The following is a 72,089-nucleotide window of genomic DNA, read 5'->3' on the forward strand; positions in this document are numbered from 1 at the left end:
ACACTCAGGGAATGAGTAATTCTCTAAGAGGACGTTTTGAATTCCAGCTTATATAGCATCTTCAAAAAAGAACAGTAAATTTTTAGATAAGTGTCAGGACAAAGGAAAAGAACTTTTGAGTCTCTAGGGACAGCAAATTGTGGTAAGGCAAATAAATGGTAAAGACTAGTTAGTAAAGTGTGTTATGTAGATAACTGGTGTCCTCTCCAGGCTGATAAGGGTCTAGAGTTGTCTTCAGTGGTTAACCTTTGTTCTCCCTGGTAAGGAAGGGAGGCCAGACACCTTTGCCTTTGTAAACATATGCCCTGCAGTAAACATATGTATGAGGGCAAAAAACGGGGAGGGATGGGGGAAGAGCAGAGAGTCTTTCCTATGACTGAATCCTTCCATTTGCCCTCAGCTCAAAATGAGTTTTATGTCTAAGAGGCATCTTTTGGAGTAACATATTCTGGCTTCCTTCAGTAGATGAAAGACTAATAAAAAGGGTTATCCCCAATACCATCTTAATAAGTGATAATAAAATTTAATTAACCCTGTAAGGAAAAAAAGTATTTGGGCCTTGGAGACACCAGAGTTTGGTTCATACCAGTAAATTAGCTAAGCTTTCTGCGTTTCCTCATGTAAATTGGATATAGAGCTATAGAAGGACTAAAAGAGAGTTTTAGGAAGAAGCAAACACAATTCTGAGCACTCACCTGAGAGTCTCCTGACCCTTTCTTCTCATCAGTTCCCAAGAGAACACTGAGAAAAACCAAGCTCATCTTTGGAAAAGCTGTAATTTGTGAATATTAAAGATGTCAAATAATTTAAACATCATCGATATAATTTGCTAATTGGAAATGGTATCCCATTTAATAAAGGGATATCCACATACCCTAAACTTTAGGGCAAGAAATTTCCCATCCTAGGGGTCATTCTAGAGTTTTGTATGCTCTCTCTCTCTCTTTCTGCAGAGATCAAGTTAAAGTATAATAGTAATCAAATAAAAAGAAGGCTATAAAGAGATTGATTTATGCTCATTTTGCTGAGCAAATAACTAGCACTGCATTTGTTACATACACTACTTGTCAAGAGGAATATATATTTTTAAAACAGCTTTCACTGGGGGCTTCGATTCAGATCTGCATATCAAGGTTTTACCCTTTCCCCCAGTGACCTATTTGTCTGAGGGAGGCATTCAATTAGACTGCCGGCACAAATTGATTCAGTATTGACCAGGAAAGCCTTCTCACTTGAAAGACATATCACGCAGAGGTGGAGGTGTCACTGCTACAAGTCAATACTACAAGGGCAAAGGCCCAGATGGTTCAGGAATATGAAATGAGGAAGGGTCCTCCCCCGGCATTTGGGACAGAAAAGCCTCTGCTTCCTCTTACAGAATAGAAGCATGAGAAAGAGAAGCTCATTATGTTTTAGTAAAGGCAGGAAACTGATTCCCATTCTCTGCTAGTAGTAAATGGGAATAAGGGAATAAGGCAAAGGTTTCTTTGCCTCAAGAAGCATCACTGGAATCTGAGGTTCCAGTAATCTCATCTCTCAAGGTCACTGCTCTTTAGGGAAACACCCCCGCTTTTTCCAAATACCCTTGCCCCACGGGCCCTTTCTTGCTGCCCTGATTCTCCTCCCCCTCTAGATCCCAACCATAAAGCCCAGGTCTGACAAATTTATCAGAACTCTTTTAACACCGTCCACACATTATGTTTATCTTTATAAACAAAAGATACTCAGTTATTTTAGACAAGAAACTGAATCTTCTGACATCTAGAGCATCAAAAAGCACTGTACACCCAGTGAGATCAAAATAAGTGCTAATCAATGATAAGTATGCTTTATTTAATGTAAAACTGCTACTGGGATTAAAGGGCAGGAAGGATGCAGGCTTGTGGTATCCAATGCTGGCTTTTAATGTGTTATTTCTCAAATGATGGCTTTGATTTGTTGAAATGTTTTAGAGCCCTGAACATCTGACAGAATAAATTAAACCCTTCCTAACGGCCTTCCCTTGATTATCCCAAGTACCCACTATAGATAAGATTGTATTTTACATCCAGCTTGAAAAATCATAAAATTGTCTCCATTAAAATAATTAGGACTCCTTACTTTCATTTTAAGATTTGGCCTCTACATATTTACAGCACTCATTTTTATTTACATTTTCACATCATTAGAACAGGGCAATCATTTTTATTGTGTGGCACACATATGATTTAAGATACGTAGTTTCCAAATGTCACTGGTGAAAGCTGAAATCCATTATCATTTACCCACAGAAATGAAGTCCATCATGCTGTGCACTTGCAGAAAAGAATAAAGAGGTTTAAACCAGAATCTGCATAATCCCAGGTAGAGGCAGCAGCAGCAGTGGGGGTGGGGTGGGGTGGGGAGAAGCATCATTTCTGATATGCAAACCATGGAAAAGAATGGCATGTATTACAAATCAGGCCATCTGAATGCAGAGGACCCAAGAATATGCTCAAATAAGTACACATATTGTAATGAATCAATTAGAAGCATTGATGATCATTTGCTAAGATGTTTGATAAAAGTTCCTCAGATATATATGCACAGTTTTGCAGTTAACAAAATACAGCTGCAGTTTCTTATTTTCACTTGAATGAAATGTCAGATAAAATGAAAAGCTCTGCCTTTGACTCTATCCAGAAAGATCATCTTCAGAGACCACTCCTTTCACTCATTATTTCCTTCCAAATAAGTTTCTAATATTATTGATATATACATGAAAAAGTATTTCAAGTATTAAGCAAAAGAGGGAAAACAAGGCCAATAAAGAAATAGGTGTGCACATGCCCAGGTGAGGAGGAGAGTGACCTGTGTATCTCAGAACCCTGCTCAAACAAACAAAACAGAAGCAGAAATGTTTCTCAAAGAATTCATGTCTTCTAACTATAACTCATTTTGCAATCATCATTTTAACCCAGTAAACAGGTAAACACCCACTAAAATGATAAATATGAAGATTATGTAAAAAAATAAAATATGGAAAAGAGTCTATAAAATGCAAATTAAAAAATGGAATGTATTTATACTATTATTGCAACTATGAGAAATTATTTATACCAATAGAAAAAGTTCACAAAAACTATATTATACACAAATATGATGACAGTAGTTATTTTGGGGGCAGAGTGAGTTAAGGGCAAATTTTTTTCTTTTTCTTTCCCTGTTATTTCTAATATTTTACAATAAGCATATATTGCTTCTTAATTTAAATTTAAATTGTGTTTTTTTATTTTAAAGATCCGGCCAGACGTGGTGGCTCACGCCTGTAATCCCAGCACTTTGGGAGACCAAGGCAGGCGGATCACGAGGTCAGGAGTTTGAGACCAGCCTGATCAACATGGTGAAATTCCGTCTCTACTAACAATATAAAATTCGCTAAGCATGGTGGCAGGCACCTGTAATCCCAGCTGCTCGGGAGGCTGAGGCAGGAGAATTGCTTGAACCTGGGAGGTGGAGGTTGCAGTGAGCCAAGATCGAGCCATTGCACTCCAGCCTGGGCAACAAGAGTGAAACTCCATCTTAAAAAAAAAAAAAAAAAAAAAAGGTCTAAGAGGCTGAAAACTCTTTATAGGTTTCAAGAAAACACCACCCCAAAATATGACTGTAGACCAGAATATGCCACCCCACAATACGCCTCTTTGGCATAACGATTATTTTGGGCTGGTTATTTTGAGAAACTGCAGACATAGGCATATCTCTAAACAGTTGTCTTTTTGTAAAAAAAAAAAAAAAAAAAAGGTTTTGTCTTACAAAAGGAAATCTCCATTTATAAGGCTGTCTCCTTCTCTGATAGATAAGTAATACCATTTTTCAGAAAATAATGGTATTTAAGCCTGAGGTCTATGACAAGTCTTTAAGATTTACTCTAGACATTTACTCATTTCTCTGGGTTATCCCCCATGTAGACAGGAGGCATATATGTTATTAAACTTCTGCTTGTTTTTCTCTTGTTAATCTGTCTTTCATTACAGGGGTCTATTCCAACTAAGAGCTACAGAGGGTAGAAAGGAAATTATTTTTTCTTTTCTACACTCTAAACTGGGTCCCAAACTTTTTTGGTAAAGAAAACTATTTTCTCAAAACACTGAATTCACAAAGCCAGGAGAAAAGACTGCCAATAGGGGCTTAGTATAATATAGCTGCAAACCAGTACTTGCTGAATTTTTTAAATTATGAATTTTTAAAATTAAATTCACAAAGGCCATACCTGTTTAGGAGAACTTAAGAAGAAAAAGAAAGAACAAGAGAACCCAAGAAGGAAAGTGTCAGATACAGCTGTGGCCGCTGAGCTTTCCTGGATATTTACTGACAGCACCATGATGAAAACTATGCTAATAGGCCAGAAGTTTGAGACCAGCCTGGCCAACACAGTGAAACCCTGTCTCTACTAATAATACCAAAAATTAGCCGGGCATGGTGGTACTCGCCTGTAATCCCAACTACTCGGGGGGCTGAGGCACTAGAATCATTTGAACTGGGGAGGCAGAAGTTGCAGTGAGTCGAGATGGGGCCACTGCATTCCAGTCTGGGAAACTGAGCAAGACACTGTCTTAAAAAAAAAAAAAATAACTACATTAGTGAACCTTGTTGAGTCCAAATCACTTTGGAAAACTTTTAAGTAATCAGAAGAAGGGACTCATCCTTTGCATTAATACAGCATCCTTCAGCATTGGTCTACACCAGATTAAGGTAGCTTCTTTCCTCCCAATAAAATGTTCAGACTCAGGTAGATGACACCTGAGAGCCTGAGAGGTGGGAAGTAATAATGGAGGCTTTACCAACATCTGAATAAATTTGAGTGAATGTGCTACTCACAAAACTGAAAAATTAATAGCAATTAGTTTAGACCAGGCACTGCAGGATACTATGTTCAACTTCTGTCAGTGTTCATATCCTTTTTCACTATCTCCTTGATAACAAAGACAAGAATATCTCTTCAACAGAGACAGTCAGTTGTGCCAAAATTAGGGAAGATTTCTCACCTGTCTCTTAGGGAAACAATCATGGTAAAAGACAGTACTTCTGATGTCTAGAAAAAAACTATAGAGTTCTTCTTTCAGTATCTAGACACACATTAGCCAAATGGCCAGAAAGAATAAGAAACACTGAAATGAACGATAATGATACGTAAACAAGATGTCAAAAAGCACAGAAATCTGATAACCAAACTCAATCCTGTCTGCCTACAGCATAGATTGAACAAAATGTCTGAACGTGTAATGCTGACATACATTCTAAGAATGGGCTAAGCAGGGCCTACTGACACTTTTCAATGGCTAATTTGCAGAACTGTAAAAATCCTTTGGAGGGAGATAAAAATATGTAGCTTTTTATTTATTAAAATAAAACCAAAGGACAATCAATATATTAGACAATATTCCTGACTTTTCAATATAGTTGTGGTACAGACAGTAGGGCTCACCAAACATTCCGACTGCTCCCCAACGTAAGAAAAAAGCTGCCCCATCACTGGGTCACTATTTGAAGAACAGTATCCCCACTCACAGCAACTTGTGTGTTGTTAAGCAACTTCTGTTATGTCAAAACACTAACATTTAGGTATTTTGGGTTCCCACAAAATGACCTAGCGTAGCTGAACTAAAACAATAGTCGACAACTTTTCTTTGCCTTAATATGACAAAAAAAATTGATAATTGAAAAATAAATAATGCTAATCTTTTACGCACATGAGGAGAAGCAAAGAGGTATCCTAAATATTTAGGATTGTAGTTAGCATTATATCCATTGATATTAATTGGTGTTCAAGGCAAAAAAGGGCTCCACAGTTGAGTAGGTTTGGGAAACAGAGATATTATACCCCTTCCTAAAGATTTGTAACGTAAAGTCATATGTTCAAGGCTCTGAGACATTCTATACCAAAGAAATAAGTATAAACTGTTCAATCCAGCATTTTTCAAGCAAATCATCAACACTTCCATGAAAAGAGCTTGGGAAATGCTGCATTCTATTTTCCCCACCCAAAAAGAACTGATTGCACACTAATAAAATCTGCATCCAGCTACTATGAAAATTTATTTACATTCCCTAAGCAATTATTACCTGGTGAGAGGGGAAGGGTGATATTGACAGGAGTGATAGTCAAGATATTTAACAACAATATATCCTAGACATTGACCAATCAAAATGGACTCTCAGCCCTGCAGACCTCCTGTTGTGTCAGGCTTCCATTCTTTAGTTGCTGGATTGTAGAGGGCCAGAGTGCTGAGGGCAGTGGAATGGGTAGGTGTTCAGAGCAGTGGTTATACACCAACTGATGTAGTTTATGTCTATGTCCAATATTAATTAAATATCAACTCTGCCTATGAGTAAGTGATAGGTAACTGTCATCTACTTTGAGATTATTATTTGACTATTTCTTCATTTGCCTAAAAGGCTTAAGTCTTGTTTGGTATTTTATTTCTTAAGACTTATTTTATAGTGGGTAGTCAACAAACTTAAGCATTATTGAAATCCAAAAAATGTTTATAGTTATCTACTATGTGACTGGCACTATGGTAGGTGTGTTCATAAAATTAAACAAAAAAACATGTTTTTCTATACTTCAGAGCATATTGAGATATTTAATACATACCTGTAGACTGAAATATTGACAATACAATAGTCTAACTATACCTTTCCTTGTACAGAAGACCATTTGACTTTGTTGAAAGAGTATCTGAAAATAAATCTCATTTTACTGAAAAAAGAAGTTTATTGAAAGGATATTGTTAAGGATTACTTATCAAAACAGAAATATGCCAGAGGATTTGTTAGTAATTGATGTGCCTCATCACCTGGTGTCACATTATTGAACTATAAGAGGCATTTTTAAATGTGGGAGAATGTTCTATAACATTATAATGTGAGTTTGGAATGGAATGTAGAGGGAGTCAATTGAACTAATCTTCTACATCCTTTCTTTCACAACCAAAAATTCGCATCTGTCTACTTACAAATATTTTAAACCCTGTGTTGTCAGTGTTTACTTCTATATCCTTCAAAAGGAAGGTAGAGATTTGAGGCATTAGTCCAGAGAAAGACAAGCCCTGCATTTTTGCAAACAGGAATTTATTCATGCTACTTCTTTACCTCATTTACATCTCCTTAAATTCTAATCAGATTTTTATTTGTCACTCAAATGGCTTTGACAAACAAAAGAAATATCCAGTCTTAATGTCTGAATAGTTCCATCACTATTTATTAATTCTGAATTTGTTGGAAGTTTTATTCTACTGGGGTTGGTGTTAAATATTCCAATTTATAACTCCTTGGTCCAAAATACAAGGCCAGACCATGCTATGATAAAAGATGATGAAAAAGTTCTTAAATCAGTTCATGTGGGATAAGCTAGTCAGATATGTTGTTTTGCCATGATCTGTAATTTCTTTCTGTTTAAATTACAACTCACTTAGAGTTCGGAAAGCACTTTCAGACTACGCAGAATTAGATTTAAAATTCTAACTCGGGGGCACAGCCCTGATGTAATTAGCAGTTAAAATCAATATGGACCCCTATTGTTAGGTGAATACTGAGATAATTCTCAGCTTTAATGCAATATGGGGGGTGAGGTAGTTTTCACTTATGTAATTTATTCTCTATTGTGAATTATTTTCCTTCGTTGGATTTATTTAATATAGTACTGCTTTACAACCTTTAAAAAGTGCCAAGGAAACATAATGTATCTATTTACATAATAGATCAATAGTTCCATCATCATTTATTAATTCTAAGTTTGTTGGGAGGGACTGTGATGTTAAGGTGAATTGAATTTCTTATTGACTGAAAGGAAATGAGAAGATAATTGGCTAAGAAAGATCTTGAAAAACTTTCTAAAATGTATGCATTTACTTCCTGTTAAACATGATGCGTCGAACACCTTCTGACACTCCACTTTTGGGAAAGACCAACCAAAAAAATTAGGAGAAGACAGAAACAAAATATTCGAGGAGGGAAAGGAGACAACAGACAGACAGGTGATCCTGATTGAGCAGACCTAAGAAAGTTTAACCCTAAGCCAGCAGTGAAAGAAACCAGTTGATTATGTCTTCAGAATCATGAAAATGGTCAGTAATTAGAGTTACTCTGTACCTCTACACACTAGAAAATCATACAGTAGAAAATTGTGCAGGGCTGAAAACAGGAAGATTGACTGGGCATCTGTATAAAAAGCTCTTTGACCTCTAAACATCCTTCCCAAACTCCAGAAGACTAGATTCACTAAATCTAGTGAATAGGAGGCATTGTGGGCTGGGGACACCAGGGATAGAGAAAGTAAGGAATATCTGAACTAATACAGTAGTCTCCTCTTATCAGAAGTTTCACTTTCTGTGGTTTCAGTTACCTGCGGTCAACCAGGTCCAAAAATAAGTGAGTAAGATACAACAAGATATTCTGAGATAAAAAGACAGTGAGACCACACTTACATAACTTTTAGAGTATGTTTTAATTGTTCAATTTTATTATTAGTTCTTACTGGTAATCTCTTACTGTGTATTAAACTTTAACACGGGTATGCATGTAGAGGAAAAAACAGTATATATGGGGTTCGGCATGATCCACAGTTGCAGGCATCCACTGGGGGTCTTAGAATATATCTCCCATGGATACAGAGAGACTACTATAATAGGGTAATTACATAAAACCACACATTTAAAGGTGAGATTCCCAGATTCTTATTCACACTTGCTTCCAGAACTCACTTAACTAACTGTGCCCTTGTCTACCCCAACAAGCAGAAGCTTGGGAAATTTCTCTCTGGAGAAACTAAACAGCACCAGAGAAAGGAAGAGCAGGTATTAATGGGGGAATGAAGGAGGAGGTAGAGGCAATGAAATGGCTTAGCCAAATCATCCTAAAGTAAAGGCTACCAATTGATAAGTATTCACACACAGAAGTTCCAATCCGAATAGTACTCCATTCTTAAATATGAAAACAGAGAAAAAAAAAAAAAAACATTTTCCAGGAAAAAAAAAAAAAAGCCTCTCTAAATCTGTAGAAATAAAGCAGAGAAAAGAAAACTTTTATTTTAAAAGTCACTAATATTCTCTGGTTCATAAAAGAAGATACTACACTGACAAAAATAAGAAAAAGAATTCATACAAAAGAAACACCATCAAAGAGAAATTGCACCAGACTAATTAAGCAGGCAAGAAACACCATCAAAGAGAAATGGCACCAGACTAATTAAGCAGGCAAGAAAGACTTTATTCAAGACCATTGCAATAGGAGTCAAGACTATTACAGTAGGAGAAAGAGGCTGAACTCAACTCTAAATACAACAGGGACAGTTGGAGATGTATATCCAATGGGCAGAATGAGTGAGTCATTGGATGGAAAATGACTAAAAGAAACTTTGCTGGGTATCAAGCCTGGGAGAATGAGGAACTTGATTGGATATTAAGAATGGGGGATTCTCAGTAAACTGGCATAGAAGAATTCTTGCTAAAACTGGGCTCAGCAGGCCAAGGCCTAGTCAGGAAGAAAGTTTGATAGAGCCTGAGGAGGAAATCCTTGTCAGCATTCAGAAATCAAAAATTAGTTCTAGGGAATTTAAAATATGATAGCAAATATAAAATGTTTAATATGAGAATTGGGAGAGTATATCCAAATTTCCTCTGGAAATCAGAAATGAGGGTATAGCAGGTAGTTCAGGGATGCCGCTGTCAAAACCTCAAAGAATATTTGATTTTCTAAGCCATGTACAAACAAAACTTTGGTTAATGAAAACATCCAATAATAAAGGTTATGAATTTACTTCTCTCCTTAAAAAAGCAAAATGTTCTGAAAGTAACTGAAAACTTATTAAATAATTAAGAATTTTTTATAGATAAAAAGTATTTTCTGATTCTTACGAGAGTTTCAGCAAAACTAAACTATGCACTGTCCAGCCACCTACTCTCTTCCTTAGCTGCCCAAGAGACATAACACAAGAGGACATTCCAGGCAAATGTTCCTAGGCGAGGTTTCCACTCAGAAATCCCATCTGCTTTCTACTCTACTCAGCTGAGGTAGATGAGGTGGAGACCTCAAGGACCCCATCACCTCACTCCCTTAAATCGGCCATTCCTCCACTTTCTCTACACCTCAGGACCCTGCTCTGGCCTCCTTGAGACCCCAGAGTCTCTCTGGTCTGTGGAAATATCCACAGAGGATATTTCTAGCCACCCCAAATGTTACCTTCCAAAACCTTTCCAAAGAAGGAATAATGGGAAGATTCAAGGAAGAGAAAACCAGATCCCTCCCATAACCAAATTGGTAACAAAAGAAAAGATAAAAGGCCAACAGTATTGGCATGTTTTCTTCACCTGCATCAAAAATTTGTGTTCAGAAAGGGAACACAATTGGGGAACTGAAGATTATTTGTTCATTGGTTCAACATAACCAGGTCTCAAGTGCTGCCCATTAAGCAATACAGTAAAGAGTGGGAACTCTTAAGAGTTCCATATCCCTAAACAAGAGGGAGACACAAAAGATAGCTGCCTCCCTGGGCTGCTGTTCAGATCCCACTTCAGGAGCATGAACCACCCTCCTGGGCAGAAATGTTCCTGCTCCTTAACCAGCCTCTTTACCTACACGGGAATGAGCTGACAGGCTCCCAGAGACACAAAAGAACAGGATCTCTATGGAGATATCATCTCTTAGGGGGCTGATCTCCTTCAGAATGAAAGTCAGTGACATTCTAGGCAGCATCAGTCAAGCCCTGGCTTAGAATGGGTCCAGTAGTGCACCACGGGTTCCTAGTTGTCACTCCCTGTGCATAATTTGCTCCCATACCAACCTCATAATTAAAATATCAAAAAGTCATGATATCACTCACTAAGTCTCCAAAGGAATGAATTAAATTTTCAAATATTCGAATATGACAATTATAGCCATTACATACTCAGAGGCTTGAAGGGTAAATGACTCCAGTTAAAGTATTGATTTATTATTTGAAACCACCTCCCACCCATTTGTTGTAAGTCTTTATGTCAGTCTTCTACTGCAGCTGTAACAAATTACCAATTACTAATAAATTACCAATAACTTTAGTGGCTTAAAACAAATTATCTTACATTTCTGTAGGTTAGAAGTCCAACATGGGTCTCACTAAGCTAAAATCATGGAATCATCAGGGCTGTGTTCCTTTCTGGAGGCTCTAGGGGAGAATCTGTTTTCTTGCCTTTTTAAGACTCTCCCTCTCCCAGAGGCAGCCTTTATTCCTTGTTTTGTAGCCCCTTCCATTTTCAAAGCCAAAATAGGTCTACTCCTTTTCATATCACCTCACACTGACGTCTGCTTCCCTTTTCCACTGTAAAGACCCTTGTGATTACATTGGGACCAGTGGGTGATTCAGGATAATCTTAATATCTCAAGGTCATCTGATTAGCAATCTTAACTTCATCTGAAATTCTAATTTCCCTTTGCCATGTGATCTAACATATTCACAGGTTCCAGGTATTAGGACATGGACATTTGCAGCAGGGGAAATTATTATGCCTGCCATACCATTATTAAAGGTAATTCCAAAACTCTCCTTTTAAAAAAATGTTCTAGAAAACATTTAGCAATAAGAGTTATTTCAAAAACTATTTATGTAATTGAAGTATTAACAACAATGATATTAGATATATGTATTAGGCCACAATAACTTGAACTGATACTGGTAAGCCATGTCTATAATCTCAAGAAAAATGTTTTTTAAAACCACCCATAGGAGCTATACAATGGTGGAAAAATAATCAATTTGCTCAAAAGAATTAAGTCAACTTTTGAAGAAAATATAAGAAAACACAAATGCTACAAGGGTGGTATGAACATATTGTTTTTTCTATTATTGAATCTTAAAGCACTTTGCCAATTTGAACTCATTAAGCCTTCTAGGCTGGTGTACCCTGGTTAAACTCCTGCCTGTTGGGTCTCACTCAAAACACCAGGATTTCTACTTCCTGGTGTTAAGCTTCTGATATGGTTTGGATTTGTGTCCCCACCCAAATCTCATGTCAAATTGTCATCCCCAATGTTGTAGGAGAGGCCTGTTTGGAGGTGACTGGATCATGGGGGCAGATTTCCCCCTTGCTGTTCTCATGATAATAAGTCCTCATGAGATCTGGTTGTTTAAAAGTGTATACCTCCCCTTCGCTCTCTTCCTCCTGCTCCAGCTATGTAAGATGTGTCTGCTTCCCCTTTACCTTCTGCCATGATTGACAGTTTCCTGAAGCCTCCATAGCCATGTTTCCTGTGCAGCCTGTGGAACCATGAGCCAATTAAACTTCTTTTCTTTATAAATTACCCAGTCTCGGGTAGTTGTTTACAGCAATGTAAGAACAAACTAATACAGAAAATTTGTACCTAGGAGTAGGGCATTGCTATAAAGATACCTGAAAATGTGGAAGTTACTTTGGAACTGTATAATGGGCAGAGGATGGAAGAGTGTGGAAGGCTCAGAAGAAGACAGGAAGATAAGGGAAAGTTTGGATCTTCCTAAAGACATGTTTAATTGTTGTGACCAAAATGCTGATAGTGATATGGACAATAAAGTCCAGTCTGAGGTAATATCAGATGGAAATGCAAAACTTATTGAGAATTGAAGTAAAGGTCACTCTTGCTATGCTTTAGCAAAGACACTAGCAGCACTGTGCCTCTGCTCTAGAGATCTGTGGAACTTTGAACTTGAGAACAATGATTTAGGGTATTTGGCAGAAGAAATTTCTAAGCAGCAAAGCATTCAAGATGTAGCCTGGCTGATTCTAACAGTGTATGCATGAGCAAAGCGATGTTTTGAAACTGGACGTTCTATTTTAAATGGAAGTAGAACACAAAAGTTTGAAAACTTTGCAACTTAACCATGTGGTAGAAAACAAAAACCCATTTTCTAGGGAGGAATTCAAGCCTGCTGTAGAAATTTGCATAAGTAAAGAGTAGCCAAATGTTAATAGCCAAGAAAATGGGAAAAACGCCTCCAAGGCATTTCAGAGACCTTCCTGGCAGCCCTTCCCATCATAGGCCCAGAGGTCTTGGAGGGAAGAGTGGTTTCATGGCCCAGGCCCAGGGCCCCACTGCCCTGCACAACCTCAGGATACTGCTCCCTGTGTCCAAGTCACTCCAGCTCCAGCAATGGATAAAAGGGCCCCAGATATGTCTCAGGCTGCTGCTCCAGAGAGTGCAAGCCCTAAATCTTGGTACCTCCACACTGTGTTAAGCCTGCAGGTACACAGAGGGTAAGAGTTGACATTTGGGAGTCTCTGTCTAGCTTTCAGAGGTTGTATGAAAACACCTGGATGTCCAGGCAGAAGTGTGCTGCAGGGGCAGAGCCCTCATGGAGAACCTCTACTAGGGCAGTATAGAGGGGAAATGTGGGGTTGGAGCCCCACACAGATCTACCACACATGGTAGTCCTCTTCTCACAGCTACCATGAGAGAGCTACTATGAGAAAAGGGCTACTATCCTTCAGACCCCAGAATGGTAGATCCACTGACAGCTTGCACCATGCACCTGGAAAGGCCACAGGCACTCAATGCTAGCCATGAGTGCAGCCATGGGAGCTGAGCCCTGCAGAGCCACAGCAGTGGAACTGCACAAGGCTTTGGGAGCCCACCCCTTGCATTAGTGTGGCCTGCATATGAGACATGGAGTCAAAGGAGATTATTTGGGAGCTTTAAGATTTAATGACTGCCCTGCTGGGTTTCGGACTTGCACAGGGCCTATAGTCCCTCTTTTTTGACTGATTTCTCCTTTTGGAATGGGTGTACTTACCCAATGCCTGTACCCCCACTGTATCTTGAAAGTAACTTGTTTTTTTTATTTTACAGGCTTATAAGCAGAAGGGACTTGCTTTCTCTCAGATGAGACTTTGGACTGTGGACTTTTGAGTTAGTATAGTGTTGAAATGAGTTAATATTTGGGGGACTGTTGAGAACGGATTATTTTTTTTTCTTGAGACAGACTCTCACTCTGTCATCCAGGCTGGAGTGCAGTGGGGTGATCTTCGCTCACTGCAACTCCTGCCTCCTGGGTTCAAGCAATTCTTCTGTCTCAGCCTCCCAAGTAGCTGGGACTACAGGCACACGCCACCACACCTGGCTAATTTTTGTATGTTTTTAGTAGAGATGGGGTTTTACCATGTTGGCCAGGCTGGTCTCAAACTCCTGACCCCAAGTGATCCACCTGCCTCAGCCTCCCAAAGTGCTATGATTACAGGCATAAGCCACTCCACCCAGCCAATGATTGTACTTTGCAATGTGGGAGGACATAAGATTTGGGAGGGACAGGGGTGGAATGATATGGTTTGGATTTGTGTCCACACCCAAATCTCATGTCAAATTGGCATCCTCAATGTAGTAGGAGAGGCCTGATGAGAGGTAACTGGGTCATGGGGCTGGATTTTCCCCTTGCTTTTCTCATGACAGTGAGTTCTCATGAGACCTGGTTGTTCAAAGGTGTGTAGCACCTCCCACTTCGCTCTCTTCCTCCTGATCCAGCCATGTAAGATGGCACCTTCTTACGTGGCACCTTCTGCCATACTTGAAAGTTTCCTGAGGCCTCCCCAGTCATGCTTCCTGTGCAGCCTGTGGAACCATGAGCCAACTAAACCTCTTTTCTTTATGAATTACCTAGTCTCGGGTATTTCTTTACAGCAGTGCAAGGACAGATTAATACAGCTTCTATTAAATCTGAATCTCCAGTGAGCATTAGAATCATCTGAGATGCTTATTTAAAATGCAGGATCCCAAATGCTACCACCAGAGATTGTGATTCGGTAGGTCTGATGGGGATCTAAGGAATCTATATTTTTAACATGTGTAACAGGATGCTAAAAGGGCAGCATCTCTATGTCAGTGTCAACTGAGGTGTCATATCAAATAAGATCCCACCAGGAAAGAGATGTCACACTGAAGGAGATAACTGAGGGATGTTTCATAAAGGCAGAATTCACAAAAGGTGTAAGTAGGGTATAGGGAAACCACAAGGGGTAATGCAGCACCCCAAAACTAGAAACAAGGCACCTATTAACTTCCCTAGACCTGAAAGGGCAAGGAAAGAGACTAGTTACCAGAATCAGAGAGTACAGGCAGTGGGTGGAGAGAACTGCTTGACAAAAGCTGTGGTGTTCGTCGAGGGAAGCAGGCAGCCCAAGGAAACCCAGAGAGGGAACCCAGGGAAACAATACCCCCACCTTACTCTTCTCCCTTCTTGCTTCTTCTGATACTCTCAATTGACAAATGTCAACAGGAATGTGCTCCCGTAGGAGCACATTGATACGGTCTATATGGCTCAGCCTCTTGGGCTGCACAAGAAGACAGAGAGGACTTACTTGAGAGAGAGTCTGGAGGGACAAAATGAAATGTCCTGCACTGGCACCAATATGACAGATACCAGAGTGAGTGGGAGTCACACCCCTCACTCACTCACTCCTCCCATGTGCAGAATCCACAAAAGAAATTATTCAAACTAGTTCCATCGCATTGGATGCCTCATCTAAACAAGGATATAAAAAAGGGTCAGAGTGTGCAAAGACAGGGGACTCCCATGAGATCATTCACAGAGCCTGAAATGTGTTCCTGGCTATTGAAAGACAGCAGGCTCAACTTACTGCTGAAAAAGTGAACATGCCTGAGGACATATACATATGAAAACTTGCATATATCCCTTACCCCCATACATTCTGGGAGCACAGGCTGAACTCATCGCCACCAGCTTAGTTTAGTCTTTGCTCCCAGAATTTATGGTGGTAATGGATATATGCGTGTTTCCTCTAAACAAGGCAGGTCATATAGGACAGCGAGCAGACCTCAAATTGTTTTAGATTCTGCTGCAGAGAACTTTCTAAAGCAAGAGTCAGTGTGGACTGGACCTCCAAACAAAGCTAGGATAGTGAGAGAAAAAAACAAAGCTGCCCTTAGATTATATCCCACAGGCCAATGTTTAGTCAATGAATCAGTTATACAATATAATGATTCTGATGCTGGTTATCATGAAAAAGTTTTTGTGAAGCATTGCTCTGGGCTATTGAAATCTGCCTAGGTACGGTAAAATGGACAGGAAAAAAAGATAATTTATCATGGTGTTCTTATTCTTGGAATTAGGACTGAATGAAGTAGTTAATGTAAGCTCTAGATTCAGACTGCCTGTAAAGAAACCACAGGTCTGCCATTTATTGCCTGAGTAATCTCCCACAAGTTACCCAGCTTCTTTAAATATCAAGGTCACCATTTGTAAAGTAAGTACAATAATAGCACATACTTCCTAAACAGGATGATCCAGATTCCTTGGCAAAGTGCCTGGTATGCAGTTATATATAATTGTTCCTTTTATAATTCAAAAAAACATTCATACAGTTATTACTACATGTTATATTAAAGTGCTGATATACAAATAACCAAGTTGCACTATAGAACTTAATTCACCTAAACTCATCCTCCTCTAGTTGTCATAGAACATTTGTTTTATGCTAAAACACTCAAAACCTGAATAAAAACTTTTGATACATGAGGTTAACCTACTTACTGGTTTTCCTACAAGGAAAGGTGATAGGTTAGTTAGTTAAGAATTATTTATTAAGATCTCGGCTTGCACTGAAAGCTACATTAAATGCAGTGAGAAGCATTATTATTCAAACTGAATATACACATGCCAGAGGGATGGTGCCCCAATGGCACACTCAGAGGGAATAACATTTATAGAAGATTTCCTGCAGGAATTGAGTTTTGATCAAGATAAGAATAGACAGATTAACTCTTACTAATATAGTTGACGTGGGAGGCTTTTCAGATGGTGGAAAATAGCCTGGCAAGGGTGAAGAACTGGGCATTAAGTAGTCATGAACTGGGTACCACACACAGCAAGACTCCAGAGAGGAGAAGATGGGCTGTGCTGGGACAAGAAGTGAGGTAAAATACGGAGAAAACCTCTCCTATTGTAAATCACCCAACTCCAAGTACATCAAAGTCCATTTATGCACCCCCCAAAAAATGTGTGTAATCAGTAGCAATTACTACAGTTCCCAAAATTAGGGCTTTCTGCATCTCTCTGAAAATTAGGTAAAAATTGTTATTGTAAGAGAAAGTGTAGGTAATCAATGATTATTGCTGTTGAAAAATCAGACATTTCTATAGCTGAGCACAGAACACAAGGAAGAAGTTTGAGAATTAATTATATCTTCTAGGTCTTTTAGAAATTTCTCAGATTCCTATTTTCCTCTCCTGTGAATTAGGTAAAATTTCTAATCCACTCACCTTTCATAGTAGAGTCTAACAACATGCTCACAATAATGATTTTTCAGAAAATGCCCTTGCAGTGTGATAGATTTGGGGGGATAATGAATTCTGCTTCCTTCCTTTCTCACTCACCACAGAGTACTACCAGCATCACTTCTAATCAATTTTAAACTCAAACAAAAATTCATAAGGTTTCAAATGACCAAATGAATATTTCTGCAATGATTAATTTCCTCAAAAAAGAGGCAAAGTTCCAAAAGAAATTACACTTGTTTAATTGACACTAGGTTTGAAGCCAGTGAAAACCCTAAGAAGGCTTTCACCTCCTTTATTCCCAACCTGAATGGTTTTTTGTTTTGTTTCTTTGTTTTGTTTTTGTTTTGTTTTGTTTTGTTTTTTGAGACGGAGTCTCACTCTGTTGCCCAGGCTGGAGTACAGTGGCGCGATCTTGGCTCACTGCAAGCTCCGCCTCCCGGGTTCACGCCATTCTCCTGCCTCAGCCTCCCGATTAGCTGGGACTACAGGCCTGAACGGTTTTTAAGACCAAGAAAGACATGAGGTCAGGGAAAGAAAAGAAAGCAACCCTCTCACACAGGAACACTTAAAAAAGTACTCAACATGGCAAAAAGTAAAACCCCTTTACAATTCCCATGATGGAGAATTAGAACCAATACCTGAATCTTAAGGTAATGGTGCTAAATCCATTTTTTAAAGTAATTCTCATGTTTATAGAGCAGGAGAACAGAAATTGACTCACAGCATATCTGAAATGCATAAAAATGATATATACACTGTCACCATATTTGCAAATTGAGTAATAAGGAAGTAATGTATCCAAAGTGCCAGACAGACACATCCAGGAAAATTAAATGCCCACGTTAAAAGAATTGTACCAGCAAGCCACCTCCAGTGAGGCTAGTTTCTTTTATCACAATCTAGTTTCCATTTAATTAACCTGTGGGTCAGCGCTTCCAGAAAACTGTTGGCAATATCTCAAATAGAGATAAATGTGGAAAAGGGACTGATCAGGGAGGAATTCTGGGAAGATGATGGCAACCACAATATAGTTTTTAAATCTCCCCAATCCACCACCCCCACTACATAAAAACAGACAGAGCAAGCAGAATATCAAAACCAAAAACTCATGGCCAATATTTACACCATGGTAACAATGAGGTGCTAAGATTTCCCCAGCAACCTGAAAATATGAACAGATGGGGATTAAATGACCAGCCAACCACAAGACCTATAGGGTATCAGCTACCATGTAAGAGATAAGAGAAAGAAGCAGAATATCTGAGGGATCTGAGAACAGGAAAACTCAAAAACTATCAACCAGTGGTCCCTGGGAAGCACAGCAGGCCAATGTGAGGACAGTGGCTGAGACTCGAAAGAACTCTGCACATTCCAATTTGTAGTGCAAAACGTTCTCAGTAAGGGAGGGCTGAAGGGGCTGGAGGAGCGTGGCTCTTATAAAATCTCAAAATTGAGGAACAAAAGCTTCCTTCCAGGACAAAACCCATGGAGAAACTGCTGGGTGTGGATGCCAACTTGACCAGGACGGGAGTAACAGGGATAAAATAGAGATTGAGAGAGAAGACTCAGATTAAAAATTGCAAATGGAAGTCCAAATAAATACAGTTAATTTAGTCAAAGTTGTCTAGTCAATTCAGCATGACCATTAAGATGAACACAGTTATCCAAAGCTAATGCTTTTTCCATTTTTATTAAGATGTTTGTTACCATACGGGCAAAGACTGAGAGTACTAAATAAAATAAAGCTTAAGAAATAAATGATGGCACAAGACAGGGATGCCCTCTCTCACCGCTCCTATTCAACATAGTGTTGGAAGTTCTGGCCAGGGCAATCAGGCAGGAGAAGGAAATAAAGGGTATTCAATTAGGAAAAGAGGAAGTCAAATTGTCCCTGTTTGCAGACGACATGATTGTTTATCTAGAAAACCCCATCGTCTCAGCCCAAAATCTCCTTAAGCTGATAAGCAACTTCAGCAAAGTCTCAGGATACAAAATCCATGTACAAAAATCACAAGCATTCTTATACACCAACAACAGACAAACAGAGAGCCAAATCGTGGGTGAACTCCCATTCACAATTGCTTCAAAGAGAATAAAATACCTAGGAATCCAACTTACAAGGGATGTGAAGGACCTCTTCAAGGAGAACTACAAACCACTGCTCAAGGAAATAAAAGAGGACACAAACAAATGGAAGAACATTCCATGCTCATGGGTAGGAAGAATCAATATCGTGAAAATGGCCATACTGCCCAAGGTAATTTACAGATTCAATGCCATCCCCATCAAGCTACCAATGACTTTCTTCACAGAATTGGAAAAAACTACTTTAAAGTTCATATGGAACCAAAAAAGAGCCCGCATCGCCAAGTCAATCCTAAGCCAAAAGAACAAAGCTGGAGGCATCACACTACCTGACTTCCAACTATACTACAAGGCTACAGTAACCAAAACAGCATGGTACTGGTACCAAAACAGAGATATAGATCAATGGAACAGAACAGAGCCCTCAGAAATAATGCCGCATATCTACAACTATCTGATCTTTGACAAACCTGAGAAAAACAAGAAATGGGGAAAGGATTCCCTATTTAATAAATGGTGCTGGGAAAACTGGCTAGCCATATGTAGAAAGCTGAAACTGGATCCCTTCCCTACACCTTATACAAAAATCAATTCAAGATGGATTAAAGATTTAAACGTTAAACCTAAAACCATAAAAACCCTAGAAGAAAACCTAGGCATTACCATTCAGGACATAGGCGTGGGCAAGGACTTCATGTCCAAAACACCAAAAGCAATGGCAACAAAAGACAAAATTGACAAATGGGATCTAATTAAACTAAAGAGCTTCTGCACAGCAAAAGAAACTACCATCAGAGTGAACAGGCAACCTACAAAATGGGAGAAAATTTTCCCAACCTACTCATCTGACAAAGGGCTAATATCCAGAATCTACAATGAACTCAAACAAATTTACAAGAAAAAAACAAACAACCCCATCAAAAAGTGGGCGAAGGACATGAACAGACACTTCTCAAAAGAAGACATTTATGCAGCCAAAAAACACGAAGAAATGCTCATCATCACTGGCCATCAGAGAAATGCAAATCAAAACCACTATGAGATATCATCTCACACCAGTTAGAATGGCAATTATTAAAAAGTCAGGAAACAACAGGTGCTGGAGAGGATGCGGAGAAATAGGAACACTTTTACACTGTTGGTGGGACTGTAAACTAGTTCAACCATTGTGGAAGTCAGTGTGGCGATTCCTCAGGGATCTAGAACTAGAAATACCATTTGACCCAGCCATCCCATTACTGGGTATATACCCAAATGAGTATAAATCATGCTGCTATAAAGACACATGCACACGTATGTTTATTGCGGCACTATTCACAATAGCAAAGACTTGGAACCAACCCAAATGTCCAACAATGATAGACTGGATTAAGAAAATGTGGCACATATACACCATGGAATACTATGCAGCCATAAAAAATGATGAGTTCATATCCTTTGTAGGGACATGGATGAAATTGGAAACCATCATTCTCAGTAAACTATCGCAAGAACAAAAAACCAAACACCGCATATTCTCACTCATAGGTGGGAATTGAACAATGAGATCACATGGACACAGGAAGGGGAATATCACACTCTGGGGACTGTGGTGGGGTCGGGGGAGGGGGGAGGGATAGCATTGGGAGATATACCTAATGCTAGATGACACATTAGTGGGTGCAGCGCACCAGCATGGCACATGTATACATATGTAACTAACCTGCACAATGTGCACATGTACCCTAAAACTTAGAGTATAATAAAAAAAAAAAAAGAAATAAATGAATAGAAGAATATTATACTCAAATATAGTTTTTTCAGTTATAAGATTCTATGAGAAAAACAAATAGTTTGATGTCAGAAGGCTGAATATTACAATTTTTTTTACTTTATTAAAACATTGAGTTTATTTCACATGTACATTTTTGTCTCCCTGCCATTTCCATGTCTGGCCACTGCAACTACTATATCCTAGCACACATTTCATACATATTTAAAACCAAGCAGAGGGTGGAGATCCATCTTTAAAAACCAAATAGGCATTTTGGAAAACACATTCTTAGCAGTGGAACCTGGACATTTATCAAACATGGTAGGGAAAGTTCTCACTCTGTGTTATCAAACAGACATCTAGATATCAACTGTTATAGAAATGAAATAAGATGGGAAATTTTTAACAAATTGTTTAAACTAATTTCTTAAGGAGACTTTCTCCACTGCCAGAGATCTTGAATAGCCTCCTGTTTATTCATCCAGAAGCAATTATTTACATAACTGATGAACTGGGCTCCCACTTTGGGAAGAGAACCACCTTTTCCTATACTTGCCTGCATTTTGGCTTTGATATCTTCTACAGAACTAGGTCCTTTTGGTGTTTTCAGGGTTTTTTTCCTGTTTTTTTTGAATAATTCTTCACCTTTAGATCTTCTTGTTAATGATTTTTAGTCTTTTTCTATTCTGGTTTGATTTTTGGCAGAAGTATCTCATACAGATTTATTCACTAGAGCTTTTTCTTCAGTTTCCTCATTATCAAAATCATTATCATCATCTTCATCAGCAGCAAGTTCTACTTTTCTCTGTGGAACCTTTTATCACCTCCACAGGTGGACTGCCTTCTAGATATACTTAAAAGTTGCATATCCTTCTCCTCTTCATCTTCTGACTCTGCATCTTCCTCCATAGTTACTAAGCGCTGTCCACTAATATGCACTGGCCCTGAACTACACTTCAACCAGAAGACCACAAGTGTTATTTTAAAGTCCTCAAGAGACAAAAGCAAAAATTGACAAAAAGGATCTAATTAAACTAAAGAGCTTTTGCACAGAAAAAGAAACTATCATCAGAGTAAACAGACAACCTACAGAATGAGAGAAAATTTTTGCAACCTATCCATCTGACAAAGATATAATATCCAGAGTCCATAAGAAACTTAAACAAATTTACAAGAGAAAAAAAAACGTTTAAAAAGTGGGCAAAGGACATGATCAGACACTTCTCAAAAGAAGACATTTATGCAGCCAACAAACATAAGAAAAAAAGCTCAACATCACTGATCATTAGAGAAATGCAAATCAAAAACACAATGAGATACCATCTCACACCAGTGAGAATGGTGATTATTAAAAAGTCAAGAAACGACAGATGCTGGCAAGGCTGCTGAAAGATAGGAATGCTTTTACATTGTTGGTGGGAATGTAAATTAGTTCAACCATTGTGGAAGACAGTGTGACAATTCCTCAAAGACCTAGATCCAGAAATACCATTTGATCCAGCAATCCCATTACTGGGTATATACCCAAAGGAATATAAATCATTCTATTATAAAGATGCATGCATGTGTATGTTCACTGCAACATTATTCACAATAGCAAAGACATGGAATCAACCCAAATGTCCACGAATGATAGACTGGAGAAAGAAAATGTGGTAAATATACACCATGGAATACTATGCAGCCATAGAAAGGAATGAGATCATGTCCTTTGGAGGGACATGGATCAAGCTGGAGCCATCATTCTCAGCAAACTAACGTAGGAACAGAAAACCAAACACTACATGTTCTCACTCATAAGTGGGAGCTGAGCAATGATAACACATGGACACAGGGAGGGGAACAACACACACTGGGGCCTGTTGGGGGTGGAGGTGGCAGGGGGAGGGACAGCATCAGGAAAAATAGCTAAGGCATATTGGGCTCAAAACTGAGGTGATGGGTATATAGGTACAGCAAATCGCCATGGCACACATTTCCCTGTGTAACAAAACTACACGTCCTGCACATGTACCCCGGAACTTAAAATAAAAATTTTTTAAAGCCCTTAAGGAACCCATTGGCTGTGAAGATATTTTCAAAGTTGGCTGTGTTATTTTAATTAACCTGCCTTCATCATTTGTTGCCTCTGCTTCAACAATGTACAATTCATCCTTTGCACCAGTCCCTCAACTGACTATTCTTTTTTTTTTTGAATCCAAATATTTGTTTATTGGATTAAATTTGATATTAATTTACAAATTTGTGAATATGTGAAATATCCAGTTTTTAAAGTTTTATTTTATTTGGAATTTTCACATAATAATTGTACATATTTATAGGATACAGTGTGATGTTTCAATGCATGGTACATTGTATAATGATCAAACCAAAGTAATTAGTGTATCTTCTACTTTAAACATTTATTGTTTCTTTGTGGTGATAACATTAAAATCCTTTCTTCTAGCTACTTTGAAATACACAATACATTACTGTTAGCTATAGTCTATGTAACTAACCTCCACCTTCTGCACATGTATCCTAGAACTTAAAGTAAAAAATAATAAAAATTTTTAAAATGAACAATAAAAAAGTAATCTGATTATTCATGAAAAAAAAATAGAAAGTAGTATAATGGTTACCAGAGGCTGGGGAGGGGAGAGCATGGGGGGATAGGGAGAGATTGGTCAAAGGGTACAAAGTTACAGTTAGGAACAATAATTTCTGGTATTCTAAACTGACTATTCTTAAAGATAACTGGTGCTCATTTTCATCATTACCCACTTTAACATACTAATCTTTGTGGGCCTTTAGCTCATGACAAAAAATGATAGTTCTAGGGCCTCAGGGGGCTCATGGTCATGTCCATCAGTCTTCACTTGGTGGTAGCATATACTCAGGTGGGAGAGAAGCCAGATGGAGATAAATATCAACTACTGCTCCAGAGAACAGCCACGCAGGATGGAATCACACCAGGACTACTACAAGATATTTAATGCAACTGACTTTCTACCTTTACAGTATAACATATAATGGTGCTATGGTCTGAATGTTTGTCCTTCAAAACTCATGTTAAAATTTGGCTGCCATTGTGGTAATGTTAGGAAATGGGACCTTTGGGAAGTGATAGGGCCAGGAAGGCTCTGCTCTCATGGGTAAGATTAATGCCATTATAAAAAGGCAAAAACAAATTTGGCCCCCTTTTTGTCTCTACATCCTTCCACCTTTTGCCATGTGATAATGCAGCAAGAAGGCCCTCACCAAACACCAGTGTCTTGATCTTGGACTTCCCATCCTCCAGAACTGTGAAAAAATAAATTTCTATTCATTATAAATTAGTCTGTGGTATTCTGTTATTGCAGCACAAACAGACTAAGATAAATGGCAACTAACACTAATTGAGAGTTCAATCTGTATCAGGCTCTGTTCATTACTTCATATGAATGATCTCATTTAATCCTCATACCATCATTATCCCCATTTTAAAGATGAGGAAACTGAAACTAAAAGAAGTAACTATTCTAAGGCAACACATCTAATAAACGTCAGAGCCAGATTCAAATCTGGATCTGTTTCCAAAACTCATTCATTTATTATTTTCAATAAAAACTCACATAGTAAAACAACATGATACTGAAAACTAAACCTGGTATTAACAAACAATATATCCCAAATGGCTAAACTTTACATTTCACTGACTCTCTTAATAGTTTCTATCTGAAAGACATGGTTAAACAAACAAAATTCCTTGAAGTAAATATGTAGACTGGTCCCTTAAGATAGTTGATAACAAAGGTCTTCTTCATTCATGTCTCCATAGTTCTTTTGTGGCAGGAGGGGGACTATTTATCACTGCAGAGATATGATACCTCTGCTATATGTATCCAGATTCTATTTAACTTTCAAATCTCAGTTCATTCCCTTCTTTCATGTATCTTTCTCCTATCATTCCGGAAATTACTTCTACTTAATTCCAACAGCTACGCTTACCATATCTAACACATGACTTAGCATATAATTACTCCTCAATTATAATAACAGTGTTTGGAATAACAGGGGCCAAATGTATTTTCATGCTTGAAACAACAAAACAACAAAATATATGAAACAATGATTTTCAAGACAGTGGAGAGCAGGTGATGATCCTTGAGAGACTACAAATGAGTAAGGGGAGACCTATCATTGTGCCAGTTTACTGCCTTGAGAGTTTCTGGACACTGGCCCAGGGAAAAGGAATCCAGTGCAGCCCAGCCAACTCACTGAGCTGAGAAGACAGAGCTGAGGCTGGGGAGACCAAGGCAGCTACAGTTTGCACAATAGAGTTCCAAAGAGGATAAACTTTCATAGAGAGAAGACTCCAAAGATCTGCAGAGACTCTCTCCAAAAAAAATTGAACAAGGTACTGATTTGCACATGAATGTACTTTTGCTGCTTTTTTTTTTTTTTTTTTTTGAGATGGAGTCTTGCTCTGTTGCCCAGACTGGAGTGCAGTGGCATGATCTCGGCTCACCACAACCTCCGCCTTCTGGGTTCAGGCGATTCTCCTGCCTCAGTCTCTCAAGTGGCTGGGACTACAGGTGTGTGCCACCATGCCCGGCTAATTTTTGTATTATCAGTAGAGATGGGGCTTCACTATGTTGGCCAGGCTGGTCTCGAACTCCTGACCTCGTGATCTGCCCACCTCGGCCTCCCAAAGTGCTGGGATTACAGGCGTGAGCCACCATGTGCAGCCTTAATTCTTATTTAAAAAATCAACTTTTATTATTTAGAGCAATTTTAAGTTTACAGTAAAACTGAGTAGAAAGTACAGAAAGTTCCACAGACAACTGATTTTTTAGAGAGATACAAAGATAATTTAGTGGGCAAAGGATCATCTTTTCAACAAATGGTGCTGTAATTGGATTGCAATACATATAAAGAAGCAAGAAGGAAGAAGGAGGAGGAGGAGAAGGAGGAGAAAGAAGACAGAAGAAGAAAGGGAAGGAGGAGGAGAAAGAAGAGAAAGAAGACAGAAGAAGAATGAGAAGGAGGAAATGAAGGAAGAGAAGAAAAAGGAAGAAAAGAAGGAAGAAAAGGAGAAGGAGGAGGGAGAAGAAGGAAGGAGACAAATTAAGAGGAGGAGGAAGAACAAAAAGGAGGAGGAGGAGTTGAAGGAGGAGAAGTAGTAGTAGTGATCGTCGTCTGGTTCATACCTCAAATAACATGTAATGATTCACTCAAAATGGATCATTGACCTAAATGTAAAATGTAAAACTGAGACATTTTTACAAGAAAATACATGAGAAAATCTTTGAGACCTTGGGTTAAATAATAATTTCTTAGATATCACATAAAACACATGTTCCATAAAAGAAAAAATGATAAATTTAACCAATCAAAACTTAGAACTTCTAGACTCAGTTAAGAGAATGCATTAAGAAAAACCACAGACTGGGGAAAAAATACTTGCAAATCCTTTATGTGATAAGGTATTTGTATTCAGGTTTTTGTTTTGTTTTGTTTTGAGACAGAGTCTCGCTCTGTCGCCAGGCTGGAGTGCAGTGGTGCGATCTCAGCTCACCGAAACCTTCGCCTCCCAGGTTCAAGCAATCCCTCTGCCTCAGCCTCCTGAGTAGCTGGGACTACAGGCACGCACCACCAGACCCAGCTAATTTTTTTGTATTTTTAGTAGAGACAGGGTTTCACCATGTTGGCCAGGATGGTCTCGATCTCTTTACCTCATGATCTGCATGCCTCAACCTCCCAAAGTGCTGGGATTACAGGTGTGAGCCACCGTGCCCGGCCATATGTTTTTAACTCTCTAAATAATAATCAGGGAAAGAATTTGGCAAATGATTTGAATAGGCACTTCACCAAAGAAATGGTGGATGACAAACAAGCTCATGACAGGATGCTCAACATCATTAGTCCTTAGGGGAATACAAATTAAAGTCACAATGAGATATCTCTCCACACCTATTAGAATGGCTAAAATTTTAAAATCTGACCATCCCAAGTGCTAGTGAGGATGTGAAGGAACTGGAATGCTCATACACTGCTAATGGGAATATATAATGAACCTACCACTTTGAAAAACAATTTGATGGTTTCTTAAATAGCAAACATATACCTACCACATGAGCTGGCCATTCCACTTTTAGGTATTACCCAAGATAAATGAAAGTATATGTCCATTTGTACATGAATATTCACAGCAACTTTATTTGTAAGAGCCAAAACTATACATAATCCAATGTTCATCAATAGGTGAATGGATAAGCCAATTATGGCACATTCACATAATAAAATACTCTCAGCAAAATAAAGAATGAACATTTATATACATTACAACATGGGTGAATGATAAATAATGATGGGAAGAAACCAGACAAAAATGATTATAAATGCATGGTTTCATTGATAAAATTCTGGAAAATATGAACTAACTCCTAGTGACAGAGGACAAATCAGTGACTTCCTGGTGGTAGAAGTGAGGTACCCATGGAAAGATTATAACAGAGCCAACAAAACTTCTGAGAGTGATGGGCAAGTTCATTATCTTGATTGTGGTAACAGATTCACATGTATATGCCTATGTCAAAATCTGTCAAGTTGTACACTTTATAGCAATTTTACACTTTTATAGCAATTTATTGTATGTCAATTATACTCCAATAAAGCTTTTTAAAAATAATGAGTGTTGATGTTTAAACAAACTAAATTACAAACTAAGAAGGATAAGCCAGGACTGTCATAAATTAATTTTTTCCTACCACAATTATGAACAAACAGTACATACTTATATAGTAGAGTGAATACATGGGTTTAATTTAAGGGATTTTTTTGCTATTTTTCCAATAGATATATTTGGAAGACACTATGTCTTCATTTTTCTAAAATTTTCTTCATATTCTAAATAAGATACAAGTAATCTTATTAATTTTTAAAAGGCAATACCAAAATAGATTTCAAGTGTTTCCAAGAGACAGTCAAACCAGGACAAAAATAATGGGGAAAATAAAATTAGCAAGCTAATTTGCAAGAATAAGCTAAGTAGTATTTCAAATAATCCTAAAGGGAAATAAAGCTTTATCAGATGAAATTTTGCTAAGCATAATTTAGAAGGATGGTTCATATTTTATCTCAAAGTTTTTACCTAGGAGTCTCAAGATTTATTTTTCTAAATCTTATCCTTTCCCAAAATTTCTTAAATCATTAGTTGACAGTGAACCACTTTAAATACTGGTTCCAAGATAATGAGGTAATTGTTTGTATTTGAAATGTACCTCAAAGTCAGTCAGAATATTAAGAAGGCTTTCAAAAGACTCAAATGTCAGAAATAATTCAGAATTTAAAAAAGAATTCAAACAGGATTTACAGCCCTCAAAAGGAGGGTTTTTACAAGCTGGTGACACTTCATTACTATATTATGAAGACTCATAATACAGTAACTCACTTTTCAAATTGAACCCTAGAGTTTTACACATTTAACTCTAGTTGGGATCTTCCAGGTTTGAAGGCAAGTTTGCCAGCCTGGGGTAGTGGGGAAAGCACATGGATTCTTGCCCTTATCAGCCATTACAAGCTGTAGGTTAGGCACTCCATAATATTCATTGAAAATGAGGGGCTTGGAATAGAAATTGTCTTATGTCGCCATCATTTTGTGAGTATGTCTAAAAAGACAGTATCATTTCAGCACCATGGACAGTCACCATGGGTAGGAAAGGACACTGAACTTGAGGAGAAAAGCTAGTGGGGTTGTTTTAAAAGTTATTGTAAAAAAAAAAAAGTTCATGGATAGTTTTATCTTTTGTTTTGTTTTTTGAGACAGGGTCTAACTCTGTCACTCAAGTGGAATGCAGTGGCACCATCTCGGCTCACTGAAACTTTGCCTCCCAGGCTCCAGTGATCCTCCCACCTCAGCCTCCAGAGTAGTTAGGACTACAGGCACACACCACCATGACCAGCAATTTTTTTGTATTTTCTGTAGAGATGGGGTTTCACCACGTTGCCCAGTCCGGTCTCAAACTCCTGGACTCAAGTGGCTCCCCCGCCTGGGCCTCCCAAAGCGCTGGGATTACAGGCACGAGCCACCACACCCAGCCGATAGTTTTAATATTTCAAGTTAATGTGATGTTTATGGTAATAAGGAAATTTTTCCATTTTCATTGTTTGCAACATTTTTCAAAATGATCGACATCTTGGAATAAAACAGAAACTATTTGCCTTGAGAAGAAAACCTCCTGTATTTACTATCTAACTGTTCCAATAAACGGTGATTGAAGATTTGTACAGAAAATGACTCAGGAAATAAAATAAACATACAAAAAGTTACCCAAAAAAGTGGAAAATGCATTAAAATTTATGCTTCTGTATTCTTCAACTGAATACTAGTAACTTGAAAAGCATGAACAGTTTTAACTGTATCAACTTAAGTCAGATATACACAAATATTTTTAATCAATTTAAACAACGTTAAAGTTGCTAACACAATATATCTTAGAATTTACAATCAATGTCCCCTAAAATATTTAAGGGCCCAGTGCTTCCCCAGAGAAGGGAAAATCACATTAGGGATACTAACATTCCTCCCTATCTACCCTCAATATTTAAAGCAAATGTAATCAGGTTAATATGAGAGTCAAATCTGAAAGCCTCCAAGGCCAAAGAGAAAAAGAGCCTATTAAAAAAAAAAAAAAAATAGCTTCTTGGTGGCTCACACCTGTAATCCCAGCACTTTGGGAGGCTGAGGCAGGCAGATCACTCGAGGTCAGGAGTTCAAGACCAGCTCGGTCAACATGGTGAAACCCTGTCTCTGCTAAAATTTAGCCCAGAGTGGTGGTGTGTGCCTGTAATCTCAGCTACTTGCAAGGCTTAGGCAGGAGAATCACTGGAACCCAAGAGGCAGAGGTTGCAGTGAGCTGAGATCATGCACTGTACTCCAGCCTGAGTGACAGAGAAAGACTGTCTCAAAATTAAAATTATAATTTAAATTTTAAAAAGCATCTTATATCCTTAAGTATACACTCATGGAATAGAATATCATTCAAGTTTTCTTAGTGATGATGAAAGAGATGGTGGAAGGGGAAGACCTGTGGAAAAAAGATGGTATAGTTTTACGCATTTATTCATTCATATATTCATTTTACAAGCTTGCTAACTGGAAAACACTGCTATGTGCTGGGCACCCAACAATGAAGAAACAGATATAGTTATCACTCTCTAACATTGAGACTCTTGCTGGGATAACTTCACATTTGTTGAAGTGTGGAAGGAAGAGAGTGAATCTAGGGATAGCAAGAAAGCTTGCTAGACCTTTTCTGAGAAAGAGCTTTCTACTCTTACAAGACAGAAAGGAAAGAGAAAGGAGGGAGCCAAGATGGCCAAATAGGAACAGCTCCGGTCTACAGCTCCCAGCGTGAGCGATGCAGAAGACGGGTGATTTCTGCATTTCTGTCTGAGGTACCAGGTTCATCTCACTAGGGAGTGCCAGACAGTGGGCATGGGACAGTGGGTGCAGCGCACTGTGCGCGAGCCGAAGCAGGGCGAGGCATGCCTCACTTGGGAAGTGCAAGGGGTCAGGGAGTTCCCTTTCCTAGTCAAAGAAAGGGGTGACACACGGCACCTGGAAAATCAGGTCACTCCCACCCCAATACTGTGCTTTTCCAACGGGCTTAAAAAATGGCGCACCAGGAGATTATATCCCGCACCTGGCTCAGAGGGTCCTATGCCCACGGAGTCTCGCTGATTGCTAGCACAGCAGTCTGAGATCAAACTGCAAGGCTGCAGTGAGGCTGGGGGAGAGGTGCCCGCCATTGCCCAGGCTTGCTTAGGTAAACAAAGCAGCTAGGAAGTTCCAACTGGATGGAGCCCACCACAGCTAAAGGAGGCCTTCCTGCCTCTGTAGGCTCCACCTCTGGGGGCAGGGCACAGACAAACAAAAAGACAGCAGTAACCTCTGCAGACTTAAATGTCCCTGTCTGACAGCTTTGAAGAGAGCAGTGGTTCTCCCAGCACATATCTGGAGATCTGAGAACAGGCAGACTGCCTCCTCAAGTGGATCCCTGACCCCTGACCCCCGAGCAGCCTAACTGGGAGGCACCCCCCAGTAGGGGCAGACTGACACCTCACACAGCCAGGTACTCCTCTGGGACAAAATTTCCAGAGGAACGATCAGACATCAGCATCTGCAGTTCACGAAAATGCGCTGTTCTGCAGCCACCACTGCTGGTATCCAGGCAAACAGGGTCTGGAGTGGACCTCTAGCAAACTCCAACAGTACTGCAGCTGAAGGTCCTCTCTGTTAGAAGGAAAACTAACAAACAGAAAGGACATCAACACCAAAAACCCATCTGTACATCACCATCATTAAAGACCAAAAGTAGATAAAACCACAAAGATGGGGAAAAAACAGAGCAGAAAAACTGGAAACTCTAAAAAGCAGAGCGCCTCTCCTCCTCCAAAGGAACGCAGCTCCTCACCAGCAACGGAACAAAGCTGGACGGAGAATGACTTTGACGAGTTGAGAGAAGAAGACTTCAGACGATCAAACTACTCCGAGCTACAGGAGGAAATTCAAACCAAAGGCAAAGAAGTTGAAAACTTTGAAAAAAATTTAGACGAATGGCTAACTAGAATAACCAATACAGAGACGTGCTTAAAGGAGCTGATGGAGCTGAAAGCCAAGGCTCGAGAACTACGTGAAGAATGCAGAAGCCTCAGGAACCGATGCGATCAACTGGAAGAAAGGGTATCACTGATGGAAGATGAAATGAATGAAATGAAGTGACAAGGGAAGTTTAGAGAAAAAAGAATAAAAAGAAACAAACAAAGCCTCCAAGAAATATGGGACTATGTGAAAAGACCAAATCTACGTCTGATTGTTATACCTGAAAGTGACGGGGAGAATGGAACCAAGTTGGAAGACACTCTGCAGGATATTATCCAGGAGAACTTCCCCAATCTAGCAAGGCAGGCCAACATTCAGATTCAGGAAATACAGAGAATGCCACAAAGATACTTCTCGAGAAGAGCAACTCCAAGACACACAATTGTCAGATTCACCAAAGTTGAAATGTAGGAAAAAATGTTAAGGACAGCCAGAGAGAAAGGTCGGGTTACCCACAAAGGGAAGCCCATCAGACTAACAGCGGATCTCTCAACAGAAACTCTACAAGCCAGAAGAGAGTGGGGGCCAATATTCAACATTCTTAAAGAAAAGAATTTTCAACCCAGAATTTCGTATCCAGCCAAACTAAGCTTCATAAGTGAAGGAGAAATAAAATCCTTTACAGACAAGCAAATGCTGAGAGATTTTGTCACCACAAGGCCTGCCCTACAAGAGCTCCTGAAGGAAGCGCTAAACAAGGAAAGGAACAACCAGTACCAGCCACTGCTAAAACATGCCAAATTGTAAAGACCATTGATGGTAGGAAGAAACTGTATCAACTAACGAGCAAAATAACCAGCTAACATCATAATGACAGGATCAGATTCACACATAACAATATTAACTTTAAATGTAAATGGACTAAATGCTCCAATTAAAAGACACAGACTGGCAAATTGGATAAAGAGTCAAGACCCATCAGTGTGCTGTATTCAGGAAACCCATCTCACGTGCAGAGACACACATAGGCTCAAAATAAAAGGATGGAAGAAGATCTACCAAGCAAATGGAAAACAAAAAAAGGCAGGGGTTGCAATCCTACTCTCTGATAAAACAGACTTTAAACCAACAAAGATCAAAAGAGACAAAGAAGGCCATTACATAATGCTAAAGGGATCAATTCAACAAGAAGAGCTAACTATCCTAAATATATATGCACCCAATACGGGAGCACCCAGATTCATAAAGCAAGTCCTTAGGGACCTACAAAGAGACTTAGACTCCCACACAATAATAATGGGAGACTTGAACACCCCACTGTCAACATTAGACAGATCAACGAGACAGAAAGCTAACAAGGATACCCAGGAATTGAACTCAGCTCTGCACCAAGTGGACCTAATAGACATCTACAGGACTCTCCACCCCAAATCAACAGAATATACATTTTTTTCAGCACCACACCACACCTATTCCAAAATTGACCACATACTTGGAAGTAAAGCTCTCCTCAACAAATATAAAAGATCAGAAATTATAACAAACTGTCTCTCAGACCACAATGAAATACTAGCAAACCGAATCCAGCAGCACATCAAAAAGCTTATCCACCATGATCAAGTGGGCTTCATCCCTGGGATGCAAGGCTGGTTCAATATACACAAATCAATAAATGTAATCCAGCATATAAACGGAACCAAAGACAAAAACCACATGATTATCTCAATAGATGCAGAAAAGGCCTTTGACAAAATTCAACAACCTTTCATGCTAAAATCTCTCAATTAATTAGGTATTGATTGGACATATCTCAAAATAATAAGAGCTATCTATGACAAACCCACAGCCAATATCATACTGAATGGGCAAAAACTGGAAGCACTCCCTTTGAAAACTGGCACAAGACAGGGATGCCCTCTCTCACCACTCCTATTCAACATAGTGTTGGAAGTTCTGGCCAGGGCAATCAGGCAGGAGAAGGAAATAAAGGGTATTCATTTAGGAAAAGAGGAAGTCAAATTGTCCCTGTTTGCAGATGACATGATTGTATATCTAGAAAACCCCATTGTCTCAGCCCAAAATCTCCTTAAGCTGATAAGAAACTTCAACAAAGTCTCAGGATACAAAATCAATGTACAAAAATCACAAGCATTCTTATACACCAATAACAGACAAACAGAGAGCCAAATCATGAGTGAACTCCCATTCACAATTGCTTCAAATAGAATAAAATACCTAGGAATACAACTTACAAGGGACATGAAGGACCTCTTCAAGGAGAACTACAAACCACTGCTCAATGAAATAAAAGAGGATACAAACAAATGGAAGAACATTCCATGTTCATGGGTAGGAAGAATCAATCTCATGAAAATGGCCATACTGCCCAAGGCAATTTATAGATTCAATGCCATCCCCATCAAGCTACCAATCACTTTCTTCACAGAATTGGAAAAAACTACTTTAAAGTTCATATGGAACCAAAAAAGAGCCCGCATCACCAAGTCAATCCTAAGCCAAAAGAACAAAGCTGGAGGCATCACGCTACCTGACTTCAAACTATACTACAAGGCTACAGTAACCAAAACAGCATGGTACCGGTACCAAAACAGAGATATAGATCAATGGAACACAACAGAGCCCTCAGAAATAACGCCTCATATCTACAACTATCTGATCTTTGACAAACCTGAGAAAAACAAGCAATGGGGAAAGGATTCCCTATTTAATAAATGGTGCTGGGAAAACTGGCTAGCCATATGTAGAAAGCTGAAACTGGATCCCTTCCTTACACCTTATACAAAAATTAATTCAAGATGGATTAAAGACTTAAACGTTAGACCTAAAACCATAAAAACCCTAGAAGAAAACCTAGGCAATACCATTCAGGACATAGGCATGGGCAAGGACTTCATGTCTAAAACACCAAAAGCAATGGCAACAAAAGACAAAATTGACAAATGGGATCTAATTAAACTCAAGAGCTTCTGCACAGCAAAAGAAACTACCATCAGAGTGAACAGGCAACCTACAAAATGGGAGAAAATTTTCACAACCTACTCATCTGACAAAGGGCTAATATCCAGAATCTACAATGAACTCAAACAAATTTACAAGAAAAAAACAAACAACCCCATCAAAAAGTGGGTGAAGGACATGAACAGACACTTACTTCCCAAAAGAAGACATTTATGCAGCCAAAAAACACATGGAAAAATGCTCATCATCACTGGCCATCAGAGAAATGCAAATCAAAACCACAATGAGATACCATCTCACACCAGTTAGAATGGCAATCATTAAAAAGTCAGGAAACAACAGGTGCTGGAGAGGATGTGGAGAAATAGGAACACTTTTACACTGTTGGTGGGACTGTAAACTAGTTCAACCATTGTGGAAGTCAGTGTGGCGATTCCTCAGGGATCTAGAACTAGAAATACCATTTGACCCAGCCATCCCATTACTGGGTATATACTCAAAGGAATATAAATCATGCTGCTATAAAGACACATGCACACGTATGTTTATTGCGGCACTATTCACAATAGCAAAGACTTGGAACCAACCCAAATGTCCAACAATGATAGACTGGATTAAGAAAATGTGGCACATATATACCATGGAATACTATGCAGCCATAAAAAAGGATGAGTTCATGTCCTTTGTAGGGACATGGATGAAACTGGAAATCACCATTCTCAGTATACTATCGCAAGAACAAAAAACCAAACACCACATATTCTCACTCATAGGTGGGAATTGAACAATGAGAACACCTGGACACAGGAAGGGGAACATCACACTCTGGGGACTGTTGTGGGTTGGGGGGAGGGGGGATGGATAGCTTTGGGAGATATACCTAATGCTAAATGACAAGTTAATGGGTGCAGCACACCAGCATGGCACATGTATACATATGTAACTAACCTGCACATTGTGCACATGTACCCTAAAACTTAAAGTATAATAATAATTTTAAAAAAAAAGAAAGAGAAATAAAGAGAAAGAGATAGCTGTGCATTGTCTCAAGTGGGAGTTTTTCCTGGCTGTTATCATTTTAGAAGGAAGAAAGGAAGAAGAAAAAGAGACAAACATATGCATATAGTGACTTTACCTACTCTCATATATGGCCCATCTGAGACCTGCAACCTGTTAGGTCTGTATTCTTCCACCTCGGAGTCCAATGGGGAAGTTAACTAATTTGATAAGATGAAAGGGCATTGGGCACCCTCCCTAGAGGATAATGGTATAATTCTCTATTCAACTTTCTTTTTAAAGGAAATGTCTTGATTACAATATAATTTTTACATATGGGTAAACATATATTTGTCCATTATCTTTTCAACAGATCTTTCTCAGAAAGCTTTACCACTCAAAAAATAATCAAGCCAGTCTTGATATTAAAAAGGCAAGCACCCATATATGATGTTTTAAAGGGAATGGAATATATTTGCATCGCACAGAAGCAAATTTTAGAGTTTAAAATACTAACATATGCATTTAATATAGTAATGTGTACTCTGTATGTTACTATAGTAATTCTGTACTAGAAATCAGAATTAGAGCAAAGATCATCTTAGTACATTATAAAAATGCAGGAAAACTAACACAACTAGCTGGTGTGAGTGACTGTTGTTATGTATCAGTATAAAAGTATAAAAACTAAAGCCAATAAACAGATTAATTTTCAAGGTTTTATTCACAAGAAAAGTGATGATGTTTCATAGTAAAATTGATTTAAACTATCATGTTATTGATTTGTTTACCTAAACAGTTTCACTTTTTAATTTATTAAAGAGCTAATATTGAATTGATAATCCAATTGGGTTTTCTAGATGCAAACCGAAATAGAAAAAATTATCACCACACTCTCTCACACAATATATAGCAAAATAATAGTTCCAATGCATAAGCCATCTAGCCTAGCAACTATGAACTGGATAAAACACAGATTAGACCTAACCTCCTTTCTTTCTTTCTTTCTTTCTTTCTTTTCTTTTTTTTTTTTTTTTTTTTTTTTTTTTTTTTTTTTTGACACAGGGTCTCTCTCACCCTGTTGCCCAGGCTGCAGTGCAGTGGTGCAGTGGCTCACTGCAGCCTCAAGCAATCCTATCACCTCAGCCATCTGAGCAGCTGGGACTACAGGCATGCACCACCAGACCCAGCTAATTTTTTTTTTTACTATTTTTTTTTGGTAGAGATAGGGTCTCACTACCTTGCCCAGAGTGGTCTCAAACTCCTGGACTCAAGCAATCCTCCTACCTTAGCCTCCTCAAGTGTTAAGATTAGAGACATGAGCCACCATACCCAGCCCAAACTCCCTTTCTTATTCCTGAAATACTAAATGAACACCTACTGCGGTTTCATTTATTTGTCAAATATTACTGAACAATTATCATTTTCCCTGCCCACATGTAAGAGGTAGAAGAGACTGTTTAAAAAATGTAAGTTTCTACCCTCGACTTCAGGGCCCTACCCTTTAATTGAAGGCATTATCTAGTAGGTCCTAACAGTTGGCTTAAACAGAAAATTTTACCCTGTTTATTTTTCAATTTGGGTATCATCTCTACCCTATCTCCGTTGCATTAGGCTATTATTATGTTAAGGGCAGAAACACTGACACTTTCTGTGTAACAACCACTCCAATTCTCAGGGTGCACATACCACATACACAATAGAAAATAAAATATTTTTCTGATATGAAACAGTGAAGACAGACCAATTCCCTGGAAACTCTTTTAATAATAAAATCTATTTGGGGACTGGGATTCTTTTCTAAATGTTTTTATAATTTATCACTCAGCACAAGTATAAGTTACATTTTCTAAACCAAAAAGCACTATGCAGCAAAAAATTCTCTTATGAATAAACAAATTTAAAAACAGTGTTAATATCATCATAACATTGTTTTGTTTGGCTGACGTGACAGGTGATTTATTGTAAACTGAAATTCCTCACTTGCACCTAATTCCCCTTTTAAAAATAAATCGAAACCCAAAACCACTAGCTTTAGAATCATGAGATGAGATTTAAGACCCAGCTTTGCCACATGTTAGTTGCTATGGTCTGAATATTTAAGTCCTTCCGAAATTCATATGTTAAAATCCTCAACCCCAAGGTGATTGAGTTAGAAATTGGGACTTTGAGAGGTGATTAGGTCATGGGCTCAGAGCTCTCAGGAGTGGCATTTGTGCTCTTATAAGAGGCCTAAGAGAGTCTCCTTACCTTTTCCATCAAGTGAGGTTAAACTGAAAGACAGCTTCTGTGAGGACACACAGAATCTGCCTGGCACCTTGATTTTGGACAACCTCCAGAGCTAGGAAAAGTAAATTTCTGTTAATTATAATGCTCAGTTTATGGTATTTTGTGGTAGCAGCCCAAATGAACCAATACAGTAGTTGTCTGACCTTGGGCAACTCAGATCTAACTTCTTGGGGATTCAAATTCCTCACTTCCAAGTTAAGAAGTAGAGATGCAATGCATTTTGTGCTCCACTACATCTGTAAACACTCTACTGTTTTAAGACTGACATTTACAGAAGCTCTAATAATATCCTCATTCAACCCAAATCACTTTTCATTTAACTACAAATTGCAACAAAAACAAGTTACATCTTTATATATCATTCTTGTGATTTCATGTTGTGAATTTATCCACTTTTACATGCATGTATAATGAAGCACACAGCATTTTAATGAATTGACAGAATTGTTTACAAACCAGTCATTCAGATGGTCACTTTTATCTTTCAAGCAGAAGCTGCTACTGTTCCTCTATCATTCAGGGTTCTAGTAGGAAATACATGTCATATTCAAAAAAGGTAACTTAAGGAAAATTCAATAAAATTTTGACTATTTACAAAGATGTAGAAAAGATGTAGGAAAACCACAAGGCATTGTGCAATATTTTGAGGCAAGTAACATGCCCAATTACCAACCCTAAAGTAGCAAGAGAAGCGACAATGACGGGAAACTGGAGACAGGCTGTGTGGTGACGACCACCTTACAGGAGCTGTGATCTTAGGTAGAGGGACAGAGTCAGCCCAAGGAGGTCTCACATGTAGGGAGCAGTGTTAACAAATGTCTGCCCGCCCAATTTTCACTGCCTCCAGTCTCTCTCAACAATACTCCTCATTGGCCAAACCCAGTTAGAAACTGAGGCCAAGAGAACTCTATTGCTGTATTTCATGCAGGTTGGCTTCCTGGAACTTGTGATGGGGAAGGTCAAGAACTGCAGGGGTAAAGGAAAGACCTAACACACTCCTCTTCCCTCTACTTATAAATGGGCTAGATTCTCAAAGAGCTTCTTTAATGATGTCATGAGTGCAAACTACTTGTCCAGTGAGCTCATGTAAAGTGCTAGATCCCTTCCAAATTCTAACTATGTATTTAATGTTCAAATAATCTTTATTCTGACACCAAGAGCCTATTAGAACCCTCTAATGTAGTCATCTGGGATAATTTTAAATCTCTACAGGTTTGCACAAAGAATGTAAGCAAACCAATTGCTTAAGTTGGAAGAAATGTCAATGTTATAGTAAAGATTGATTTTCTATACACTCTCTCTAATTAGTTGCTTTGGACATCAATGGGTTGCACAAAATGAGCTATAATGATTTCTCTGATTAAGTAGCTCCAGCAACCCAGAAATGTTGGAGCACAGCATTATTAACTCTTTGATGGGCTATCCATGAAGAGCCATGCCAAGCTGTAAAAAATATCAAAATGCTCTAGGGGATAGCAGAATAAAAGTGAACAACAGGAGATGGGAGTTCAAAAGGAGGTTTCATTTAAACCTCTAGGAAAGACAAGGAGCATATCCATCAATATAGAAAGAAAAATATTGCTAACTGAATATTTGCTACCATGCGCCAGGCACTGAGTGAAAGCTAAGTGTTTTCACATCATATCTCATTTAATTTGCAGCACAGTGCAGTGAGATATTTTCATTTAGAGCATTTTACATACGAGGAAAGTAATTTGCCTAAGGCACTACAAAACGAAATCAGAAAATCCAATAAAGATCCATTATTTGAAAAAGGTTTTACAACCAGATACAACCTCAGACATAATCTCAATTTTTACCATTTTTAATCATTATTTGTGTCTTAGAAAGTAGCAAGATACAAATGATAATGTATTCTGCCTACTTATAGCACGAATCTGGAAAAGCATTATTTCTTCTATAATAAACTCCTTTTGAAGAAATATTTTAAGTGGTGTCACAGCACTTCGAAGCATGTTAGGAAAAGAGTTAGCTCATGAAATCTTTACCCTAGAACAGACATAGTGGTTTTCCACCACACCTCAGCTCAGAATAGGACTCTATTTTTGTGCTTAGAAATCAAGCTTCCTCAAGTAAACTTGGGGCAGAGACCACATCTTGTTCTATTTGTAATCCTTACAGCACCAAGCACACATATGGAACACATAATTGGGACTAACTAAAAACTTGTTTAATGAACAATCAGCATAGCACAGTATGTGGTGGCTAAGAGACTTCACAAAGAAAAATAAACACTGGTCTATTTACCCCCCCAAAAAAAATCAAACCAATCTTCTATCACTGAAAGTGCTCTGGAGTCTAATTTGGTTTCTATGTGGGCTGAGGACAAAGTATATAGTAGGTGTCTTCTCCTAAGCCTTTCTCACTCCCATCACATGTCCACTCAATGCCTGCCCTCCAAAAAAGTTAATACAGGAGGGACCAGGCTAAAATGTAATTCAAGCCCAATCACGAAGTAGAAAATAAGAAAAATAAGAAGAGAGGTAACATCTAATGTTAATTACATGCCAGGCATAGTGCTTAACACTTTGTATATATTTCTTCATTAAATCTTCATAATAACCACTGTCCTCACCTTACAGATGAAGACACTGAAGCTTAGAGATGTTAAGTACCTTGTCTACGATCCTACAGATGGTAAGTATCAGGTGAGAATAATGATTCAAATTTAAACTCCAGAAGATAATCACTTAAAAGGCAGCCTTAGGTACAGGAAGTGGGAAGTGCCACCTCTTTGCATTGGTGATGTTAAAGTCATCACTGAGATGGTTAATATATATGAGTCTTGCTTGCCTCCTTACACTGGTGAGAGCACACAGTTAATACCCAGGTTACCCTAGAAAGAATGGAAGAACTTGGGACAGAAGACCTACAGCTAACGTCCTAGCTCCATCAGTTTCTGCCTGTTGTTATGTCAGTACATTCACCTTACCTCTCTGGACCTCAGCTTCTAAATGTGTCAAATGGGAATAATAAGGTATCAAAAGCTGTTAAGAGAGATTTGGTCAAAGTACTTCAAAATCTACAAAGCACTGTGCCAAGAAATGTGTTGATTATTCTCTACCACTGATAAAGCTCTCAGTCAGCAGAACAGAAGGTTCCAAAACATAAAATCCTGGGTCATCACCCCAACCAGCTGCACCTTAGGAATGATTTTTCCAGATAGAAAAATATAACTATTCTCTACAGTTCATGGCTTAGGTACTCTTTACCCAGTGATATAAAGAAATTGAAGGAAGAGATGAGGATGGTCAGAAATGACAGGTGTGATTTGTACTAATGTTGTGAGACAAAAAAGGCTTGGGAATGATTTTGGAAACGTATAATCAAAGCTGCTCCCATTTGTATTCATATAAATGTGCAAGGCCAGAGATGTTAAGGCCCTTTAATAATGATGGAATTTTTTGTTTAAATAACAATAACATTTTATGGCATTTAGGTGCACCCTGCATTGTCCCAAACTGTATTTGAGATAGATACCTTACATTTTTGTAATACTTCATGATTTTCAAAAATTTCATATTAATGATTTCAATTGATGATGACTTTCCAGTGCTATCTTTTTATTGTATATATTTAAGGTAAACAACATAAGGTTTGGATGTACTGCAGTCAATCAAATTTACATATCAATCATCTCACACAGACACCCTTTGTGTGTGTGTGTGTGTGTGTGTGTGTGTGGTAAGGGCATGTAAAATCTACTCTCTCCACAAAAATGCCATTATTATACAACGGTATGTTTTACACTCAATCTCTAGACTTACTTACCCTACATACCTGCAAGTTTGTATCCTTTGTCCTAAATCTCCCCATTTCCTGCTCACACCCGAATCCCTGATAAACATTACCCTATTAAGAAGGAAAGCTTACATGGAAAAAGGTAGTAAATTAAATATCTGCAAAACCGTTTGGACAATTTTGCTCTTTTCCAATAGTTAATATTTCTTAATTCCTTGTTCTTTAGTTTTCCATCTCTAAATAGGGTAAAATAGCTCTAAATAGGGTAAAATAGCTCCCTGAAATTTTTCTGTTTCTAGTAAAATAATGTACGTAAGGTGCTTTGGTAAATTCTAAAGAACCATTACTATTGTTTATCGTCCATCAACGCTACAAAGTGAGAGCATTTTTCTTAGTCACTCCAACCCACAGCAATTACAAATCAAAGACACAAGCCAAGGTAAGCCAAGAAAAGTCCTCCCCCCATTTGTCTAGGAAGTAGTCACATGTAAGGAAAGTCTACACAACATGCAGAGAGAGGGAGTTGCATTAACTAGGAACCCCAGAGGGTCTGCCCAGCTGCGTGGACTTGCAAACCTGGCACCAAACAAATAGACTCCTAAAATCACAGGAGGCATCAAGAGTGCTCACCCAGCCATCTGACATACTCACAGCATCTGGGCACAAGAAAACTGTCTTCCCCAAGTCCCTCTTCCCTGCCCCCCATCTTCCCCAGTCACACATGCAAACAATCTGGACAGTCCATAAGGTAGAGGATAATTTTAGGGAGTTCCCCAGGGCTTGGCTGGATGCTTTCCAATCATTTCTTTCTGGCCTGTGAAATCAGATGCACTATTTCTTTATACATGAGAAAAAATGAAATCAGTTTCTATTTGCAGAGTAAGATGGAAAAAAATGAAGTTGCACATAGCTATGTCACAGATTCTTAGAAAGGAACTCCCTAAGCTGGAGGACAGGAAGGAGGCACAACAGAAACTCCCTTTCTAAAGGAAAGGAAGTTCTATTTGTTAACCTCTGAGAACTATCCTATGAGACTGGCCTCAGGTACACAAAGCACGTTTTAAGGTTTGGAGCAAAGTTGGTAAATAAAATCAGTGAGGTTTCTTGAGTCACTTTACTGGTCATGGTGTGGTTTAATCATCATGGCCATTTGAGGCACAAATCACTGTGTGTCCGTCTTTCTGTCTGCATGTGGCTCTGTGTGTGACTGACCTCTCTATACCACCCCACTTTCTCCTAACAGATAAACAACTTTTTAACGCATATAAAATGTCGTTAAAATGAACATTAAAAGTAAGCTCATTGGGGGAAAAAAAATGGCTTGGTGGGTGTTCTGTTCTCCTGCTGCTGTAAGGACATACCAGAGACTGGGTGATTTATAAGGAAAGAGGTTTAATTGGCTCACAGTTCCGAGGGCTAGAGAGGCCTCAGGAAGCTTACAATCACGGTGGAAGGGGAAGTAAACAAGTCCTTCTTCACATGGCAGCAACAAGAAGAATGAGCGGGGGTCGGGGTGTAGGGTTGGGGAGTCCCTTATAAAACTATCAGATATCGTGAGAACTCACTCACTATCATGAGAACAGCATGGAGGTAACTGCCCCCATGATTCAATTACCTCCCACTGGGTCCCTCCCACGACACGTGGGAATCATGGGAACTACAATTCAAGATGAGACTTAGGTGGGGACACAGCAAAATCATATCAGTGGGGGATTCGATTTCACAAAAGATCGACCTGTAGCCTGTGGGAATCACTGATTCAAGTACAGAATAGTAAAGAAGGAAGTTGACAGGATTATATGGACCCATTTTATGTACACAAATATGATTACAAAGGAAGTCACCTTATCACTTACACCCAAATATTGCTAGCCACATAAACCCACTCCCACCCTAAGAATATCAAATGTTCTTCCAAGGATCCTTCCTCCCTCTGGTGTCAGGAGGTGTCCTTTGAGGAAATTATGCCATGTAAGCACCTGAACCAATCCAGGCAGCCACTGGACCAGGCTGGCTCCAGGTGGCCTGTGCACCCCTACTACCCCTGCAGCAAACTCCCCATGACCGCTCTGCCCAGGCCACCAGTGCTCCCCTTGCATTGAAAAAGCTCTTTCCTCTGATTCTGCTCTCTGAAAGGGCACTGTAGCAGGGTGGCTTGGATCATGATATGTTAAGCTATTTTTCCTGGCACAGGGCACTTGGCTCAGGGGACAGAGGGAAAGAGGAGGGAGTTCAAACACCAGCCACTATCTGTTTCTGCAATCTATAATCCCAGATCCTCAGACTCTCTTTCTGGGTCTAGCCCAGCAGCCGTTCCTTGCAATTGGTCTTCTGTCACGGATATCTCTCCTCCCCTATGTTGATAGAATTTCATTCTTAAACCTAGTTGAAGTTGAGTTCTCAGAAAGTACCTTAATCTCTATGTATCTGTCTGGCTACAAATAGATTCCAGAGGTTGTCACACAATGGACATAGCCAAATCTTAGCTCTGACATGGCAAGGGGGGCCTCCATTATAAATGCATTATATACCCCTGGGAAATTTTTTTAATACCATCTGAGAACATTGCCTCTGTTACTTCTACTTACTGACCCTTGAGATAGTTCTCATTTACCAGAGAGGGACTGCCTGGAGAATGTCGAGTGTGTTATTATTCCTTCTAGGGATCAGTAGTCATATATAAAAGGGTAACTGGAAATATTTTGAACTCTTAGAAAAAGGTTTTAACATGGTTCTAATAACAAAGTTGGCATTAAACATAGAACAAAGAATGAAATGGAATTTCTGGCCCAACAATCCATCAGATTTTTTTTTTAATGCTCACTATTCCTTTTCTCTATACTCTGTAAGCCCTCTCTTCCCCCTGGCTACAATACAATTATGCTAATTGCAAGTAAACAGCACAATTTAGATAATTGTTAAGAATTTTAAAAATTAAAACCATGGGATGCTGAAGGACTAGTTTAGTAGACAAATTATTATTGCTGTTATGAATAACTATGTCACAGACACTGAACTAAGTGCATTACATACACTACCTTACCACCTTATAAGGTAGGATCTATTAAAACATCAACTTTACAGAGAGGAAATTAAATCCCAGACACGTCTATGCCTAACCCAGGTTCACAAACGCTAAGTATGAGGACTTGCAGAGAAAAAGTAAGAGATATATGAATCTGTCACATGCCTGAGTGGTTACAGCCATTGTGGGGACCTACATATAAAAGGAGAATGAAACACTCAAGCAGTCACTCTTCCCCATCTGTCTATGAGCTTGAGGCTGGGCTAATCTTACCCTACTTTGTATCCTCCACAGCACTCCCCCAAGGCAGGATGCACTGTGTAAGGTAAAATATACTGGACATGGTGAGAAACTAAAAATAAATCAAGGACTTTCTCTAGAAGAATTAGACTCTGCCCAAGGCAAAATGTAAACTCCAATGACCATTAGGAACCCATTCAAGCCTGCAGCCTTCCTCTGAGGTCTCAATCATGATCAGATTAATTCCCACCATATCCCTTCACAATCATATTCTAAACAGAATAACATAATTCTGGGAAAGAAATCTCCACAAAATAAAACCATAGGATCTTAAGGCTGCCTGAAATTCAGGCTGTCACCAAAGTTCCTAAGCACTCCAAGACTCCTTTCAAAGAAATATTAGAGTCCTATTTGGTGATCTAAGCATTGGATTCATAAACCTTGAGCTCTAGTTGAAGATTCTGACTGCTTCATCTTTCCTTTTCTACCTTTCAAATAGAAGCATTTCTATTCTTCACCATTTATACCACCCCTAACCGTGCATTCCCCAGCAGGCTCCTGCATGCCCAGGATGCCAAGTATACACCTTATCTTTCTGCTCTCATCATTACAGTATCAGTAACGACAATTCACATTTGTATAATGCGTGAAATTTTATAAAGGACTTTCACATTTATTACCACACTAGAGCCTCACATCATTTCTGTGAATGAAGCAAATCGAATATTGATACTTTCATTTTCGAGCTATGAAAATTGACACTAGAGAGATAAGGAGATTTCCTCCAACAGCTTACAACCAGTGAGGAGATGGTCTAGACTCAGAATCCAGGTCTTAGGACTCCCTATGCAGGTTCTTTGCAATTGGTAACACTGTCACTCTTTAGTTTTCTGCCCTTTGTGCCTCCCTGTAGGTACACTCACTTGACTTCCAGTCAAGTTCAAATAATCTCCATGAAAGTAAATTCCCATATTTCCAGGCACCCAACAGGGCTTCCAGAGAAGTACGGCATCATTACTTTCCCACTGGAAATATAATAAGGAAACCCACTGGGTAAGTGTTCTTTGGAGTAAATTACTTTTGGAGCAATCTAACCTGACTTCCAGCCAGAATGCTCCACCAACGGCATGGAAAATAAAGTCTGATTAATAAAATCTTGACTTATGGCATGGATTTGCTTCACTTGACCTATATTGAGGATACATGTTTGCAACACAATTGAAAAATAAAAAATATCCTGTATTTAATTATATTGCAATCTATGGTTGAATTTCATTTAAGTGGCATTCATAATTGGCACATTTTTCAAGTACTGCTTCTGCCACAGTTGTATATAAAAGTATATTATCATCATTTGCACAACTGCTGCCTAAGTTAGCATTAACACACATCCCATAGATCAGAGATGGGATCACTAAAGGACAGTGGCTGTCACATTTTCATGAAATATAATTAAATATATCCAAAAATAAACTGGTTCCCAGATTCTGCTAAAGCAGCACATGGAATGTTTTCAAAATTAATAAGCATTCATTTAGCACCTACGTTTTGCTCAGCAGTGCAGAACATTCAGAAAAGTATAAGGTATGTTCTAAGATAGTCAAAGAAGAGGGATAACTCAGAGTTTGGGGTCAAGGGGAAATTTTATAATAATTATTATTATACATATTATTTGTCCATTACCATATTCCAGACACTACGCTAAGTATTTTATTTGAACTACCTTATTTAATTATTATGACAACCCAGTGAAGTAGCTATTATTATTATTATTGTACAGAAAGCAAAACTGAGGCACCAAGAAGTAACTTACTTTATTAAGGCCACATAGCTAAGAAGTGGAGGAGCCAGGATTGGAAGCCAAGTATGTGTTCCTCAGCCTGCGTGTTCTGAGCTTCTTTGCTATATTGGGGAATGCTTCATGGAGGGCTGGCTCTTTGATATGGCCCTAGAGATTAGGTAGGGTTCAGTTAGGAAGAGCGGAAAGAATGGACATAGGTCATTGTTAGAGGATTGACAAATAGCATAAACAAAGGCAAGAATTTGTTTTTCAACATGTGAGGATCCTTGAAGAAAATCAATGGCAAGGAATAAAGTTGGCTAGGTAGGGTGAGACATTTACTAGAACACATTAGAAATAATCTAGGCAGAATTTAGGGACTTGACCCTTTGGAAATAGAAAGTCATGTAGACTCTTGTATAGGAAAGTGATAATTGAAAAGGCATTGTGGTATAGCAGCAGTTTATTCAGGAAGAGTGGAGAGAAGTGAGACTTGAGGAAAGAAAAACAATTAGTCGCTTATTGTGAAATCCTCTCTGGGCCCTACTGCTCCTAGGTCATAGCAGACATTTGATAAATGTTTGTCAGATCAGTGCATGAAGAGTGATATGGATAAAAAGAAAGGTATAAATCCAAGAAAGAATCTGCAGGAGTCACTGACTGATTGTCCATAGAGGAAAAGGAAGAAAAAGCAAAGATGCACCAAAGTGCTACTCAAGGTGAAAAGAAAATGGGCACTTTTGGCCAACAATGGAGTTAGAAAGGAGAAGTGGGCTTCAGGTGGATGCCAGGAGGAAAATATGGCTCCCATTTTGGTTTGAAAATGTAGGGGCTTGAAAGGATCATAGGATACTCTTAATGTATTATAGACATTTGGAGAACGAAGCCTAGACTACATTTAAGAATCTCTAAGGGTAGAAAGCACAGCTCCTACTCGTCACAAATTCAGATAAATAAAAGTTGCCACTTTATTTATGGGCTACCTCAATAGGCAACTCTAGGTAGGTAGAACTTTCCTAATGTAAATGTCACTACTAGTCCTGCTGTATTTTATCAAAGACGTGCAAAGTAAAGAAATTCATAATATACAAGAACACCATTATAAACTGAAAAGAACTAAGCAAAGGGAAATACATCAAAGAATTAAACTCCTATCCCTGCTCCCTATGACATGCTGCCAGCACTGGCCCTTTGACAGATTTGAAACACCAGCCTTTCCTTATCAAAATACGAAAAGAAAAAAAAATCATATAACAGTTTCTCAGCAAGAAACCATTAGACAGATGTAATCATAATGGGACCAAATATTCTTATAAATGAAATGCAAGCATTTAGGACCACATGTGGCGTTTAAAAGCAGCTAACACAAAAGGTAAGTAGAGTCGCCCCTGAATATACACTGGCTCAGACATGGTAGAGCAATCCAATTGGCCCTCAAACAAACTGAATTGTGAATTTACAAGACAAACCCACTATCCATTAGCTTAAAATTCAAATGACCCTCACAGAAAGCCCAGCTGTGGCAATAGGAGCTATTATTCTCAAAGTAAACTTCTCTCTTATGATCACCCACCAGCATCCAATCAGAGAAGCTACAGTCATACTTGTCCAAGTTATTTGCTTTCAAAACAGCCTGATCACATGGTTCATCTTCTAGATGCTTGAAGCCCATCGGAATAACCAAGTGGATGAGAGTGTATAAGATTCACGTAAACAGACAAAGGAGCTCAGCTATTCAACTGTAATGGGCAAAATTAAGGTCTTTAACAGGCAAATTAGAAAGAAAAATACTGCTTGAAAATATAACCATTTTAAGGAGAGAAGGGATGGAGTTAACTGAAATATAAAAATGGCAAGATTTATAAAACGTAGCCCTGGAAATCAATCCAACCAGTGGAGCACGTTTGTCATTAGTGGGTGCTAAGAGAGAAATCATTGAAATTCAGGCACAATGTTTAAATAAAAAACTATGCAATAAAATATGTTTGGGTAATATGCCAAATCTTTTACCCAAATGCCTCCTAATTTAGAGGCAGGATATTTATCAAATGTTGTTTGGCAAGTTAGTAGTTTGAAACTCTGAATACATTTTCTCCCCCAAAAAATAATGTTATTACATGGTAACTGGTTTCCCAAGATAGACCACAAGAATCTCCCAAAGTATAGTGTAATAATGTATAAATATGATACTGAGATAATGGGGTAATACAAACTGTTTTGTAAAAACAGAATCTTATTATCCTATATAGCAGTGCTTTTCAAATTGTGGGTCGTAACCCATGAAATCAATTTAGTGGGTCTTTACCAGTTTATTTTTTAATAGAATGAAAAGGAAAGAATAAAACTGCAAAGATCAGAGGATATCCCATGTCATAAGGAAAAGTATTATTCTGAAAACTTAATTTCACTGTTATAGGTGTAAATAGGTGCAATCCAGGATTGCAATGTAAAATATATTTCTTACCACGAGTCACAGTCAAAACAGTTTGAATGTCTCTTAACAAGGCTTCCATAGGGTGCCTAGCACCAAGACAGTATTTAAGATTTGTTGAATAAATGAATGCCTGAATGAATTGGTGACCACATTAAGCATGAATACATAGAATGCTAGTTATACACTTCTCAGTCACAGCCCTGACACTGCAATAGGAAGCTTGCTCACTCCCGCATTTCCATACCAGTGAGGCAGTGGGGACAGACAGTTGACCCAGCTGCAACTCCCTATTGGTGGCTCTCTTGGCTTAGGGACAAGATCTTGGGTAGAGTAGCAGCTATAGAGAAGGATGGGAACAAGGATTACACAGGTAAGTGGGATTGGACTCTAGGAGCAGGGTTCTGGAGGAAAGAGGGAGAAGGTAAGACGAGGTCACCAGATTTAGCAAATAAAAATACAAGGTACCCAGTTAAATCTGGATTTCAGATAAACAATAAATAATGTAAAGGCAAAGAAAATCATGAATGTTGAGGGTTAGAAAAATCAATGTGATCCATCAGACATTTATTTGATGCAAAACTGTGTTCAAAATACATGCCAAGTACTAGAGAATTAAGAAATACATGGTTCCTGACACTGAAGAGGACATAGACACATGCAACAGTCTCAAAAATTAACATGTATTGACCACTATTCTAAGTGGTTTACAGGCATTAACTCGTTTAACACTCACCACCCTGAATTAAGCACTACTGTTATCCCTATTGAAGACATAACTGGAGCATAGAGAAGTTCAAAGAGGAAGTTGTCCAAGGTCTCAGAAAAAACACACACACACATAATATTCAGTGGGCCTCTGGTAGAGCCTGGATATTGTTCAAGATGGGTGGATCTGGAAGTGAGATTTGAGCTGAACCTCGAAGGAAGATACAACTTCAATAGGTGACTATTAGAGGAAGAATATTCTGGGCAGAGGAACAGCTTGGAGGTAAGAGAACATAATCAAGAAATGGGAGTAAAGTTGCTGGAATATTAGAAATATAGTAGTAGGAAGGAAAGATTAGGCAAGTTAACCAGGCAGTGACCATACTGTGGAGGAAGTTTGCCCTGTTGAATCTGCATATATGGTGAACCACTAATGGAACTGGGGTAAATAGCTGGTGTGGTGGTGCACGCCTGTAGTCCCAGCTACTCTAAAGACTGAGGCTTGAGGAACCCTCGAGTCCAGGGGATTGAGTCCAGCCTGAACAACATAGCTGGATCCCATCTCTAAAACATAAATAAATAAAACTAAAAAAAACTGGGTTTTTTAGAGGCAGGGTCTCACTATATCACCAGGCTGAAGTGCAGTGCAGTTCAGTGACACTATCATAGCTCACTGCAACCTTGGGAACTCCTGGGCTCAAGCAATCTTCCTGCCTGGGTCTCCCGAGTAGCTAGGACTACAGGCACATGCCACTACGCATTTTTTTTTTTTTTTTTTTTTTTGTAGAGACAAGGTCTCACTATGTTGCCCAGGCTGGCCTCAAACTTCTGGCCTCAAGCGCTCTTCCTGCCTTGTCCTCCCAAAATACTAGAATTGCAGGCATGAGCCACCATGCCAGACTTAAAAAAAATTTTTTTAAGTATTTGTGGGAAGTAAATGGACACCATGTTGAGTTCAGCTTTTAGAAAGATGATTTTGGTAATAGTACAAAAGATAGAGGGGATGAGATGAAAAATCAGAGGCTACAAAACTAGGTAAGTCAATACAGATGGCTGGCAAAGCACTGTGGCACCAGAATCCAGGATTTACCTTACAATTCAGACACTTAGTAGGTGAGTGACCTTGGACAATTCATGTAATCACTCTGAGCCTTGGCTTCTTCATTTCCAAAGCAGGGATGACAATACCGCTTACCTCATAGCATTATTGGGGTGATAAAACAAGCTGATACACAGAAATGCTCAATAAGTAGAAGCTATCTGTAAATGGTCATGGCAATTGCACTTGAATCTGCTCAGGCTTGGGTAATTAATTTCTTTATAGCAGTGTGAAAACTGACTAATACACATCCCAATGGTAACATAGTGAGGGCAGTGAGAGAATGGGGGATTATCTTTCCTTCTTCCAAAAAGAATATATCTAAGAACGAAGCTAAAAAACAAAAGGTAGAAAAAAACGTGAAACAAAAAGCAAAACAAAACAAACTCCAGAATACCAAGTAACTATATGGAGAAGGTAAGTGAACTTTGAGATAAAACAGACTTGTGTTTGCATCCTCTCTCTAGCATACATTACTAGAATGATCTTAAGCAAACTACTTAAGCTCTCTAAACCCTAATCTTCTCATCTGTAACACATGGTTGTTAACACCTATATCATAAGACTATGTGAAGGATAGCTGCGATCATGTATAGTATGACTTCAGAACAATGCCTGGCCCAGAGTAGGCAATAACTGATAATTATTATGTATTGTCACAGTTAGGCAGCGGTACAAGTGGAGATAGAAAACCAGGCGAAAACACATACAGTATACATGAGGTTTGTCAATTCTGGAGACCACATCCATGAATGGTGGCATAGAATTGAACATCCCTTTTCTACGTGTTCAGCCCAATGAATTTGTCTTCTTCAAGGTGTACCACCAGGTAAGATGATGAAGAATGACAGGGATTTAAAAATGCAGATTTGTGGATTGGGGGAAGAGAGGCACAAAAGATGAAAAAGCAACAGCCTCTGACTATATTATTTTCCCACCACTTCTTGTCCCGGAACTCAAACCCCATCACTGACTGCCATGCCAAAAGCTACTAAGGCACCATGAAAAGAAAGACTGGGGCTGGAGGTGGGGGGCAGGTTCATAATATTTAAGAGCTCCATGAGGGAGGAGTGGCTGCTAGGGCCAGCCATGTATCCATCCATTCAAGCACGCAGGGAACTGCCAGGTCTGAAACCACCTGCCTGCATGCTTCTGTCCTATGTTTCTAGACATCAGAATACACAGCAAGCCCATTCTTTCTCTAGGTGCTCTGCCTTGGTGTGGCACAATCATTATTCCAAATATCCAGCCCACTGCTCAGGACACTGCCATGGCCCTGGGGTAAACTTAAGATCCTTTGCTTTTTTCTAGAAATTTAATTGTTCTCAACAACTTGGTGTGCAAACTTAAATACTTTACTAAGAAGAAACAAGGCAAGAGGGTAACAAAATGATCATTAAGACACTTTGTGTTTTCCAGTGTACACACTCTGTCCCTAGCCTATGAAAATGGTGCAGCAGGGCACACACTGGAGCTGTTTTTCAACAACAGTGACTTTTTTGGCCCTGTTTTCTCTATAACCTGTCACTCACTCCCTCTTGTCAGACAACTGCAAACACACAAGAGGTCCCAGATTCAGTTCTCAGGGAGAATATCCTCTGTGTAAACCAAAGTGGCCAGAGTGGGAAGAAACTACTTTATTGTCCACATTCTAACCAAAATGAAACAAAAGGCCATTCATTAGAAAAACATCCATCTCTTCTCCTGATCTCTCTGAAATTAAAGGTAACCAAAGTTAGAATTGGAGCATTTGGTGAAAATAAAAAGCTGCCTAAATTTTTCTCAAGTGTCCTAGCACTTTCACTTTTGGAAATGAATATTTAGAAAGGTTTAAGAATATCTTTCTTACACATTTCTCCTTCCCTCCTTCCCAAACGACTGCCTCTTCATTTTTGAGCAAGAGTGTGTTGAAGGGGCTACTGCCTGAGAAGCAAGCATCCTCAAAGCACATTCCTAATTCAGTTCATCTTTGGGCACTGCTTTTCCCCAAAGGTAGGAAAGGGAAGATTACTCAGTTTGTCCAGGAACACCGATTAAGAATGATACATAGGTGGGACGTGTTAGGTCGAGTCAGCCAACACTGAATCAATCCTTTGTAGAAAGACAGAGTGGGCAGATGCTACAAGCAGCTCCTACCTCTAGATGGGTGGAAAATAACACAGAGCAAGACATGAGGCATGACCAAGGACTGAGGGAATTCCCCTTCCTGAGAACTCTTCAAACACAAAACAGCCACTAATTTTTTGTAATTGCCTAAATATGTCTATGGCTAGTTTTTATAGGCTGCCTCCTCTCTGGAATGACTAGGAGCCAATCATTCTGAAAAATCAAGATGGGGCATCTATTGGCTGGAGGATAAAAGAGGTAGTATACACAACCAAAATCGCTTGGCACATTTGGTGATTTAAGAACAAAAATCCAAACACAAGTGAAGAGAAAGCCAAAGAGAAAAGCAACTTAAGGGAGCATCTCAGGTCTCCAGAGTGACCCCCAAATGCTACATAACACTTCACAGAGCAGCAAATGGGCAGTGATGTTGCATGCCAAAGGTGACAGCTAATTTTCACTGCAGGTCTGGAAAACTTAACTTTTCCAGGCTCTTCATTATTTTGTAGGTTTCAGGCTACCAACTGCCCAGGCCTTTCAGCCTGGCTTCTCCCACCCCACTCTTGTTTCCCCAGCTCCTCCTTATCACCTACTATTGGGATCTCCCTGCTTAAAGGCCATTTTGTCACACAGCAGAGGTTATGGGTTGGGTAATTTGAGCTTCAAAATCTAAGGTATGTGACCATAAAATCTCAGAAGGTAAGAACGGCTACAGGTGCCAAAGGTGAGAACAGCCAGAGAACATATTAAGATTCTGGAACCAGAAGAGGTGCCTTGCTGAAGGACAAACTCCTGCGTTCACCAGAGAAGAGACCAAGTTGTGTTTCTCTGGCCAGTCAAGAAACTGCAGACAGGGAAGCCTGGGGCAGCTCCTGGAGTGGCTGGCCGGGAGAGTCATCAGGCTACAGTGACCATGACTGATAGTGGAGAGCAGTGCAACGCAGACTGCAGCACTGGTTAACCTGGCCAATGCCTCAGCACTCTAGGTCAGGACGGTGTGTTAGGCAATCTCTTGAGGGAGGGCGGGGTAGAAAGACAAAGGACACTCTCTGCTCTTACTGTAGAGATAAGGAGGGCGGGGAAGGGTTGTACAGTATGAAACTCTCCCGACTGAGTGGTCAATATAGGAAAGCCAGCCAGCCAGCCAGCCGTCTCCTAAATGACTCCCGTGCGGAGATACCTCACAGCAGCAGCATTGCCACCGCAGGCAGCTGTGAGCAATTAGATGAACTTGCCTTAGGAGTTGCTATTTGTTCACCTGATTTGGCAAATCCCTTCTTAACCCTCCTCATCCCCAGTGTATCTCATTCACAGAAGACACAAGTTAACTTTAATGGAGTTTGCCCTGTGCTGGAGATTGGGGGAGGGGAGCAGTTGGAGGAGGTAAGAAGGTGGAAACCTTTTGACCGGAAGATTTTTCTGTTGTTTTCAGACTAAAAGAAAAAAATAAAGTAGGCAGCAAAGAGGACTGCAGGATACTGCTCATTTTTAGACATCTCTGGCATTTTAGGTAAAGAGCAACTGGCAGAACTCAGCCAGATTGACAGAAAACGTGTTCACCTGTCAACTGGGAAGGGGAAAAAACCCCAAAAAAGATTCACTGAGGTCCAGGAGTGAGAAACCCGTCTCCAGAGGTCCAGGTCTCCGCCTAGCCCTCCTCCCCTGCCCCGTCCCGCCCGATGGCCAGGTGGAAACCAGGCAGGTGAGCCAGCACACGTGTCAACTAGCGGAAGACCCCCAGGCCCGCCAGGGGTCCCTGAGGGGACACACCCTCCACCTACCTCAAACATGGGAGAGGCGCCCTTGCTCGGCAACGTGCAGCCCAGGAGCTCGGCGAGAAACTTTGCCATATACAAGCGGTGAGGCAGGGTCCCTCCCGATGCGCCGTTTCTGTCCTTTCCCCTTGCCAGAGCCCGAGCGCCAGGATCCTGCCCGCAGCCCGCCCGCCAGCCGGGGCCGTGGCTCGGGGCTGCCCCGCGGCTGCGGCGGAGGGGCTGGGCCGGGCGGGGAGAGCTCGGCGGCCGCCCGCCCCGCGGCGTCCAGCGGTGCGAGTGCGCGCAGCCCCGTCCGCAGCCCGAGCCTCCGCTCTGCGGGAGCCGGGGCGCCGTCGCCGCGCTAGCCTTTTCCTCTGAATGTCACTATTACCATAGTAAAGGGAAGGGCCCCGCCGAGGGGGTGGCGGGAGGGCCAACGGCGCCTCAGGATGGGCGCCAAGCGTGAGCAAGGGCAGCCGGCGGGCGCAGCGCCTTGGCGCAGACACCGGCCCGACCCACGCCTGGGCAGGGCCACTCTTGCAACACTGCCGGGCGGGAGCAGACGCCTTAAGCTCCGAGGGAGAGCGGGCGGCCGGGGCGGGGGAGGGTCTGTGGATGGAAGCCGCCGGGCTGACCCACTTCCCCAGTTTTCCCCTCGGCAGCACTCACGGAGGTGGAAAGGCGGGCGCCTCGCTCTGCTGACTGACCCGGGAGAGTCGCTGCTGCCAGATGCCAGTGGCCCGCAGGAGCTCCTGCACTGGCCGGCGCCGCCCCACCCTTCCTTTGGGAAAGGGAGAAAGCTCCCTAAGCCTCGGAGGAGGAACTCCCCCTCCTGTTCTCACATTATCCCAAACCAGTGAAAGGGGCAGACCCAGGTAAGCCCCAAAAGAGGAAAGGTGACTGTAGGCACTAGGGCCTGGGCAGGATACGCTCCATGATCACAGCTCCCTCCCTGTCCTTGGCTCCGGCCGGAGAGCCAAGGACCGGCATGGAGACTGAAACAGGTATGGCCCTGATGGCCCTGTTTTTTCTTCTTCTTCTTCCTTTTTTTTTTTTTTTTTTTTTTTTTGAGACGGAGTCTCTTACTGTTGCCCGGGCTGGAGTGCAGTGGTGCAATCTCGGCTCACTGCAATCTCCGCCTCCCGGGTTCAAGCGATTCTCCTGCCTCAGCCTCCCGAGAAGGTGGGATTACAGGCACCCGCCACCACACCCAGCTAATGTCTTTTCATTAAAAAAGACTTTTAGGACCAGGCCTATATTGTATATTTATTCTGCACCCCCATAGTTGTACATCTCAAGCTTTAACGTGCATAAGAATGACCTGACCTATAGAGCTTGTTTAAAATGAGGGGTCCTGGGCCCCCAACCCATGTTTCTGAATCAGTGATTCTGATTCTGATCCTGGACCATCTCAGGAGATTCCGATGTAGATGGTATCCAGGCTCTACTTTGGGAAACATGGCCCTACTATGTAAAAAAAATGCTGACATAAACTTTCAAGGACTGGGAAAACACTAGATTGGTGACAGACACGACCCTAGAGAAAGTTGTGTCAAATCACCTGATTTGATATGCAAGGAAACAGAACTGGAAAAGTTTTCATTACTTCAAGTCATACTGTATCAGTGACACCCAGGACATGGAGTAGACACCCTATAAATACTCGTTGGACGGGATGAATAGAAGATAGATGGTGATGAATAGCTGGGTCCCAATTTCCTTAATTGCCATTCCAGAGTTCTAGCTGGTGCAACTAATTCACTGTGAATTTAAGGGATAAAAGAGGAAGGAAAGATGTTAAACTAAATTCATTTGAATACATCATCTCAGTGCTTCTCAAACTTTTTCTATCTGGTTTTAACTTCTGCATTCTAACCTACAAAATATTCAGGTTCGTTATAAAACAAAAAGACCTACCCCCATGACTAAAACTAATGCTCCAAGTATGTTATTTTTATTCTGTGTTTTCCAGAACCCTGCCACACCACCAGCTAACCCCCAGCAGTGAAATCAAGAAATGTGGCAGCAAGGTACCCCCGGGCTATACTAAAAAGGAAAGAGAACTAATATGTAACGAGTACCTATGAATGTCTCAGTCACCATGTCACTAGGGTGAACATGGGCTCTGGGGGCAGACTACCTCCATTTAAATCCCGTTTCTGATACTGCTATGAATTGAACATTTTCATCCCCTCCAAATTTCATGTTGAAATGTAATCCCCAATGCAACAGTATTGGAGGTGTGGCCTTTGGGAAGTGATTGATTTATGGGGGCTCCACCCTCATGAATGAGATTGGTGTCCTTATAAAATGGCTTGATGAAGGGAGTTCTCCCCTCTTGTCCTGTCTTCTGCCATGTAAGGATGCAGCAGCATTTTTCCCCTCCAGAGGATATAGCATTCAAGGTACCAGCTTGGAAGCAGACAGCAGTCTTCATTAGATGCCAGCCTTGATCTTGTACTTCCCAGCCTCTAGAAATGTAAGAAATAAATGTCTGTTTTTATAAATTACTCAATCTGTGGTATTCTGTTATAGCAGCACAAAATTGCCTAAGACATAATGTGAAAGAAAAGTGACTTTGCTTCTCTGTACTTCAGTTTTCTCATCTGCAAAATGGGTTTAATAATAAAGGTACCTACCACATATGGTATATATTAGTTTTGTATTGCTATCATAACAAATTACCACAATTTAGCAGCTTAGAACAATGCCCATTTATTGTCTCATAGTTCTGTAGATTAGAAGTCTGGTGGGTTCATGTGGGTTCTGTGCCTGGAGTCTCACAAGGCTAAAACCAACCAGGCTGGCCTCTTACCTAGAGTTTCTGGGAAGAAGCCACTTCCAAACTCTTTCAGGTTGTTGGGAGAATCTAGCTCCTTGAAGCTGTAAGTCTGAGGTCCTTGTTTTCTTGCTGACTGTCAGCCAGAAGCCACTCTCTGCTTCTAGAGGCTTCCTGGACTCCTTATGCGGCCTCCTTCATCTTCAAGGAGAAACTGCATTGAATCCTTCTCATGCTTCAAATCTGACTTCCTCTTTTGCCAACAGCCAGAGAAAATGTTTACCACTTAAAGGTCTCATATGATTACATTGGGCCCACTTGGATAATCTTTCTATTCTAAGGTCAGCTCATTAGTCACCTTAGTTACATCTTCAAAGTTGCTTTTGCCATGTACTATAATCACAGAAGTAATTCCAGGGTGAAGATCATAAGAGCTACGTAGACTCCTGCTTACCGCATGATTATTTTGAGGAATAAGTAAAGGTGTGTATTTAAAACATTTAGAACGGTATTTTATTTTGTGGTACCAATAATAAGAACTCAATAAAGATTAGCTATTTTGTCTACACATGGCATTTCATTTGATTGACACTACAACTCTATTATTTTAAAGGGGAGAAACTGAGAATCCAAGACCACACAGAGGGTTAATGGCAGAGCCAGGAATCAAACCTAGAACAGCCATCAATCAAGTCTGTGCTGAGCACTAGGAGATAGGGCAAAGGACGGATAATGTTCATTTGAGAAAGAGGGACTTGAGAAGGGGTGTGCAATAATGAGGAGCATGGGGAATATTTACAGGTAGTCACTTGCCGTATATGAATAATCTATGGTTTAGGCACAAGGGAAACTGTACTAAATACTAATTGAATTTTTTTAAGTCTTTAGGCTGACTCTGGGCACGCTGCCTAGGAGTTAGCCCTGCTCTGCAAGGAGCAGCTATTAAATATGTATGTATGAAATATATATATTTAACTGAACCTGGTGATTTTTACTGAGCAGATGCATTTTCTTGTGGTGACAGTCATCTTAAGAGGCTATACATTACTTGCAATCTAGACTCATTCCTTTGATGGTTTCTTTCTCCCCATGCCCTCTCCTCTGTGATGTCTTGCATCTTGTAGAGGAAATAAACATGTCTGAAAGCAGCAACCCACTGAACAGCAAGAGCATTGCCCAGACTTTCTCCAGGGCATGCCCAGGCCTGAATCACTACCATGTCTATTTCTTCCTGTCATTGGTAGAGCAAGGACAGAGACCCAGGACAAAAAAGAAAAGAAAGGAAAGCAAACCAAAAAATAATCTTATCATCTATGGTCTTTCCCCACTTAGGACTGTGACTGCAGTATCATTTACTGGAAGCGTTGTTCATACTTTTTTACCCAGTATTTCCATTTGTAGAATTTATCCTAAGAAAATAATCAGAGAATCGCTCAAACATTTTTGCATTTACAATTGTGTCTTGTCTGTAAGGGCAAGTGAGTGTCTTTTCTACTGACACAGTAACCACCATGGTTCAAAGGCTAGGACTGAACTCAGGCTGCCTGGGCTTGAATTCTGGCTCTGCCAATTGCCAGTTGAGTGATCTTGGGCAAGTCACTTCAATTCTCTAAGCTTCCATTTCCTCATCTGGAAAACAAGGATAATAATACCTCATAAGAACTTAATTAGGTAATATTATTATACTCACTTATTAGAATGATTCATATAATTATTATATGAATACTAATAGAGGACCTGGTCCATACTACATAATAGTAATACGTTAACTCTGACTAGGGTGATGATTAATGATATATCCTCAGCTCATGGCCCAAAGCCTGGCACACAATACTCAATAAAAATTGTTTAAATACATGGACAAACAGATGGACAAACAAATGAACAGGGATACTTGTTACAGCATGATAAAGCTAAAATTTGTAAACCATAAAAACAACAGGAGAGTGGCTTAATATACCATGGTACATATAATCAAAACCTAGTATGTTTTAAAAGAATAATTAATGACCTAGAAAATGCCTGTAGGTAATGTTAGTAGGGGGCAGCATACAGTATATGTAGCATATTCTAAATTTATAAAATACTTACATGGTACGCATACATTAGGACCAAAATGGAAGGAAATACACCAAAAGGCAATAATAGTTCTCTGTAAGTGATGAAATTATGGATTATTTTTATTTTCTTCTTTATATATTCCTTAATTTTCTAGATTCTCTGCAGTAAACGTGAGTGTAATACCAATTTAAATACTTTTTACAATTCCATAATTAAGAACTTAGACTTTTTTTAGTCATCATGTTAATCTTAATTGATTTAAGATCTTATCACTTTAATAAAACATTTAGGATGGACCAATTAACACAACTAAATCTACTGCACTGACACTCTCTTGAAGAAATCTCTGGTGCTTGTGAAAAGGTTCTACAAAACATCATCCAAAATTTGATTTTAAAGACACTCACCATTGCTGCTAAGAGCCAATAGTTATCAACAATAGCCTTAATAACTAGAAATGGGAAAGTCTTAAGAGGCAAGTGAAATCTATGTTTAAAACATACTTATTTTCTCATCTCATTTAGTTTACAAGAGAATGTAGAAGTTGAAGAATCAACCTTTGGAAATTGTCATTTGCCCAGAATGATTAATTCTGGGTAATTTATGCCTGCCAAGTAATAAAGAACACTGCTTTCATTTACCCGGCTTCCTTTGTGGGTCTTAGAGGGAGATCCCATGTTAGTTATTGTAAACTCAGTACTTCAGTATGGTCAGGAAATAGAGCAGTCTGATTAACCAACTATTCTGACTAATTATCATCTCTGCAACATATGAATTACCACTTTCCAAAAAATTAGGCTGTCATAAATTGCAATTAACATTGAAGGTCTACCAAAGGTAGATGATTCAGAAGGCACCTCAGTGTCTCTCAGGGTGTCAGGTTCACCACTATAAAAATCATGTATCCCAGTAGGATGGATGAGGAAAGATGTTGGTTAATAGGAATTTTCAGTTGAGAGAAATGCAAGCAAGCCAGGTTTTACTATGTTTACAAGGTTGAATGAATGTCTGTTGAGCTCTTTAAGCACCTCCTGAGAAAGGCACTCTATTTGTGTGAGATGTTATAATTATTATTCCACAGAAATACAATGGTAACATTCTATTTTACAACAAAGAAAATTAGATTACAAGTTATCCTACAATTCTCCCTCCTCCCAGCTAAGATCACACACCGTATAGAGTTACAATGGTGCCAATTACAACAGCTTTTCATGCATTGTATGTTGCTCTGGTTTTTGATGATCTGAATGGATTTCATACCTAATAGCAGCTACTGACAGCAATCAAAACAATTTGGGGGAAAACAGTTTTGTCTTCTGTGTTCAAGTAATGCTATTGATTTAAATTTAATGTTTGCTTCATTTCTTTCTTGGTACAGTAAGCAAGCATGTGGTGTCTGTCTGGGCCCCCATTCTGCCTAAGAATGTGGGTGGCAAAGCCTATGTATACCAGGCCTTTTCTATCACTAGTTGCTAGAAGCCAATATCCATTAAAAAGAGAGTGTTTTTAAGATCATTTCATCAAATGCCCACTACATACACATTCATTCATTCTCACTCTCTCTCTCTCTCTCTCTGTCTCATATCCCAGTTTACAGTTGAAGAATCAGAGGCACAGAGAAGTTAAGTTTTTTGACCAAGTTTACACAGCTACTATATTGGTCGAGCTGGGGCCAGATTCTAAATCTCCTGATAGATAGCACATGCTCTTTCCATTGAGTCATTGCCCCAGCACCATGCTGGACTGAGACTTTGACTGAAAAATGAACTTTTCTCTGAACAAGGTGAAAAAAAAAGAGAAAAGAAGGAAGGGAAAGACCAATGAAGGAAGGGAAAAGAACTCAGCATCATGGATTCAGGGTACCACTCCCACATCACAGCCAAGCTTACTCCTTTTATATAACAATTTGAGGTCCTGGCACAGTAAGCCACCTAAGTTTCCTTAGTTGAAACACTATAATAGGACTCCCTGGGAGAATCTTTGCAGTATATCTTGAAACTGATGACCAGAGCTTCTTTAATGAGCAAACAGATAGACCTAACCTTTCCACCCCTGCTCTGGCTGTCCTGGATGGGAAGGAGACATTCTCTAATATGGAAAAGATCCAAGATGCAGGTCAGTCTAATCAGCTAATGGTCAGCACCAAAGGAGGTTAGGCTGTTTAAGGAGTTAAGTCATTCAGTGTGATGCCAGTTCCCTCCTAATCCAGCCCTGGAGGAAACTTGTATTATGACTCACAGGAGAGGCACAGCCTGGAGAAAATGAGCCCAAAGAAACTGAAGAACACTGAAAACTTACAATATTACTGATGTGATAATAGACTAAGAGAATAAGGCACCCGTCTCGTCAGTTTGGGACTTGATGTAAGAGTCATTGTGCTGTGGCAAAGGGCCTGGTTCACCACAGTGATGGTGGGAGTGCCTGGGCCAACACTAGTGACAATGAGGAGACTGGTACTATGTGACAACAACAAAACCCACAGTGGCATCAAGGCTATGCCACCCCCTTAGGAACCACAGCTCAAGAGTGGAGAGCCAATGTTCACTTGGGCAGGAAGTAAAGCATCAATCTGGAGCCCTTGGAGCCAAATGCACCAACAGGCAGCAGTGAGTAGGATCATAGCTAGATAGCAGGTAAGGAAGCATCAGAGCCAGGACTCTGCACTTCCAAGTGAGCAATGGTGGCTGCAGAGATCAAAGAGCATAAAGGTCACAGGCAATGGAGCAGAGAGAGGGAGCCAGCTTCTGTAAAGCAGAGCCGCAGCAGGTATAGTGCTGAACAGTGAGCTAGCCTGGGTCCTCTATGGGAAACCTAAAGATCAAAAAAATCACCCAGAAGGGACGTGAGGCAAATACCAATTTTATTTGCATTTCATTGCTTCCACCCCTTCTTGGACTGGCCCACCATCCTAACAGTCCACATGAGAGGAAACTGGGACAAGTAAATGCACAGGCTCTTGGCTCTGGCCAGATCAGATCCACCCCATCCCCTAAACTTTGGCTCAGTCTCAGTTCTCCCTATCTGCAGAGGTCCAGATCTGCTCTGTGTTTGATACTCGGTGAGATTAAAGAATTCTAGACAAGGTCACCCCTTTGTCACCATTGATAGAGGGCTCTATCAGTCTCACAACAAATATAGGTCAGAAATGACTGGAGTCAGACCAAATCTAAACACCTGAGGGTGTTGGGGAGTGAGCAAGGATAATCCTGCACCAGCCTGAAAAGGAGAGACAGTTCCCACCCAACCACATACCTCCAGGAGTTCTATAGCAGCCAGATATTTAAACCAAAGCTTTTTCTTTTATACTATTTCTGTTTTCTCGTTCTTCAGCACCTCTCAATTCTCCATGGGCAGAGGTGTGTTTCAGTCATCTTCCAGAGCCAAACAGAACAAGTCATGATCTGGAATCAACAGGTCCATTTTTCCCCATGCTTCATTTCTGTAGCATTATAATAACAGTAACAATAGCCAGCATGCTACTACGTGGGAGGCACTGTGCTAAGCCCTCTACATATACTATTATGCAATTATTACAATTGATCATGTCATCAACTCCTTTGGGTGATACCTTCATAATCCCTACTTTACAACTGAGGAAAATACAGCATGACATGCTGATTACCTTCCCAGGGTCACAGAGCTAGGAAGACATGGAGCCTGAATAGGCATCCAGGCAGTCCTCCATACCCACATCCTCACCTGGCATCCCATCATCCTTAGACTAGAAGAGCAGCAAGGGATCAGGCTCTCTCAGCCTCACCATAGGGTGAGAGGGAAATATGGAATGAGTTTAAAGAGGAAGCAGTTTTAATTATGCACTGTCTAATGCAAAACCATGCCAATTTTGCTGACAGAATAAAAATAAGCAGACCTGAAGAATTTTGATCCCTATGCCCTTAAGCCTTCACAAGAAAGTATTCCAAGTTTACTTCACTGTTGTCACGCCTGCCCACACCTGCTTGCTGAATAATGCTAGGAGAATAGCAGTGGTATCCCCACCCAACTTTCATGTAAATTAAAGAGTTTTCCAAATTCTGCTACCAAATTTTTCTAACCTAAGTGAGATTTTAAGATAAAAACTCCATTTGACTGACTCAGCTTATATTCCTCTCTTTAAGAGCTCAAGATCCCTCATGTCAATTACCTTTTAAAAAATGAGAAAGGGATTTTAGTTCAAAGACCCAATACCCAAATAACTCTGGTCGTACAATGAGCTACAGCTACTAGAATAGGCCCATCAACAGTCACAACATTTCTCTCGAAGGAGGAAGAAAAGCCAAAGTTTCATCCCTCAGGAAAACAGCACTCAGATTTAGCCTGGGAATAATTTTCAGGTATCCATGGTCTAATCTGCACCCACTGGGAAAAACCTGTCATTTAATTCCAATCATCTCATAGGCTCCATCACAAGATTTTATAGATGTTTATTTAAGGGATACACTCTGTGGGGGCTAGATGGAGATTAGGAAAGGGGAAACCATTAATTTAAATATGCCAGGGGCATCAGAAAACAAAATGAGAGTAAATATAATTGCAGAAAGGCTGACCCTAGTAACCTATTCCAAAAGACAAAGAAAACACAAATGATCTAAATTAAAAGGCTTTGAAAAAAAATGAAAAGAAAGGGAAAAAAATAAGCTCTTTGTGTTTGATTCTGGAAACATACATTATGCTCACACTGTGAGCTGGCGGGCAGATGGTCGAAGCTCATACAAGGAATATTAAATCTATTTGGAACCCTCTTGCCCTCCTGATACAACACTGCAGATGCCTAGAGGGCAAGACAATGAGCACACAAATGCCTACAAATCACTCAGACTCTGTCACTGACTGGGAAATCCTCCCCACATCCCAGAGCACAGGGAGCTTGAGTGGTTTGCCCCATCCCTCACAGCAGATCAAATAGAGGGTCAGAAGGGAAGGCCAAGCCTTACACACACACACACACACACACACACACATACACACAGCATCTCTTTATATTCAGGCTGGTTTCTGCTGTTATAGCAAGATATGAAATGAAATGGCGCAGGAAAAGCACCCAGTGTAGAGCTTGTTTGTGGGGTTCCATGTGTTTTTGCAATCTCTTCAAAGGAATAAAAATAGATAATTAGATTTCAAAGGCCAGGAGAAATAAAGAGTCAACAAACTTTCACCCTGCCCAGTTGCTCTTCACTTTGTATATTTTCCAGTGGGCAACACAGTGAAGTTTGCACACATGGCACTGATTCTGCCTGGTAAGATCAGGGCATGAGACAGAAGACAATTATTCCAAAATAACAGAAAAGACCATCTCACCCTGTCTAACCTGAGCATATAAATGTCAGTGGCTTATAAATATTTGGAAAGCAAGATGCTTTAAAGCCTGACTACTGAAAGTCCAGTTCACAAACCACAAGCTCCCCAGGTGATTTGTCTGCTCATGAAAGCACTGCTCAAGGGCAATAATCTTCAAAGTGTGGTATGTGATCTATTACCATATGGAAAGATATTGTTCAGCTTCTATTTATTTTTATTTATTTTTTATTATTATCTTCAAGAAGAAATTCAGCTTCTCTGCAATTTGACATTTAGCTTGACAGTGGTGCTTGTATAAACGTATAAATAAATATACATATGCTCGAAGTACAAACTCAAATTTTTTTAACTAATGGAATTTTCCATTAAAAATTGGGATGGGCCAGGCATGGTGGCTCAGACCTGTAATCCCAGCACTTTGAGAGGCTGAGGCGGGCAGATCATGAGGTCAGGAGTTTGAGACTGGCCTGGCCAATATGGTGAAATCCCATCTTTACTAAAAATACAAAAAGTTAGCCAGGCGTGGTGGCGCACACCTGCAGTCCCAGCTACTCGGGAGGCTGAGACAAGAGAATTGCTTGAAACTGGGAGACAGAGGTTGCAGTGAGCCAAGATCCATGCCACTGTACTCCAGCCTGGGCAACGGAGTGAGACTCCATCTCACACACACACACACACAAAAATTGGGATGATACATCTCCTGGCTAAGTGCTGATCTAATAAGGCCATCAACTCTCTGTCCAGGAAGCTTCTACTATCACACATTGACTAGATGTCCCTGCCTCTTCTAGTTTCCTTATAAATTTGTACAATGGTACACAGCAAGGTCCCTCTCCTGGAGCACTTCCCACAATATGTCCAGATGTGCCTAGCCCAGCTTGCATCTCAGCTAGTCGGCCAGAGGACAGAGCACAAGAACACATGCACCATGATGACCCTTTTGCCTGTGCTTTTCCAGTAAACCTTACTTTATACTCATGCCATGTGATACTAGTGTGTTCGGGTCCTTTGCAAGACCCACATATAAACAGACAATCATCCTCATAATTGACTCATGTCATTTGGAGCACGTACCATGAAGGAAAGCACAGGAGGATCATGGAAAGTCATTCATAGTCTGGAGGGTGAGAAGAAGAGTCTATGAGGAAGTGACATTCAAGTGGGGACCTAAAGGATGACCATGACAGGAACATTCAGGCAACAAGTGAAAATGCCTATGTTGAGGAAGGAATGGGGAACAGAGGAGCTTCTGAGTCATGGCTGGTGTAGTTGATGCTGGTGAGCAAGAGAAAGGATAGCAGGAGGGAAGCTCAAGGGGAAAACAGGGTTCATATATTTGGGCTTATGTTAAGCATTTTGCACACATTATGTAAGACTCTTGAGGCTAAGGTGGTGTCCTAGTTTGAGTTCATCCAAAAATAGACTATGAGACAAGGACAGAGTGCGAATACTTTACTTGGTAAGTAATCCAGGAAGCATGGTGAGTGTTGAAGAAGTAAGACAAGGAAGGAAGGTGAGCCAATAAGAGGGTCATTGATGAGTGCTGTGGGCAACTGGGTTCAGTCTGGAAGATTACATGAAACATGCCTCAGAATGTTCCCACTGGGAATCAGGGAAGCTGGATACATAGCCACCAACTCTCACTCTTCATTGTTTGAGAAATGTTTCTGCAGTGTTAATTCCCACCACGTATATCTGAAGGGGAGGGGCCTATAGCCAAAGAACATCCTCATCATATGCAGGTAGCCACCCCATGTACAAGTAGGGTGAACAACCCATCTCTGTTTGCCCAGGAATTTCATGATTTTAGTACGGAAAGTGCTGCATCCTGAGAACTCATAAGTCCCAGGCATTGATTCTTCTGGGATGATTGTTCACTCTATTGTAGGAACTAACTACAGGCGACCTCTGATGTAGGTCAAGAGGATATGAATGGGGCATTTTCAGCAACTGCAAAATGGCATCAAAGATTCCACAATTATACCCTGTCTGGATCCTGAAATATCAATGACATTTTGTTACCAGAGAGATAAAATCAATAACATAACTTATCAATGTACAAGAAGATTATAAAACGGGACATTGAAATTTCCAGAATGCAATATATGCTATTGCTTGTAATAGCATGTCTGTATTCGTTTCCTATTGCTGCTGTTACAAATTTCTACAAACTTAAAACACTACAGATTTGTGATGAGATAGCTCCAGAGGTCAGAAGTAAATCTAAAATGGGTCAGCAGGGCTGTGTTCTTTATGTAGATTCTAAGGGAGAGAGAATTCCTTTCCTTGCCATTTCTGGCTTCTAGACGCCTGCATTCCTTTGCTTGTGGACCCACATTGCTTCAAATTCTGCTTCAATAATCGTATCTTCTCTGACTCTGACCTTCCTTCTTCCTTCTTATAAAGACCCTTGTGAATACATGAGCCAACTAGAATAATCCAGGATAAGCTCACTATCTGAAGATCCTTAATTTAATCACATCTGCAAAGTCCCTTTTGACATGTAAGGTGACATATTTACAGGTTTCAGGGATTAGGACATGAATATCTTGGGGGAAGGCATCATTTTTCTGTCTACCATGATGTTCTTGATTCTAAGACACATTTAATTGTGTATCAGTTGAGGGGTGGGAACCACTACCACATTAAATGTGTGTTTTTAATATGTACCCTGATTTTAGAAATGTTGAAATGTGGGAAACTGCACATTGGGGAATAGATGATCCATGATAATGCAACAAGCAGAGGAGAGCTGCATGCTTTAGAGGCTCAGGTTCTACATTCTGAGCCTAAGGTGGAACATGAATACACTCATCCAATTTATGGTTTTTCAGTCTCTATAAGGTACCAGTACCTGGGGGTATAACAGTAAGAGACACAGTGCCTGTCCTCACGGAGCTTCCTTCCTGGTGGCAGAGGCAGACAATGTGCAGTTACATGGGAGGGATGAGCACTATGAAGGAGAAAGGAGCAGAGTCAGGAGGCTGAGGGTGTCACGGGCAGGGTGGGGAGGAGCTGATGTAGACAGAGCAGGTCAAGGAAAGCAGGTAAGGAGGTAACGTCTAAGCAGAGTCCTAAAGGAAAGCCTAGGAACAGGAGTTTAGACCAAGGGAAGACTGTGCACATCGACTATAAGGCGGAAAGCAGCTTGACGCTGGGACATTCATCAGCTCCACAGGAAAGAGACTTTCCAACCACCACTGTCCCCACGCTGAAGTAGAATGTTCCTCCGGGAACATTAAAATGTAAAACTTTATAAAGAACACATTTTTCTTCTCTTTTTCTTAAGATTGAGTGAGCGATGTGGAGGGACAAGAAGGTGAACAAATTTGGATGTGAGAAAATTATTTGCTATAAAAATAATAGTAGAAACTACCATATTGTTTCTAATTTAAACTTAAGTGCCTACCCAAGATTTGCACCGAGGTAGGCCCAAAGGAGACATAATGCTCTCAACTTCCTGCTTCTATTCCCTTTAAAATTGACTTAGTTATTTTTAAAGTTTAATTGGGCAATTTTTTATTTTTTATTTCTGTTGGTACATAGTATTTGTATATATTTATGGGGTACATGAGATGTTCTGACACAGGCATGCAATGTATAATAATCACATCATGGAGAATGGGGTATCCATCCCCTCAAGCACTTATCCTCAGTTTTACAAACAATTAAATTACACTCTTTTAGTTATTTAAAACTGTACAATTAAGTTTTTATTGACTATAGTCACCCTGTTGTGCTATCAAATAGTAGGTCTTATTCTTTCTAAATGTATTTTTGTACCCACTAACCATACCCACTGGCCAATTGTTTTTTAAATTCACAATCCCACTCGCTCCAATATTTCCACCATCTTTATCCTAAAACATCCTATACCTGCCCTCCTGTAGCCTTGTTCCTTCATCAGAAAAGCAAAGCTCTGGCAAGCATGTGACTCCTGTTTCTACTGTGAGTCAAGGGTCATGACCAATGTCTGTTGATTAAAACCCCATCAAAGGGAATAAGCACAAGTCTTAGTCCTTCTCAAGAGAAAGGGAAAAGCCATCTGGAAAATCCCCAGCATCATTATGACAGCTACAAATTGCCAATTATTAATGGCTCCCAGTCTAACAGCCAGACTGCAACAGGGACTCACTTGATTTGTTAGGAAAAAGTGGTAGACGACCAGTTCCCCAAATGAAAGAGCAAACACACAGGCAAAAAGACACCCCCACCCCTGGAGCAGTTCAAAGGTTCAGAATCTTGTGGTTATAGAGGAAAACCTGGAGGCAACTCATTAGTGGTAGGAGGGTGATGCCTCAAGCTGTGGCTCATGACTAAATCATGTAACAAAACACCTTCTTATTGACCTTGAATTATACAATGTGTCCAAACAATGTGTCCTGACATTAAATTTGCAATCAAGGTAAATACAATTAATATAAGCACTATTCAGACTTATGTGGGAAATAGAAGCAGGATTTTTGGAGTCTCTTATGTTGCTCATTAAGGCATTTTAAAAATTGCTCACCCACATGCCTGTGAATTTGAAGGTTATTTTATAAACCATTACAAAATCAACTATGTATAGTTTCTTACATATGTATAGTTTGGCAACTTAGTTGTCAAGGATGTTTAGCTTAAACCTCTAGCTTTTAGAAGTAAATTTGTATGCTTCCATTATTGTTAGCACAGTCATTTAAAAGTCATACTATTCCACATATACAGTATATTGACCCAAGTACTGCAGGAAACGATTAGGACCTGGAAATTTATAATTGTATTTGACCTGAACATGAAACTATAACCAGGAAACCAGGAAATTTTCAGTAACAGGCTGGACTAAGCTGAATACTTTCCAAACTATCAATCATGGGTTTGTTGGACAACCTCACAGGTTAAATGATGCAAGCAATTTTAGTGCAGGCTGGTGTGATGCCCATTGAAATGAAATGTGAACCAATACCTACAGGGAGATGTTCAGGCCAATCCATGAAGATTTAACCATAAGTCACTCATTAGTGTTAATGGAGCATGACTCTTAAATTCCAAATGACACCTTAGACTTTTACTGCCCATAGAAAAGGTAGATCAGGGAGCAGCACCTGCTGTGATCTGAGAAAATTGAAGGCAAGTAAAATGTTTTCACCTACTGTTAATGGAGGAGACCAAAAGGCTCAGTTTCTTTTACCAAACTGTCGATACAGAATATTTTATACAGAAACTTATCTGGCATTCATCATCAAAAATGACCTTCTATAAGGCTCTTCCATCCCCTCTGTATAACTAAACTGCCCAAGCAAATACAGAGGGCAGAGATTCTGTCTTACATCTTTGGATATTTCAAAATTTGGCTTAGTGTGTTGGCCATAATAGCTGCTCAGTAAATAATTCTTGATAAGAATGAAAAGGAAAAGGAGGAGGATGTAAAATATGCTCAACTGTAATCTTGAAGAGGAAGAATAATTATAGGCAATAAACAAGCCCCAAGTGCAGGCTCAATTGTAAACTGTTTTCCTCTTGCGATTTGAAGAAAGAATGCCCAACACCCCCAGTAAAACCCAGGTCTAAGTTTAGAAAGTGCCATTTGGTCATTCAAAGTTGGCCATTCTTCAGCCTAGATAGAGTACTTCTTGTGGCTCGTTCAACTTACGTTAGTGTAATACATTTAACCTTAATTGGCAACTCAGTTGTCAAGGATGTTTAGCTTAAACTATATAATTCTGCAAAGTCAGGAGTAAGCAAAACAGAAATTAAAGATTGTAAGGAAAAGGGCATTAAACAGACTTTGTTCATTTGTTTTAATTAGTATAGCTGAATTTTAATTATCACAATTCTTCACCAGATACTAGTAAATGTGTCCCTACAATTGCTCAGCTAACAGCAAGACACAACAACTAGATTTTTACTTACATGTTCTCTTGGATGGCATCCTAGTGGAGATAAGATAGAGCAAAGACATAATATCTGCAGGCGCACATTACTAATGAGGGATGAACTTAGCTAGTGTGTGGGCAATGATACTGATTCCTTGCAGAACCGTTCAGTGCCATTAGCAAGGTTCTAAACCCCAAAAGTGTTTTCATAACTTCTTGTCAGAGTTGAGAATTATTCTTGGGAAGGACAGACTTTCCTAAATTAGGTAGTCAGGGATATTAACTTACCTGAGGACTTTTCCACCCATAGGCATCTTTCTCCTGTTCCAATAATAACTACATGTCCCAAGCACGAAGGTAAATATTTTATGTACATCACCTATTTACAACAACCTTGAAAGGTAGAAGTTACCTGCCACATTTCACAGATGAGAAACTCAGACAGGCTAACTAATTTGTCAAGCTCATACAGTTATCCAGTGGCAAATTTAGGAAATGAAACGAACTCTTGGTCTCCAAATCCCGTATCTTTATCAGGTCTAAGACACGTGTCCTAAAACCTCACCGCACTCTCATGAAGCCTGCCTGAACTTTCTGTCATTTCGCTTGGAACCATGTACTAAGTTTCTCCTATTCTGGGGATCTGGAGTTGGAGTGGAAATCATATTGGCAGATGGGAATCTGATTTCTCTCAAAAGTTTCCATGCCTGTGATCTAGCACTTTGCAAAGATATTGTTATTATTATTATTGATATTACATTAAATCACAGGGCAGCACTATACTTTCAAAGTTGGATTAAATCAAAAGGATCAAGCTAAGTTTTCTATTGGATCAAACTCACTTAAAAGGACCTAGAGCTAGTGTTCTAATGAAATATATGAAACACCAGTTTATAAAACAAAATGAGCCAAAAGATGTCTATCTTCAATGTGAATGGATTGCTTAAAGGGAGAGTTGAGACCTGCTTTGAAAGAAAAGTCCTATCTATGGAAGACATCTCAACCCATGAAATTATTTAGCATTTGCTATTACTGTAGTTTCTAAAACATACTATGTGCTTATTTTTGAAAACTTAGAAATATAGAAAAGATGTAAACAAACAAAAACCTCATGACCCCAGTACCCAGAGGCAACCCTGTTAACATTTTGTTATAATTTCTTGCTTCCTATTTTCTATGTAACTTTTATTTAGTTGATTTCATATCACAAATATAGCTTTTAATTCCCAAGGAGACTTGGAGAATATAAACCTATAGGAAATCAACTTT

At 39.8% G+C, this 72,089-nt stretch overlaps 1 pseudogene, besides 1 other annotated feature; it reads right to left on the bottom strand.

Annotated features, from left to right (window-relative positions):
- Positions 1–21,324: 21,324 nt before the first annotated feature.
- NPM1P41 (nucleophosmin 1 pseudogene 41) lies at positions 21,325–22,090 on the bottom strand (annotated as a pseudogene).
- Positions 28,627–28,827: a silencer, noted in NCBI's record as "peak5067 fragment used in MPRA reporter construct". NCBI's record gives its function as "represses an SCP1 promoter by STARR-seq MPRAs in K562 erythroleukemia cells {active_cell/tissue: K562}" and the evidence as "EXISTENCE:reporter gene assay evidence [ECO:0000049][PMID:32103011]".

This window comes from Homo sapiens, chromosome 4 (genome assembly GCF_000001405.40).
Source record: "Homo sapiens chromosome 4, GRCh38.p14 Primary Assembly".
In the NCBI taxonomy this organism is placed as follows: Eukaryota; Metazoa; Chordata; class Mammalia; order Primates; family Hominidae; genus Homo; species Homo sapiens.